Raw genomic sequence first — 72,089 nt, 5'->3', positions numbered from 1 at the left:
AATTAACAAAGCTTTATTAAAGTCCCTTTTCCCAAGTGAATTTAAATAAGAATATAATCCTAATTTTTCATTTGGAAGAAAAACAAATTGTAGCCCAAAGAAATACTTTGGATATTTGAACGACACAAATGAAAAATAAGTTAAAATATAAAGAAATGGAAATTCAGTTGATTCATGTCAATATAGTGTTGTCAATAACGTCAGAGTGGTACATCTTTCACAAGGGAGATCATGTGTATTGTTTTAGCGCCTATTTGCTACAAATTTACAATAGTTCCTTTAAAAATATATATATTTAGCTTATTGTAAATGGAAATGTTGAAGCTTGTACTTTTTTCATTTGTCAAGATAAAATTCGGATTTTCTTTCGATTAGGCACCCCTTAGATTATATAGCACTCTTCATAAAATATTTCAGGATCGCTTGACAATTAATTTTCAAATTTAAAAAATGGTAATTTCATTAGTTTTTTCCCGTCGAACCTCGCTACTAATGGTTATTGGTCAATTTATAAAATATATTACCTGATAAACATGTGCTATTTTCATTTCATACTATGTAACTCGTGATTTCACAAGTTTTTAATAATAATAAAATATTCAAATTCAAGTTGTTATAATAAAAAGGTAATATCCAATCATTCCTCAGATTACAATTAAAATATAATTAACTGATTATCCTTTTTCTTGATAGTGCTCTATATTAGATATGAATAATTTAACTACGTCGCATCTTCTCACATAAGTATTGTACCTATCTGAGAAAATATATTTTTCAACACTACGATTTGATAAGATAGGCACTTTAAATTTAGTACAAGATAATGAAATATATAGAACATGCTATAAGTGTTAAATTATTTAATCGTCAATGAGGTAAAAATTATTGTTTTTATTCATATTTCAAATTTTTACTTTGATTTTATAGAATTTTTTATTATAACTGCATGTGATTTTTTCTAATAAGTGATTGATAAACCTAATATAATACACAACATTACTTCTGTTTGCTTTCGGTCTAGAAATCCTAGACAGATCTTAGATCCTTGAAATGTTTACTAATTCAGTTTTACTTTGGTCTGGATCAGTTTCGAATTAAAATTTGTCCTAAATCCGGTTCTATGTCATTTTTTTATAAAAGAAAATTTTGTTTATGATTTGAAATTTGGTTCAGATCGAGCTAGTAAAATTCAATTAAGACAGACGCAAGAAAAAATCGGTCGGACACAAAGACTCAAAACTAATAATTACATAATATATTCTAATATCAGGGGCATCCGTAGGATTATATTTGGGGGGCATGGGGAGTTTGGATAATAAAAAAATATTCCACAATCCATAACATAAATTTCAAAAATTAAACTTTTGAGAGAAAAAAAAATTTCAAATATTAAATTTGCTGCTCACAAAAGTTTTTTATATAAATATCTTAATTTTATCGTCTCTAATCGATCAAAAAAAAAATGTACAAATAGAACCATTTTTAGAAGGAACATTAAGTAGGTATTACATTGTGTTAATTCAAATATTGGTGCTTATCATTAGCAACAAGTAGTATTTAATTTTGATGTTAAATATTTAAATTTTTAAAGACATTTGAAGAAGTTTTATTATGATTTATTAGCAATTCGTTCATTTTATGTAGTAAAAATATCAACTTTGAAAACTACTTGATGCTGATTTCTGATAACAAACAGAGATATTAGAATATAATCATGGTAAAATTTACAGAAATTCCTTTTGAAATGTCTAAATTTTTACAATTTTATTTATTGAGGGTCTATTTCAAGCCCCTTTAGCCCACCCCAAACCCAGACTTTTTGTCGTAAACATTCCTGAAGTATCGCTTTGTAGAATAAAAAATGAATAAATATAATATAACTGCTTATAAGAGGTTGCGTTATATAAATATAAAAGCATTTTCCGTTTAATTATTTGCTCTCTACGTTTACATTAATGTTAAAGTTTAAATAAAATCCCTATTTAAGATTTTTTAAATGATATTTCAATTTTTCTATAATTAATCTTAAATTGTTTACTTATCTATTAAAGGAAATGCCTTTCCTGTTATCTACTTAGCCAAATTAATTTCCCAAAAAATATTTATATTTAAATTTTGAAATTATAATTATATAATTATTCATAAAAGCGTAAAAATCTTCTATTATAATTCGTTTTTATTGGAACTAAATTATAGTTTTTTAAGACTAATTTTGAATAAAATATGATAATAAAATTAATAAATTTAAAAAAACTATTATTTTTGATTTTGTTATAATCTAAAGACAAACACTTTTATTAAAATTAATAAAAAATTATTTAATAAAAAGTAAGTCGAAAGAATCGAGTTTAAATAATGTAAATTTACTTTATCAGAAAGATGCTTAAATACTAAATTTAAGAGCCTTATAAAAATGATGTTTATATGGTTTTAATATTACAATCTAAAAAAACAAAATTATAAAAAGATAAATGAAATACAAAGTTGTAAAATGCTTAAATTGTTCATCAATGTTCATGATATTAAATATCTAGTAAAATGGTTTAGAAACAAACACAACCCCCTCATAAGCCTGAACATAGCCAGAAATTACTTTGATATCGATCCACAACTCTAATCCGAGTCCAAAAAGGACATACACTTATAACACCCAAGTAAACCATCATTGTTAATATCTATCTTTCGTATTTTAGGGGTGGGCCAAAAAGGTTGTAGCTTCTTCCCCTAAAAGAAGGAATTTTTGTCTTTGGGAAAAAATATTGCTCTGGGGGGGAATTAATGAGATAACAGATGAAGGACTTTTTTAAAACATTTTCTTTTTATAAAATAAGTTATTTGATCAAATAATGCTGCCATGCAAAACATTTAAAAACTCCCTCCCCCTCCCACATACAAAAAAAAAATATATATATTAATAATCCTGGGGACGCCTTGTACAGGCACCAATTATAATTACTGGGAATTTGAACAATTTCCAAATCCTCGTGACTTTACATTTAAAAAAAGTATATTTTTATAATTTGCAATATATTATTGATCTTACTAATTAATTAATTCTACCTATTTTAAAAATTGAAACGTAATACTTTATTTAGTGATATTTTTCAATAAATAATATGTTTTTCAAAGTTTCCAACATATACTTTTCTTTTTGAATTATGCTCATGAGGATATTATCACTTTTTGTGTAGGGCTGATAACTTTTTCTGTAAATTAAAAAATATATATAATTCAAATTCAAAATGTTTCCAAAAATAAATAATGAAATTTGAAAAAAATTGGGTCTGCAGTACATTTAATACAAAAGTAAGGTATGAAATTATTATTAGAATGTATTTACAAAGCATAAACTAATTCAATGTTGCAAAAACAAAACAAAAAAATTGCCTCCACCCGAGCAGAGGCTGGAATCCTGGATTAGAACTGCTTCGCAAATTTAGAACTTCACCCAATCTGCCGAGCTCAATGCAAGGTTAACCTTACCATCAAGTATTTTATTTATATTCTAGGATAGTACACGCTGCTTCATAAATATTTCAGACAAGAGCACAGCAGAAGCTTCCACTCCAATTTCCCTTCCATTATTATGTCAAATAATTATACTAATATTATAAATAAGAGACAACAAAATATGTTTTACGGTATATATACATTATAAATTTTAAATTAATTTTTGGAATTTTTTGTGAATAACTGTAGATATTTGAAATTTTTTCGAATATATTTTCCAAAAAATTTAATTTTCTGTGAATATCTATGAATTTTTGAAATTTAAAAAAAATAAAATGCAAAAAACAAGTTCCCCCTAAAAAAATATTCTTACGGATGCCCCTGAAATATATTCAATGACTACAATATATACTGTGTATGGAAGACATTGATCTATTCTATCATAATATAATAAACTATTAGAATTATTAAAGTGATAAGTATTATGTAATACTTATATAAGACACTGCTATTTATTTTTAATTCATAACAAAATATCTCTAAAACAACCTTGTTGGTGACATTCAGGGATAAAAATTGAGTCCCATTTAATCATCATAAAATTCAATGTACGAGCTCTAATTTAAGACAAAGATTTATTATAGTATCATGGTCGCCAAATGAGTTAATATAAAATCAAGTTCAGAATAATACTATTTTACCAAATATTTATCTTTTTTAGAAAGTGTTCAGTTTGTAAAAGTTGAAACAAAGGTTCAGAAGATACAAAAAAATGGAATTTTTGTGACTTTGAATAAATACTTAAGCTATTAAGTTATATATTTCTAAGTATTAATTATCTACAATATAAAAACACATCTGTTGTCGGTTCGACGTTCGTACGTATTAGAATATATATTTTGTTGCATTTATATATAAATAAAGAATATGATTGGTGGACGTAGTATTTCTTATTCTTCCTTTTTCTGCTAGCTTCGCATAACAAAAAGATGATTGAGTTAAAATACGTCATGTCAGCTGTTAATGGGGCCTTGTGCGAGTACTTAGAGTGCGTTTCCCGCAATTTAAGAGATCATACTTTTTTATAATCATTGATAAATATTAATACATATTTCAATTTGTATTATAATTGAAGCTCTTCTTCTAGGATGGAGGAAATCGTTAAGGATTGGAATTCTCTGTCCACTGAGTTTGGCGAGTTGGACATAATTCACAAGGATTATTTGAATAAGTTTCAAAATACCCTCGCCTTACAGAAACGGAGTAATACTGGGATAACGCATCAGCGCTATCGGCTCCAAGCCATGGAGAAGGAGCTTCAACGCCTGCAACCTGAGTCCTCTGAGGAAAAAGACAATATCTCTGATCTAAGGAAAGACATTCTTCGACGCTACGCACAACTCTCTCAAATGGAGGATAATTTACCTCGACAGTCTGGAATGTACTTGAAAATAATTTTGGGAAACGTGAACGTGTCCATTCTAGACACTCAAGCAAGGTTCAACTACAAGCATCAGTATGAGCAATTTAAACTCATTGTCGTACTCATTGGATGTGTCATTGCTGTGAGTAATCTATACTTTAACAATCGGATTCTGGATCTAATCTTCATGTTTCTGATCGTTTGGTATTACTGCACACTCACTATACGAGAGTCCATTCTCAAAGTCAATGGATCCAGGATCAAAGGTTGGTGGAGACTTCATCACTTCATATCCACTATTGTAGGTGGTGTTTTGCTTGTATGGCCAGATGGAGAGTCCTATCAATATTTTAGACCTCAATTAATGTATTTCAACGTTTATCTCGCACTCATTCAGTACATGCAATTTACATATCAAAGAGGCTGTCTATATCGACTTCGATCTCTAGGGGAACAAAATGCAATGGATATCACGGTAGAGGGATTTCATTCCTGGATGTGGAAGGGAATGGGATTTCTATTACCCTTCTTGTATTTCGGTTATTTTTGGCAACTCTATAATTCTTATGTTCTCAATTATTTAAGATCTATGGAGTCCTCTACATGGCAAGTCCCCATACTATCCCTTTTATTTTTAGTCCTTGGTGCGGGTAATATCATCACCACCTCATTAACAGTTGCCATCAAGTTCAGAGACAGAGATATTTTTCCTCTACAGTTCACACAATTTGATAAGTATTTTTGGAGTCAAAGTCAAAGAAGTCATCCACGAATTACAAGTACATCGGAACAAAATGACAAGGAGGATTAAACTATGTGTAAAACTTTTATTATTAGTTGTTAGAATTTCATTTTATTTACGGCAAATGTTTCTATTTTCTTATTTGTTTTGTTTTTTAGAAAATTAATATTGTGGATCAATATAACTACTATGGTGATCTTTTAAAAAAATGATTATGATTGGAATTGTGTAAGGTGTGATTTCCTTTTTTTTTCAATCAGGTCATTCCAGCATTTAGGTTCCTTTGCATTTATATTTCATCCTCGCATTAAAAAATTAAATTAAGTTGGACTCAATTGGACAATTCTTTGTTTTTTTACTCATTTTTATTTAATGAAATGAGTTATCAAGTTGACAACTTTGAGTTCATAATTACTTCATAGAACCTGCTTAATCCCATAATGACCACAATGTTCATTCGAGGTCAGAATTGCCTTTTCTTTCTGTCCAAATGCTTAAATCTAGGAGTTTATATCTCTTGTATCAAATAAAGTAATATAGCATTTTTGGGTTAAGCAGGATCTCAAGCGACTGACAAAAAAGAATTCTTCTTATCGAATTAGTTATATACAATCTTTACTTACTAGTTAGGAACTTTTATTAATGTCCGTTCTAAGCGAATATCTATTCTACTGCATTTAAAATTATTTGCATATCGTACAAGCCAATATTTTTCGGTATTTAAGGTAAACATGCTTCTAAACGAATTTAATTCTACTTATGAGATGTAAAAAATGAATAGAGGCGGATAAAAAACTATTTATGGTTCAAGGCAAATATTTAATTAATAATTATTTCTTTTTTTATTATTTAGATTCAATCTTAAAGTTTGGCAAAGGATGGCCAATGAACCTAAGGAAACGTCAAATTCTGACCAAGATTCATAATGAACATCACCGTTTTTCGGCTAGATAATAATCAATAATAAAATTCGTAATCAATTACGAGGGGGGAAATTAAGTTTTATCACCTTAACAACAATTGTCACAAAATTAGCAGGGATTTTAAAATGAAATTTGGCTTTGAAGTTTCCTTTTTTTTATATGTTTGTAGGGTCGTTCGTTTAGAAAGGTTAGATTAATTATAAATATATATATATGTCCAATCAAAGTAATCTCTTGAAAAAGGAAAAAATAAGCAAATAATTATGTTCAGAGTGTCACCTTAATGAATGTATAATTATAATGTACATTTTTCTTGTGCATACGTGTTACAACTAGTAACAAATGCATGAAATATGTCCTAAACAGCGTAGCATCTTTTTGACCTTAACAGAATTTATATTTGCTAAAACCTGTGGAAATAATTATTTAATTTTTGAAGAGAGGATCTAATAAGTAGAAGTAATGACTATTCTGTGTGCTCATGAAAGACTTGTGAGTATCAATAAGGGTTTGCTCAGGAGTTATAATGAAAGCTCTTCTTGATCGGTATCGAAGTAATTCCAGTCTATGTATCTTCTATGTAAGGAGTGGATTATTGGTAGCCCTATCGGTCTATTTCGTTCCTCTCACGGCAGCTTGCAATTGATCTAATAAAACGTGACGTCAGGCATGCTTCTCTCCCTTAGAGTGGTATTCCTAAGCAAAAGCAATTACCAATGAGGTTTATAAATATATGAAGTGGCACCATATATTTTCATATATATTCATGACTCTATTTCACTGTATTTAAGGAGTTATACGAAAATCCCTTTTGAGATATTTAACATCGTGTACATAATCCTTCAGGAATATAAGATCACTACATCCACCGTATAAAATAATTACTAGAACCCGTCGTTTTGCAAATTTTTTGTTATTCAATTATGCATAAATATTTATTGAAGTTTGTTTTTAAGGCATAGGTTGAAACCTTACGTAACGTCATACGCCTTTTTTTAAATAATATATGAATTATGATAATTCATTTCGTTGTTATATCCAAAGAGGGCATTCTTATGTGATATGTCTCTGGAGTCCGCTTGTATAATTTTAAAAGCTTCTTTTTGTGGTCTACGTATTCTGTCCTCAGACCGACGCAGGACCGAGACACTTTATTAGACTTTTATTATTGGTTTTTATTTTTTGACCAACCGAGCGAGTGATCGACTCAGACCGATAATGGACGGACCCAACACTAAATTGACAACTGCTTAGGAAAATAAAATTCATTCTTTGTACTACCAATTACAAATTAACGAACCACCTAAAAAACACCGGATTTACATTCATGATAATTGATAATGCTGTATGAATCAAATAAGTTGTAACATGGATATCTCTACTTATCTGGATCAGACTTATAAGAAGAGTTACGTTACGAGATTTCAGCGCCCCTTGTGACAGATACCAAATGGTCCAAAAATAACTTAATACAATAAATGGGTATCAGGGGGAAATGGCAAGATAAAAAAAAGGAAAAGCGTCTAAAGGGGAAAAATGGCGAGATTCTTTTAAACTGATATAATCTATCACCAATATAATATACAATAAGAGAAAAGGTAAATAAACAAACACGACAGTGGTTCCAATGAAAGGAGTGTTAATCACTTAATTCTCCGTTATTAATTACAATATCATTAGACTATTCATATTGGACAGTACTCTTGGATTGACGGACAAGCATTTGCTATATACTAGGGAAGAGCAGCGATTTCCACTTCGTTATGATCCAAGATGTATCAGAAGAAGAGGTGGTTGGGTGTGGAGCGACAAACCACAAAGAGGATTCGGACAGGTAGTCAAAGGTCGAGTCTTTGGAGAGTGCGAGGAAAACCATAAAGCTCAGTAAAGTTGGAACGATCTGAAATTGCAATAGAACGATGGCCTTCGTCTCTTCATAAACCTTCCTTCTTGTCCAAAGAGAACGAAACAAGCTGCATTACGTAGTTATCTAAATGACTCGAATTCTAGAAGTTGTTAATCTAGGACTGTGAATTCATACTTCCAATGTATCAATTTTTAAGTTTATTTTTCTAGTATGACAATGACATTTGTAATAAATAATAGTGGTCTTCAGTGATATTTATCAAAGAATTTGAATTTATAACTCTATATATTCATTCATTTCAATTTAGAATGAGAATCCAGCTCCAACTTCATTAAGTTGTAAAACAAATATTAATGTAAATTTCTTTGTAAATGTTTAATTCCATCAATTAATTTATTTATTGAATAAATGTAAATGCATATTTTATCACGATGAAAAGGCTTTAAAAAAATTTATTCGACACTCATGTAATTATCTAATTTGGTTAATTTAGGTACGCATAGTTAGAAGGAACTCTATGGGAAGGTTTCAGGCTCTCAAAGATTTCAAGTGCCTTATATTTCTCTTAACTATATTGTATTTTAAAAGTTTGCCATTTGTGAAACTGTTGTGTCTATTCAACTCAGGTTTACCTTTCAATTACAGAGAAATACAATCTTTTTTATTTCTTTTAATCATGGTGGGTATTATTCCACTTCTGGTGATCATAAATACACTTATCTTTTTCTAAAGGCCATTGAAAAGATCCTTTTATGAATAAAATATATATCAACAAATTAGTAATTTCAATCGTTATTTTCGGCTTATGGATGTTTAAAAAATGCGTAACTTTCAAGTAATTTAGATCTTATTCCATGGGAAAAAATCAATAAAAGTATCATAAAAATTACATCTATCAATTTGTGATAAAATAAATATGTTTACTAAGGATCATCATAGCGTGAATATGATGTATTAGTTATTATTTTAATGTTGAAACATATTAACCATAATACCCACAAACAATTGGATAAATGAAGCGACACATTGTTAATTTAGAAGTGTTTTTCATATGGTTAGATCGATCTTCATTCATTAAATACAGAAATACTTCCATGTTCTCTAAGAATACTACAAAAGAAGGGGTCCAAGATACGTTATCCGCAACAGAAGATGCTTGAATTTCAATTTCTATAGGAATGATGCAGATTGAAACTTTATCCGAAGAAGAAAACCAAACCAAGGTAAGCCTCAAAAGAGAAGAGTCGACTCCTTTATTGGGTGGAGAATCTTATCAATCCATATATAACAATTGAATCGATTCAATAAATGAAACTATGAAGGGATGTTTAAGAAGAGCTTAGAATTTAAATACTTCAAATATAGGATTTTTTATTACGGGGTCATTATATGATATTGAAATCGTACACAATAAGATAATTTTGTTATATGTTTGCTTGTACAGCCCCATAAAATGTAAGATCACTCAAGAAATAAAAATCAAAACAAAAATCCTTAAAGATACATATTTTTTGAATGGGGCTTTAAAAAAAATGAAATATGGAATAATTTTCTATGATAAGGAATATCATAGAATGATGAATAACTTCAAAAAGTCTTAACAAAAGTGTATCATTATTCATCATTTTTCACCCAAAAAGAAGAAAATATATCGAGTTCAATACAAGATTAATTAAAGCACTTTATTAATAAACAAGTACACTTGAACATAAACTTAATTAATTGTACTTTTATTGCTAAACATTTTAAGAAATTCTTCTCTTGTTTTAGACATCAAATCGGATATTGTAACCAGCACCTGATAGGAACTGGGATATAGTCTTATGCTCAGCCACATAGCTTTTGCATAAGTTTTTAAGCCTTTGTTGTTGCTCAATGTATATCCTTTTGCACTTTTTTTTAGGAAGTTGACCAATCGCTTCTTGAAAAAGGGTGGTGGAAACTGTCGATTCTTCCTTTTGAAATACCTGTATGCATTTCCAAATTGATGGGTGGTGGTGTCCAACGAGATGAAAGAAACGGCAATTCCATCCTTCACACTGTTTGTTAGTCCTCGGGCAGTCAGTGATAGTAGCTCGATGAACGTTCCTGAGTGCAAAAGGAAAGCGCGGAGGAATATGCCGCAATAGACCTCTGAAATCAATCGGAGAGGGGTACCGAGCAAAGCGATTTATCTCCTCCTGAGCTCTGGAACGCCCATCGTACCACTATCACTGACTCCCCAAGAACTAACAACCAATGTGAATGGTGGAACTGCCGTTTGGTTCTCTTTGGACAAGAAGGAAGGTTTATGAAGAGACGAAGACCATCGTTCTATTGCAATTTCAGACAGCTCCAACTGTACTGAGCTTTACGGTTTTCCTCGCACTCTCCAAAGACTTGACCTTTGACTACCTGTCCGAATCCTCTTTGTGGTTTGTCGCTCCACACCCAACCACCTCTTCTTCTGATGCATCTTGGATCATAACGAAGTGGAAATCGCTGCTCTTCCCTAGTATATAGCAAATGCTTGTCCGTCAATCCAAGAGTATTGTCCAATATGAATAGTCTAATGATATTGTAATTAATAACGGAGAATTAAGTGATTAACACTCCTTCCATTGGAACCACTGTCGTGTTTGTTTATTTTTCTTTTCTCTTATTATATATTATATTGGTGCTTGATATTATATCAGTTTAAAAGAATCTTTCCATTTTTTCCATTTAGACGCTTTTCCTTTTTTTTTATCTTGCCATTTTTTCACATCCCATTTTTTCCTAAAATCCAATAAATGAAAACTAAAAAACTAATTATATTGAGCTTAATTATTATGAAAAAATTGAATAATTACTTTAATAATAATTTCTTTGACTTACTTAATTTTGCATACACATTCTTCGTCTTCCGAGAGTAGAAGAAGCTATTCTATTTTCTTTGATAATTGCAGTTTGCATTCGTAAATGTATGTGCATTCTTATACTATCATACTTAGAAACATTAAAAAATAATATGTTATTACATTTATAGACGACTTAATTAATAGCACCGCTACTTCAGTTGTTGAGTGTACAATTTTTTTTAATTGATTTACATAAGATTTGAATAAAGCCTCTATTTTTGCAAATTGATCCAAACAGTTCTTGGCGCAATATATTAATTGGAAAACATACAGTTCCTCAACGAATCTTAACTGAAGTGTATTCTCGATGGTTTTATTAGACCAAATGCGGATTTTTGAATGTAAAGACTTGCAACTTAAATTTTTTATATGGTTTGAATTAAATACGGAAAGGAAGTGTATTTTTAAAGACTTAAACTTTGATTCTGCGTCCCAAATTTTGACATCTTTCTCCTTCAACTTCTTCTTTAATTTCTTTATTTCTGCTTCATAGACTACAGGTTGGATTTGTATGTTGGTATTTATTTCCTTTAGATGTTTTACCTCAAGAGAAATATCTGTAATATACAATTATTATTTTCTAAGGATAAAGCAACTAATGCAAAAAAATAAATATCATTATAAGAAGTTTCATCTTCTATTGTTGATGAAATTAGATTCATGTCCACTAAGTCTATTTCTCTATTTTCAGAAGTAGGAGGTTCATTAATAAGGAGTAAAGTATGTATGATCCCGAAATTGTGGAGATCCTTTTTTTACCTGAAATCGGAAATAAAAAATTGCTTGAGATTTCCTTAATTATTAAATTTTCTCAGCATCAGCATTGTTTTCCCGAATGAAAATGGGTTTGTTGGAGTTTTTGGCGAGCCTTGGAACTTTAGGTTTGACATGTTTAAACAATGTTGGAATGGCTTTAGAGATGGAGTTCCTTATTTCTTCAAAATGTTTAGAGCACAATCGATAATTATATTATGGGTTCCAAAGATTTCATTTCATTTTTAGGACACATTGCCTTCCAAGGAATTTGTCCTTTGGAAATGAAAAATGTGTCATCCTTTCAGCTCAAGAAAAATTCATGTAATCTATGGCACACGACAAGAGGGCATAATTGGGATATTTTAACAAAATATATCGCCTTTGTAGAGTTCTTCACCTAAAATGTAGTATTAAATTTTGAATTTTTGGGCTATGACTTAAACACATGAGGAAGTCAGTTATCGTCAAAGTAGATAGCCTGGTGACGTAACTCTACTTATAGGGCTCTGATTTGGACTACATACAGATGAATAAAAACGTGCACCGGCTCCAAGGCACTGCTTATTTTTAAAATTGATTCGTCATTGTTTTCAGTAGTTAAATATACTATACTTAAAGCTAAAGGATTTTGATCGTAACTTGTGCTCGAGACGTCCATGGTTATAACAATAACATCTTAATGAATAAGAATAGGAAGGCTTTAGCAACCTTCTAGTAAAAAAATATATAAATATTTGTTGTGTCTTGACGAGGTGTGTTAGACACGAACTATAAAATAAGAGGAATCCAGGAAAACCGAGAGAAAGACGAGTCACGTGGAGGAATAAGACAAAGGTAGATTTACAAGGAACACATGTATATTATATTCTGGTACATAATATAGACTACCCTAAATACATAAAAGATACTATCAATATATGAGTTAAATGACACAGTACTTTTAATACATATATTACAATGCATTAGTGAGCGACGCTCTTTTGAGCACTGCTCAAAATTCTTGAGTGGAAGGGATCTTGCCATTTTAGAAGATGGAAAAAATTGCTCAAATTTCCGCTCATTTATATCAATTTGCATTAATTTTCCTGTTTTTGCATCTTATGAGATAAAATCCAACAATTTGAGGGTTAAAGAATAATTATTAGGATTGCAAGAAAAGAAGTGATATCTCAAGATAAGCTATAATATTTTTTCCATGTCTGGCTTGCTAACCAAGACACATGAGTTTATCTTCCTAGCTTGCTTGGAAGGAGTTGCATCTGTGGCTATCAGATGTCTTCAGTTGACGAGTTTGCCTCTCATGTAGCGGGTCACTCTATGAAGACTCAGACATTAGTTCCCTCAGAGGCACCGTCATCTCCTTTGTAAGTGGAAATTACGTTGGAAGATAAATCTTTCTTTCTTGTAAAGCGAATTTTCCGAAGTAAAATATGATTTATAATATTTTTATTTTGTTCGACGGACTAGATGAAAAAAAACACACGAGCACAATGATTAAAAGTAAAGTAAAAAGAGAGAGAAAATCACAGCACGTAAAACACAAAAAATATAAGTATATATATTAAATGAGAGTGATGGATTGTAAATACAATTTTACACCCGCCCCCCTCATCAATCATTAGGTTGGCGTTGGTTGTAGTTTCTACACCACATCTCCATTTTCTCGGATTACTTGGGCACTAATCTTCCAGTGGCAAAGTTCAGCGAGGATGAGGGGTACGTAAAAATTAATTCATCCTAGGAGAGACTTGAAATTGCGAATAGCTCGATTGGCCTGACACTTGGACTGAGGATGGTACGGTGGCGAAAAAGACACATTCTACCTTCATTCAGACAAATTTGACTTGAAAAGTTCGTTTGAGAAATGAGGAGCATTGTCTGAATGCACCATTACGGAGAACCCAAACCTTGTAAACTATGATAGTAATCGTTAGAGGACCACGTTATAATGTGTCGGTAAGGAGGTTGTAAGACACCCTTACATGTATAATCTCATAATCAAACACGGCTAGTCTAATAGCGAAGCGAAAGAGTTGTTCCGTTACCACAGATAGGAGTTCTTTGTCCGGGTTCATGATGTTTTGAAGCGGTTGTTGGCCTGTTCTAAGAGTAAACACTCTTCCCTGGAGATAGAGTTCAAATTTGTTGACTCCAAAAATAATGCTAATAGTTACCTACGTCAGTTATAACGAACTCAAGAAAGCCACGATTGGAGCCATCAACCGCAATCGGCAGCACGACGTATCCAGAGTTTGGAATTTTACTCCTCCATAGACAGTGATGAAACCACACCGTCTATAGTTATGTACAGGGAACTTGGAAGAATATTAACATTAGTTCCCAAATCTAACGGGAATATTATAGTTTACTACCAACATGGATACGAGCAGAAGGACGTGCAGTGTCGTTTGAGAGAGAGAGAGGTTATCAAAGGACGTGGGATGTGCCACAAAACTTACACTTTGCATTCTCCATCAGGGGTTTAAATGATTTTTCACTTGGTTTCTTCATGAACGTGCAGCGTGTATCCTTTGGACCCTTGTACTCGGACATGAAGTATTTTTCTTAGGTCATCTTTTTGGGTTGTTATTCTGCTGATTCAAGAGCCCGTCCCAGCTGGACGACTTCATCTAATTTACGAAGTTTCCTCTCAAACACCAGTTGGCGTAGCTTTGGAGCAACAGTGTTCCTCAGGATTGTTCCCACAATGGCGTCATCTTCGACCAAAGCATTGCATGTGGAGTAGTTGAGTTTTCATTGTGGGATGACACTCACAGACGCAACGCGTAATCGTCAAGTGGTTCGCCTAGGGACTCCTTCAATTCGTTGAGCCGTAATCTTTCGAACAGGATGGACTAGGATGGGCAAAAACTTTTGAAGATATTAAAGGGAAACTTCTAAGAGTTCAAATCAAGACACTGTGGAATAGAAAATTTGATGGTGTTCTGGACATTTCCTGAGCTCTTTAAAAAAAAGAAGTGATGAAATTCATGAGTTATTTGATAATCTTGGATTGATGTATTTCACCAAAGCAGAGATAGACATAATTAATGAATACATTTTTTGTTTTAAGGATTTTGGAGCTGCCCTAGATATCTTGTAAGGTGATAAGAATATGTTTATTGGCTACATTTTGCTTTCACTTTCAGTGGTAAAAAAAAACAACTAAAAATTGTGATTCCAAGTTTTAAATTTTGCAAGGTTCTAGTAAATGCTTTATTCGTTGATATCGAAAAAAGATTTGGGCACCTTTTTAAAGATAAGATCCACATGTTAGCTACAGCTACTCATCCATTATTTAAAGATTTGGAATGTTTTACTGATTCTCCAGAGTTACAAGTATTATTGAAAAAAGTATTTGTGGAAAAAAAAGCCTTCTCGTCCAAACTGAGATTATGTGTGACAATCCTGAGGGTTTATTTACAATTGAGTCAACATCAAGCTTTTTTCCAATGAATAAAATATTCAAAAGAAATCAAACCACCGCAAAAATTGTAGAACATTTTATGAATTTAGAAGACACCTCTTTAGATATTTTAAAGACTTTTGCAAAAATTAAAAAAAAAAAAATCCACAAAACAATACAACACTTTTGTCTTCAGCTGCCGTTGAAAGAGTATTTTCAAAAGGTAGTCAAATATTTAAAGATATATGCCAAAATTTAAAGGACGAAAATTTGGAGAAAAAATTATTTTTGTCAATGAATGATATGTCATAAATGAACCATCATTTTATGGATTTTTTTATATAAATATAATTTTAGAAGTTTTATTTATTATTGTACCTCATTTGTTTTCATTTAGTTGGATAAATTTTTGTAAATTGTTTGGTATCATAAAGTAAGTATGTTACAAAATGCCGATTTATGAAGAGGGAAAATTTTGCAAGTGGCGTGCGCGGAAGTCTAGAAGTGTTTTGGGGATCTCAGAAGAAATGCTGGATGTTTATTCTTAAATTCTGGAAATCAATTTGACGTCAATTATATTTAATGTACATAAATTCTTAATCTTTAACCCAGTTTAATTTTTTTTAATCCGCTGTTTCGTTTAATCGCACCATTCGTTAGAAAATAAGTCATTTCAAGATATTCTTCTTCATCGCAAATATGGGTTAATGGGTCAAATAAAAGTTACAAAGGGCTTTATCTCATTTAGTTTTCTTGTATCATGCAAAATTTCAAAAAACCAGGTTATGCTTCGTACATCAATTTCAACCCGAATTAGCATCTTCAATCTTCATTACTCTGCAATATGAAAGTAATTATCTTAATTTTTAACTTCTCCTTTTTTTCTATAACTATCATTAATTTTCTGGAGAGCGTGGGAAGATATTCATATACTCAAACTCCATATTATACAATTTAATTGCAGGTATTTAAAAATACTATTTTTTGCAAAATACTATATTAATTAATTCATGAAAATTTCCTTAAATTCTCTTGATGTTTAAGAAAGTTGTGTTGTTTGATGGGAATATCATATTTTATTAGATCAAACTACGATTTAACACTACAAAAAAAGGGCGGGAAATTGCGATGATAAATTTTAATAACTTCCTTAATATTGAAGCTAGAGACATGATTTTGGTATGAAAATGTCTGTTACCTTATTATCTATTAGATAAAATAGATTTAAAAGGGGAAAAAATAATTTGAATTTTTTTGTAATTGTAACCGCGCCGCTCATTTTTTATTGAGCTGGAGTGCAAAAAGCGAGTTGGAGCGGGAGTGTGTGCTCACAAAATTAGTAACTGAGCAGGAGTGCTCTCAAGATTTCTTGATCCGACTAACGTTCTGCATATACGTGTCTTGACGAGGTTGAAAGACACAAACTATTCAATACCGGGAATCCAAGACGACCCAGAGAAACAAGAAGAATGCGTAGTGGAACGGAACTAAAAGGAGTTATATACTTATATATAAACAAGTATATTATAGAAATTATTGTTACTCGACACTACTCTGATAAATAAATGAGAGTTACAGCTATTTATAATATTAAGATAAAAGCTAAAACAGTACTTTACATATACACATATTAAATAATAAGAAGAATAGGAGCAGGGGAAGAAGGAAGGAAAGAAGAAGAACCGTTTTAGTTTCTAAACACACTACAATATGTATGCTGCAGTTAAAGTAAGAAATCTGTTAATATGAAAAATAAATACAAAATGATGCTTGGCTCATGGGATATGCAGTATGCCCACAGGGATTGATAAAGAGTAAGCACCCTTCATCAATTCATGTATAGTCTCTGATGATATTACATGAGCTGGCAGTGGGTTCCGACCCGTTCGTTAGTTGTGCTGCCACGCAAGACAACCCATGGGTTGTTATAACAACCAAAGTTACATTGGATGGCGTTTATTATGATATTACATAAATTGGCAGTGGGTTAGGACCCGTTGGGTAGTCGCGTAGCACGTAATACAACCTGTGGGCCGGAATGTCAACCAGAGTTACTAGGCTGTTCAAGGGATATCACCTCATTGTGCTTCACTCGGTCGATCTCATCTTCTTGAATGGAAGGATCGTTCATTGCGCAGGTGCCTTTCATATCAAAGTATGTGATAGGTACTTTTGACTTTGTGAACCATTGTCTCTATGCTCAAGAATACATAAATTCTTACGTATCTTCTACTAAATCATCGTATACTTCTACATAGAAGAACTATAGGGCTCCATTAAACGACAAATAATCGACTGAAAGAACCAGGGAGGAATCCTCCATTAACTGTCACTTTATTGAGCTTTTGGTCTCATTTTCTCTTTAAGTTAAGTCTGATTCGTCTCCTAGTCAAAGAAAACTATTTCATTTATAAGGTTCTTGATGTAATAAATAATCTCAATCCCATTGATATCAATTCAATTTATAATGTGGAGTTTGTGATATATGGTCTTTATGGATAATTATATAACCTAAATACTGTAAGCCTCACCCCTGATTATTGATTTCTTTATTACTTGTGTGTCTCTTTAGTGATAAGAAAACAAGTAGAAGATGATTCTAGACTCTTAAAGATTAATTGCCTCTCTTTTTCCGATAGTTTAGTCTGTAAAACATATTATATTCTGCTATTGCACATAAATAGTTATTCTATCGTGTATTAATCATACTATATTTATATTATTACTCTAAAGAGTTACACAAAGAAAAATATAATGGAAAATACAGTGAGGAACAACAAACAACCACAGCTCTTTCATTGAAACTCTTGTGGTCAATCCTCTTAAATTCAATTCCGCTTCAACTTCTACTTTAAGTAAACTTTTTTTGCTTGATAAGGGTCTTTAAGTTTCCCTAATGCCTCAAACGCACGAATCGCTACTGAACAATCTCTATCCCAAATATCAATTCCATTTATAAAGTTTGAATTCGTGATGTACTGAAAATATGGACATCTTGAACACTTCAACCCTTACTCCCAATTTTCTTAGTACTCGGACATGACTATTTTGCATTTGGAAAACAAATGAAAGATTATTTTAAACTCTCGAAGAATATTCTTAAAATTGTGAGTGCTATCAAATATCATGAAGTAAGGTTTCTAAGGATATGTGGGATAAATAAGTTTTGTTTCTTTGTGTTTGCAATACAACTACCTATTCGCAGTTGGGTTATCAGATGATAGTACAGTTATTTAGAATCCATTTTTATGAAGGTCACTTTTCATCTCCACGTAAAGTTTAAAAAGAATATCAGAATTTCAAAAAACAATTTGGAACATAAATAATGTATCCTTGCATTTCGAAAAACAAGATTTTATAACTAGCCTAGTTTTGCAGTCTTTCCGTCTTAGTGATCCACCAAAAAATCTATCTCTTTCAGCAGTGTAAACTTCATCGATAATAAGTATAATTTTTTTCTTCGATGAAGAAAGCTTATTGAAATGTGATCTAAGATATATCTTGTTACTGACAAAAAATCATTAATCCATATTAAATCCCTTACCAAGTTTTGTAAAATGTCCGAATTTGACTAACTTATAGTTGCTTATATCAATGATGTAAATTCGGTGTGTTTTTATCTGGCCTGCTAATTTATAATTGGTAGAATAAAGAAGTAATTTTCTTTTTCTTAGCAGTAGTCTTTATTATTTAATTCTTGATTTGTGAACATCCTTTACAAAACAGATTCAATTATATTCAAAACCTGTTTGAATGTTCGTGTGTACTAACATAAGACGGAGCGTAACCCTCGGGATTTGTTGCCTAGTTATTATTATAAGTTCTTTTTTGACTCAGAGTAGAATTGGGGATCGACATCGGAGTAATTCTAGTAAATGTCCTTGTTCATATCATTTTCTCCTTTCTCCCTTGTCGGTGCTGATTGTAACGATCTAATGAAACGTCATGAACATTATTCCTTCTCTCCTCCAAAACATTCTTCAAATTTTCAGGGTTAGCATACTAAATTTTTGGTTTCTTTTTTAGTATGCCCATTCTACACGCAACAAGGGTCACATTATGTCGTTTCTGGGGACATTGTAAACATGTGGTCTGAGATAAAGGCGACTTTATTAATTGAATGTCAAATTTATGTGGATTTTTCTGAAAGCTTCAATTTTCATAATTGCTTATCTGATAGGAGCTGACAATATTCCAAATCAATTAAGTCGCTTGTAGTCCAGGAAAATAGCGTTTCTGACTTACCTTAATTTCAAGGAGCTCTTTTGTTCGATAAAGAAGGTTATTTTTTTCTTGTAGTAGAGGGCTTCGTATCATGACGATTTAAAATATTTTCAGACTTTTCAGCCTCATGCTTACAATTTCAATATTACTTAGTTTTCTTATGAAGAATTTTAAGTTGTTTTAAATAAAATATTATGCATGTAACAAGAACAAATAAATATTACAATTTTATTTCATTTTTTAACAAGAAATTTCATTATGTATAATTAAAAGATAAAAATATTACTTTTTATTCCTTTTTTGCAGATAATGCAGGAAAAAAAATTAGATTTACGAGAAGGCTTCCAGATTTTTGGAATACCCCCTTTTGGTGGTTTTGGGATCCAAGCCTTTAGAAAAATTCGAATTTCAACAAGATAAGAAAAACCGTTTTAACGACCAAAATAATTTGTAATTTTATTCAAAGAATATAATTGAATCAAGTCCTGATGCTTCTAATTTTATATCAGATATGAACAATTTGCATGTCTACTGTAATGTCTCTCTCCATATTGAGAGTCATCCAAATCTTGTAAAATTCATGAAATATCATGCTAACAAAGCCATTTCTTATGGCTAGCCATTACAAAATCAATTGAGTTCCAATGTAAAGTAGTAAACTGTCAAAAATTAAGAAATATATGTAGGAAATGATAATTTTCCTCTGTTAGACGAAACTACGATCCTGACTGTAGTGTTAATCGGTCCTCTGTATTTTCATTGTTAGGTTACTCTTATTGAATAAATTTGGAAGATTTTAAGAAGGCTAACAACAGAATTATTACAAGTATTGAAGCCAAAAATCTCAACAACTTTTTGGCTCCAATTTTAGGGGCGAGAGACTAAATTCGGTTTATTCATTGTCGACATAGAGCCAAAAAGGGAAATATAGAATTTTGGCCTTCCTCCAGCACAGCAACAAGACAAGAAAAACTGAACCGTACACTGGTCGAGAAAATCCAGAAACAACTGCTATCTTGTCTATGCGGTGGATGAGTTTCTGCCAGTCAACCAGACTAAATTATCAGACTCCATGATGGTGCTGGGAACCGTGGCATCATACGGGAGAGGATACCCCTCTATTGGTGCTGGAAATACCTGAATATTGGGGCTAATGAGTACCAGGACGTCCTCAAGGAAATAGTCTTTCCCTGGGTGAAGTTCGACTACCTAGAGGGAAACTATGTGTTCCAGCAGGACTATATTACTGCCTTGGCAAGACATAAAAGTATGATATATTATTTTTAGGGGTAGATCTGCTTACATTTACGGGCAAATTATGAGACTCAGCTCCATGATCCAGACTAATTGAACTGGTCAAATTAAACATAGATAGAGTACTAATAACTTTCATGTTCGTTAAGAGCATTAAAAAGTACCCACTCAGCCCTGCCCATTGTGCCACTGCCACAAAAATCATATTTAAAAACTAAAAAAATATATAAACTTGAATTTTTTAATTTTTTGTAAGTACTATCGGAACAGAACGCTAAAATCTGATTTTTAGTTTTCAACGTTCCAACAAAAACCAAAACAAAAAAAACCTTTCCTTTCTTTGAATGCAGGTTCCATGGACCTCCTTCAATTAAGTGTTCCTTTCACAAGCCCGACTAAATGGTTTCATTATCGATGGTGCTGCTTATTGTATGAAAGCAGTCAAACCCCTGAAGCAACATTTTTCAATGATGTTGCATGTCACTTGTCTCGCTCATGGTTCTAATTATTTCGGAAATACCAATTTTCTCATAAGTTATTTCTTTTCATTACTTCTGATGGTTTAAACTAGTGTGTACTTACTATCCCGACCACTTCAATTAAGTCTTAATTGTATAATTGTCCTGTTAACGATTCTTGAGATATAAGAAAATTTGTACTCACAACTTAAATTTGTACTGATGAATAGAGATGAACAATGTTTTGAGAAAGACGGAGTGAGACATATGGCATACCTGAATTCAGATCCTTGTTAATATCATATGACTCAGGAAATAAATTTCTGATAAAAAGAGGAGACCTTCTACATTTAAAATTGCATTACTACAAGGAAAATATTTTCATTATATTTCAATTGGTATATATTTATTTTATGATGCATCTTTCAATCAATTTACAACGAAGATAGGGGATAATTCTTCTCTAAGAGGGATATGTTAACACACCCACGACTTGTTAAATAATTAAGAAGAAAAAGTACATACCTATATCTAACGTTTTTCATTCTCTAATCGGTATTCTTAGTTTTTTCTTTACACAAATCCCCCTTCCTTACTCATGAATACATTTTCGTTGAGGTTATCATCAATAACACCTATTTTAAAACCTTGGGACATCCCGACGGTCTACATATTAACAAAAAGAAAAATGAGCAATGACATCAATTATTTTTCTTTCCTAATCTCAAAACTATTATTTTTCTATACGTTTTGCCTACTTCTACTCATCGACAACTTTGCGTACTCTGTTCTAAACTTTTGGCTCAATATATTTTACTCCCCTTTCCCAGGTCGTCAAATTTTTGCTTCATAGATCTTAAAATATATGTTAAGCTATGATTTATTCATGTGTGTTTATGTGGAAATGATGTAATTTATGACTTTTAAAATAAATTAAACTTTTAAATGTATAAGACTCAAATAACTTTCACATCTTAGAGTAAATATTTTATGTTTTTTGCATAAAAAAAGTTCATAAATCATAAATTTTTTCATATTTTTTGTTTATATGTATCTTTAAAGTTAATTAATTATTAAAAGTAAGCCTAAAAAGATAAAATTTGAATGAATTTCAAACAAACTTTTAAATTTGATTCGCCCATTCATGTTATATACTTGTATTATTATCTCTTATTAAAAAAGATATATTTTAAGATCTGATTTAAAAAAAATGGAAATGCAATTTTAAAGATAAACGAACAGGCAATGACCCCCTGATATGTACTTCCTAGAGGTGTGTTGAATTCACTATTAAATAAATTATAAAAAAAAATCTACAAGCATAGGATCGGTTTATTATTAAAGTCGATCCCCAAGGATTAGAAGGAATACTGTTATTGTAAAACCTCAAACCTAAACTATCTCTCCCAAAAATCAATTGAACAACATTTTTTATGTAAATTAATTATCATTCTTCGGATAAATGATATCATTTATTTTTTGTTTGCGTGTGTGTGTGGGGGTATCCCACACGGAGTTAAAAAAATTAACATAGTTGTAAAAAATATGACGTGAAACGAGAGAAATACTTTTATTTATGTAGTTGTAGTCTGAACAGTGTTTTAGTTTCAGAAGCTGTTATCATTATATATCACAATGAAAACAATTTCATAATTTAGGAAAGCAAAGTGCAGTAAGGAAAGTGATGATGATGATTCCAGTAGTTCTTGAAAAAATGGGGAAAAAAGTCAAAAAATCTAGGTCATACAACTCTTCTAAATATTAAAAAAAAATAATTTTCCATTTATATAATTGGATAATTTATATAATTTCTTCACTCCGCTAATTTTTTATAGATCAAACTTTTAAGGAAAGTCCAGGTTCCTAACGTTACTTCGTGTCACTAACACTTAATCCCAAGAACTTCTAAGGTTTCTTGTATCATGCAACCTCGAATTTCGGCTCTTCCATATATCCGTGAATTAGACCTTGGTCACTAACGAGACAGATTCCGATGGTTGAACTTCTTTGACAATAATGAGTATGAGAGCCAGTCAAAACTCATCCAGGAACTCTTACGGAAGAAATAGGAAAATTGAATAGGTGGATTCATCACGGCAAATGAATATTTCTCATAAATACATAAGATATATTCCAAAAAAAAGTTGTTTGGATGAATAATTATTAATTAAATCACAACTCATAATCTGATAAAATCTAAGAGTGTCAAATAATACAAATGATTGTTGATGTCAAACTCTGTATTTCCTGAAAAATCTTACTCTCTCCAAAATCTTAATTTATAGGGAGTGATGAAATTTGTTAGTATTTTTGGCATGTCAGTAAAAAGGAAACAGAAAATCAACACGGTAAGCTTGACAATTTGAATAATATTTTGGGGGAGAGCAGCTTAGCAGTTATGACGTTACATGAGATCACATAGAAACAGCTGTGACGAGGGCATAAGGAAATAAAGAAAGATATAAATAAGAGTCACTACAATGTCGATCGTCAATTCTACTCTGGATTCCAAAAGTACATCCAATTATAATTCCACAATAAATCCTCAGGGTTATTCCTTGTCTTTTATTTTCAATGCGTATGTTGTATGTAGCAGAAAAGGAAGTTCATTCCTCAGGAATTAAATACTAATGATAACAGCTTGGGTGAAAAAATTCACTCTTCATTTTGCCAACTCCAAATAATGAGTGAGACAAAGATGCTACCGTTAAACATATAGATTTTATGGGGCACAGTATATAAAAAATGGATCGACTTATTATTTCCAATGATGTAATTACAAATAAAAGATACAACAATCTAAAAGAAAATTCGCTATTAAAAGCTCTCCCCAAAAAATTACTCTTGCTGAAATGTATGGCAGCCCTCTAGAACAAACATGTTACCAACTGGTGTTATTATTATTTTAAATGCAGAGGGATTTATTTTTTATTTAGTTCTTTAGTTATGAATGTTATCCTCCATTCTTTTATGAATTAAGATATTATTCTTGAAGCAAAGGTCCTAAATTTATTAAGACATCTAATTAGTAGCCTTTGCAGATTATTCATTAGTTGCCCACGAATCGTTAAGTCCTTAGCATAAACTCTGAATGAATTATACATATCCAGGAGAATAATTTCAAGAGTCCATTTTATTTTAAATAAATTTGATTACATTTTATATTATGACATAAATATAAAGATATTTATTTTTGATTTGACATTGATTACGTACGATTATTATAATTTACAATTATTTAATTAAAAATATATTCGAAAAACAACCAAAATAGAAAGTAAATAATATAACTTAAAAAATACATCATTAAACATGCAAGGAGTTACAACCATCGACATATATCATTGTTAATAAACTGATACATAAAAGTACTATGAATTCATCTTTAATTTTGTGTCTAGTTCTTGTTTTTGTGTGCTCTAATAAAAACCAGTAAGCCGTCGACAAAGTGATGTATATACTGTATTACATTCAACTCTAAACTTTGAGCTCAGAGCGCAGTAAATGATAATATTTGTGGAGGAATTGACAACAAGGAGGAAATGTGACACTGAAATAGAAACCATTGACATTAGAGAGAAACTGAAATGTCCCCTCTTTTGACATTCCATTGTTTCAGTGATGGTAAGGAGCTCATGAATGTTCAAAAGCAATCGAGGCAAATGACAAATCAGGAATACCAGAATAAAAGCCATGAAAATAACAGCCAAATTGTCTTCCTTTTTACTCCTGGTCTCATTGACATGTTGTTCTCGAACAGAGTTGACAATCTTCTTAGAAGATGCTGAATGCTCCTTTGGCTCTCCCATAGTAGTTGTCATTTGAGTCACATCGGGTTTGTGGCGCCGCTTTCTTCGCGCTTGAATGGCTTTATATATGCTCACATTAAAAAAGACGAGGAGCATGAAAGGAATGATGCCAAGGACAATGAGTCGGCTCCAGTTAAAATATAGAACATACATGGAGTTTGTTCTGAGAACTGTTGGTTTTAAATAAGGAGTCAAGGGGTTCTCAGGATCGTATCTTACCTCAGCTTCGAAAAAGCGAGTGAATGAGAATAAAAGAGATAGGAACAAAACACAGGAAATGTACTTTGCAATTCTCTTTGGAAGTGCATTAGATTCGTGCATTGCTTGATTATATGTTAAGGGATAATGCACAGCAATGTAGCGCTCTAAAGCGATGGCCACTGTCATGAAAATAGAGCCTGCAATGGATATTTGAGTAATGGGGTATAGCATGTGCGGAAAGAGGATAATATGTGTGTTGGTCGCTAAATTGAAGGATTTCCGAAAGCTTTCGAGTATGCTTCCAAAAAGATAAGTAGAGTCAAATATAGCAAGAGTAACCAAAAGGAGATTAAATACATTCTTCATGGATTTGCGAGAAAGAATGAGCCCTGCTAGAAAGTTGCCAATTATCCCTAATATCGCGCAGAATGTTTGCAATACTCCCTCCGTCCAATAGGAAAATATGTCTAGAAAGGATTCGTCCCACTGTGAATACTGGGAACACTCCAAGATGGATGAGTCGTTGCCTTGAGTAATATTGCTCTCCATCGTCTGAAATACTAAAAAGAAAATCTATTATTATTCATTTGCTTATATATCCGAAAAATACATAAAGGGCCAGTTTTAGCCTGAGTAGGGGGTTTCCTTTTAAAATGTTTTTACTTATTTAAAAGATAATATGACACATTTTGGTTAAAAAAAAAAAAAAAAACCCGTACTGAAACATCCTCTCTTTTGACGTTCAATTGTTTTAGTAATGGTAAGGAGGTCATTAATGTTCAAAAGCAATCTACGCAAATGAAAAATCCGGAATACCAGAATAAAGGCCATGAAATGAAAATAACTTTTTTTTTAGAAAAGCGTTATTTGGCATTTTTGAATAATTTAAAACGTTTAAAAAAATATATTTCTTTCTATTTTTAACCTTTATTTAAAAAAGAGGGTTAATCCTTTTTTAATTTTTGTGTTAAAAAAATATCATTCTTAAATATGGTTAAAAATATATTTAGGACAAGAATCCTAGTCAAGAGCAGGGATAGGAGGAAGTGCCTCTCTAAAACTTGCTCAAAATACAACTTAGAAAATATAAGTTCGTGACACAAACAGTTTTATTAAATATTAAAATGAATAAACTATTATGGCTAAAAATGAAATACATATGATATATTATTTAACGTTTTTTTTTTTGTGTTTTCTAGATTTTTCCAATCTGGAAAAAATATATGTACCATATTAGTGAAGTATATTTAATACTAATGGGAGTACTCGGTACTCGGTGTTATTAGGCATCAATAAATAGGAAAAAATACAATCAAATTTTGCTTTGATAATATATAAGACAGGGCAGCAAAACGATAACTATTAATTAATATTTATTTTCTCATTACTATGAATAGGTTTAGTGATTATTTATATATATTCTATTTTCGCTGTCCTTTCTACATAAACAAACAATACTAATCATTTCATCATCATGAACGAGCAAACTAGTGCATCTCAGATCTTCTAGGTGCTGGAATTGATATGATGAAGATTACGGACATTGGTTAGTGTTCTAGGAACCTGGTTATTAAGTTGGCCAATATGAAAAAAAAAAAAAAAATGGGGAAGACCCTCCAGTATGTCAGAAAGTAAAGGGTATAATGTAAAGAGGGATACAAAGTTCTTATTAGGTTTAGAGAAGAATATAAAGGAAGACCTCACTGAGTCGAAGAATCGCCTCGCCAACGACCTCTCTGTGGCTCCTAGGACCATCAGGAGGGCTAGAAAGCACAACTTTGGATTACTTTCTTTCACACAGACACCACAATACCTTCTGACTGAGGGCATGAAAGCTAGGAGGCTCGAGAGGTGCAAGAAAATTAGGAAACTCAAAAGGTGCAATGAAATTCTCACATGAAATGGCAATCGTACTTTGCTTCTTGACTTGCCAGGTAAAAATAAAATCCCAAAATTGAACGTGGATGTCTGCAAGGAAGTCCATTGAGTCGAACACGATTTCTTATTATAGCTAATGCTCTTATAAAAAAATATCAACTTCTGAAATAATAAAAGGAATTAGTTCTGATCAGGAAAAAATTAAGGTCAAGATACATAAAGACAACTTAACCATCTTTCTCACAGGTACTCCAACCGAAGGATTCAATTGACTCCCCTACTAGAAATAATGGAAAACTTCAAAATAACGCTGGTCTCGAAATAAATATAAAAAAACAAAGTTGTTTCGTCGTTGAGTGCGTATATTAAAGAAAATTTCCGAGTTTTAAAGTAGTAAAAGAAGCAAAAAACTTGGGGATCTCAATCAATGATTACATTACTTCCTCTTTAAAACAGAATGAGAAAATCCTCATCACAATATTGGTAAACTCATCCAACTTCTTCGCGAGTTTTATTCACAATTAACTGGAAAAACTAAAAAGTGTGGAATGTTTGTATAATTCCAGGGTTACCCATTTATTGAGATACAAATCCTCGCAAATCTGAAATGAGAAAAAACTATTCTGTGGATAACTGGGGTAGGGGGACCCCTGTGGAGGTGATGTGAAAGTCGTTGAATTTGTTGTGGCTAATGCAATTGCGATCGAGTCAAGATTTCTGGACCACCTGAATTAAAAGCTGGTTTAATTCACGAACTAATCACTCATTCTATGATCTAATATTCATGGGTTTATGTGAAATTTTTATCAGTTTCGGCCATTGAGCTGCAATGAGTAGATTCTGAAACTCACTTTTGCATCAAATTTTACAACTCCTCGGGTCTGATGAACCTATTAATTTCAATTATTGATATAAAAGCTTAGATGAAGCTTTTGAATTAACTGATTTAAATTTTCGATAGGAGAAATAGAATGGCGAGACGTAGAACCAGATCAGGCTAGTTTTCTTAGACTAAATTAAATTTTAATATAGATGAACTCATCTTCAGAGATAAGATTCCGACCTTTTACTCCCACAATGATCGAACTGGAGGCAGTCCCAAATAAAGAGTTTTAAAACGTCTTTGAGGACTCGGAATAGAATTGGTTGATTAATAGTTGAGGAATGACTAATAATGTACAGTGGGTATAGGGAGAAGAACGTCAATGACCATAATCCACGGACTGTAATGCAGAATCCGTTTTCAAACATAAAACCAAAGTGGTTTAGCTATAGGATTGCTACTTCGAAATCGAATACAGTAAAGGATAGGCAGAGTTGTTCTCTTTGTAAAGAAGAAAAAGAAACGAATCCTCACCTCTTCTACGACTGCTCAAGGATTCTCGTTGTCCCTACCCTCTCAGAGGAAAAAAATTAGCAATGATGATTCGTCAGGGATTTGTAAGTGTAAATCCTTATTAAACTCAGAGTGATATTCAAGATTGACAAAAGAGTAATTCCAATCTAAATATGTCCTTTCTAGATACAAAGTAGAATTTATATTTATTTTCTTCTTTTCATGACTTCTTGAAGCTAATCTAGCGAAATCTAATGGCAACTAAGCCAATGTCTTGCCAAAAATTCTTGAAATCGTAGGTTTTTTTTTCATACCTACATTTACAGCTCTAAATATAACTTGTTTATGTTTAATATTGAGTATGTATTTAAGGATTGACGAAATTTAAATTAGTAAAAAGTTTTTATTTAAACAAAAAAAAGAATAAGAAAAACAGCCTATTTTTATAAGGGGAATTAATCCTTTACATAAGTGCATTTAAGTTATACAAGTTTTTGTTTATATCTCTTTAGGATGTTGAGGACTTTAATTAGTTTGTAGTATGTGTTTACTACTTCTCTTGCAGATGTTTGGCAGGGACTCATTCTATGAAATTATTCGAAACTTTATTTCTCTTTATCTATAAATTAAAATTTACTATTTACAATACAAAGTTTTCAAGGGAAGAAATTTTTAGACTATAAGCAAAAATAAAAAAAAGTAGGAGCAAAAATAATTTATTTTGCTGTAGTTTACTACAGATAATTTCTCTTTCTATCTCAGTATTTTTTCATTTTTATAAATCTTTGTCTTTAATGTGTATTCAATATACGTTCTCTCTCTTTCTATTGTATACTAATAAGTTTTTTGGATTTTTCATTTTTTTTGCTGCTTATAAAAAAAAAAACATACCTTAAAAAACACTATGATAAAAATTAATTTATTATAAAAAAAAATACTTGTTCTCCAGAGACAAGGAAATACAGTCCTCGGTAAGTAATTTATAATTCTAAACAACTTTTATTTTATGTACTATGTCTTTATCTATCTCCGTTTTATATCTAAAACAAATGCCAAATTTTTATTATAAAATGGAGGAAGTCCTCACATAGAGAATCTAATAGGACTCATAAGTTCATAGTACAACAATACTCTGTTTAGTCAAGATTCGAACCGTTTGAGTCCCCGTTAAGGTACTATATTTGATATCCTCTCATTTTTATCCTTCTGTTACATTCCCTCTTAAATAATAACGTGAGTAATTTCCCGAGGATTGTCTAGATCCCACAAAAAGTATCATTATAATCATCTTTAAAAAGATTTTTACCTACAAGCCATGTATGTCTGTTGATAAATAGCTCCAACATTGTTCAACTTTGTATCTAATCTATTTTTCGATAAATACTAAGCAAAAATGACTGTTGCTTAAATTTAATATTTGTTTACTTTCCGATAAAATGAATACATAACATTTCAGCTGGAGGCTTTTTTAAAAAGTGATGAACATATGAATAATCTTTGAATTAAAAAGTCAACTATGGTTCCTTTTTGTGATTATTTGAAAAGGAGAAACGTCAACAAAGGAACATATAACAGTATCAAATTGATCTGTTGGGAGATGGTTCAAATTTCGCTTACTCTCGGGAACATTGGAGGTTGGAGCCAAATTCTTTACAGACCAAAGGAGTATTTTCTCGTTTTGTAATGACGTGAGCGAGACTACATACCATTTAGTCTAGACCTGTAGGTTTTTAGGTGAAACTTATCAGCGGATCTCAAATCTAAAGACAATTTTGCAAATAACTTTATTTAATTTTCAATTGTTCTTCCATTGTTTTTATCTTTATTTTTAGTTTTGATTTTAACCATTGTTTTTAACATGAAATATTATATAATTCAATGATTCTTCTTTTTATTATTTCAAAATGGTAATATTTGTTGCAAATAAAGAAATGTAAGCTGAAAAAAAAATCTATTTGTTTCCCAAATAATTTATTAAATGATTTCTACTGTGTTTAAATTATTGTTCGTTGCTCTTTTTCTTCTTTTAAAAAAATATCATCCAAAGATCAGATCAAAAAGAGCCTAATTTACTGCAAAAAATCAGGAACAAAACTAGATATAGTACAGTGAAGATAAATCAGGAATTTTGGTTGAAGAAGAGGAAGGAAAAAGGGCGAGTGAATAAGAAAATATACATCTTTTAAAAGAGCTGGGATTTCTAAGGAGCCATAAGAAAGTAAAAAAGGTTTAATATAAGAAAAGCTATATATATGTAATCCTCTTTTCTTTTTAAAATGAAGTACTGAGCTTAAGCTTCACACACTCATTGCTTCAAGTGAGTCCTCCCTAGACAAAAAACAAACTGGGCAACTTTGTTGACTCCATGGTACTCAACTCAACTTTTTGGCCAGAATCCGATAATTTTGGGGCCTGTTCAGTGATGAAAAGATTTTCATCACTGAACAGAATATTGGGAGCCCTGCCAGTCCTCAACTTCTGAAGAATGACATTGGTTCTTTCAAGTATTTTAGCCTTGACCTTTCTTGATAGGTGCTGTTGCCTCTTTAATTTCTTGGGACGAATGTTAAGGTCATCTCAGACAAGGTCTCTCATGGTTGGAAATCCCTGGCCTCCTAGGTGAGGTTCCTCCTGGGATGTATTGCAATCCTTGCCTTACGACTCTGGGCGTCCTTTTTGACCTTGGTCTGTCTTTTCTGGGTATGTCTGTGATAGATTGAGTTTCCTCGTATCTCTCAATGGTTATCTTGATGAGCATGGGGTTGACCTCCAGGTTCTTCAAGATGGCTGGTCAAGATATGCGCTTTAGGTACTCCTTGATTATAACATCTCTCTTAGCTTCCCAAAATTGTTATATATATATATATACATTTCACACCCATATCACTGGTAAATGATTATGGGAGAATAATACAACATATACATTCAATAATGTATACACATACATAGAATAATTAAAAATAAACAATGTGAGTATATAAACACAGTCATTACTTTTCCTGGCAAATGACTTTTTTAAAATTAAATTCCCCCTCCGCAACCTGGGCCACTTTTCTTAAGATATGGTATCCCACCTTTTTTGCCACCATTGTCTGAAACTTTGCAACTGTTATTTTATTCAAAACTATTTGTTTTGATCTGGTTTTAACACAAATAGAGTTTAAACATGATATCTCACAACCTTAAATGAAGTTTATTATACTATATAAGGTTAATTGAAAAGGACTTTGTCCATGAGCTACGGCGATTCCATTATGACCTTTCTCTATTTATATTAGTTTGTAAATAAAGCATCAAAAGTGACACCATCTTGAGGGAATATAATACAACTCCTAGAATGACAATATTACTTAATATAAAATTAACGGTATGCTATTCATATGGAGGGCGCTGGGAAAAAATTATGTTGCCCTCCTAAGTTAGAGACTCTCATACCACCTTGGGGATAATATATTTATTTTTAGTTTCCTCTTGCCCTATTTTGGAAAAATTTCGGAATATTGCAATATAATGCCCAGTAAACAAAATTCTATAGTACCCAATTAGCCCTAGGCTTTTGTAGTTCAAAATTAAAGGAACTGACCCTGTTTTTTTTGCTATAAACCCTGTAATGCAAATGATAACACATTTAATTCATGCAAATTAGAAAATACCTACACACGCTCATAAAACACAGAAGGACCGTTTCGTCTTCTTTCATCCATTTTTGGGTAACCCGTCTTGCAGGGGGTTTAAAATATTAGTACCTAAATAAATAACTTCGGGGCAATTGTTTTTTGTAGCGTGACTTCGGTAATAACGGATTTGTAAATAGATTCTTTGCTCTTTTTTTTTCACAAATGTCAGTAAAACAATGACATACATAGTTTCCTTGTCCATGGCATTCTAGGAACATAAAATAATAACGTAAAATAGTTATTCCCACATGTGTGATCGGTTGAAAAAAGGAAAATAAATAAATTATTAGTCAACCTCATTTCTTACTCAATTCCTTCAAGAGAGGAAGTAAAGAAAAACAAGCTAATCTGTGATTAATCCATGTTTCTAGAATTCCATGCATCATCTGATAGAAGATAACAAAAAAAAAAAAAAAGATTATGGGAAATGATTATGTACATTTCAGAGATGTGATTATCGAAATTAATCTTAATCACAGATATAAAAACAAACAAACATAATTGACTCTACACATTTGTTAAAGCTGTAAAAAAGGCAATGCACCTTTGACTTGCTAAATATAAAGAAACCCGTTATGTTTTATACGTTATTTATCTGTAATTGAAGTCTCTAAATTAGTCCCTACTCCAACATTTTATCCACTTCCTTTTTTTTTTTTGAACAACTAAAGGCTATTTTTTCTTTTAGTACATATTTATTTGCTATAAAAAAAGTATTGAATAAAACAATCTTGTGATGATTGTTTTAAGTCTCCCTTAGTGAACTGAGATATTAAACACTCCAATATTTAGATATATGCTTCTTATTCCGTTGAATCTACATTTTGTTGCTATTCATTTTAAACATTCAGTCAGATTACATGCAATTCTTTATAAGTAATACATGCAACCTCATCAAAACCTATTGTAGTAATTTGATTTATAACAAATATAAATATAAAATGTTTTTACTGTGAGAATATCAAATTTAAATGACGTAATTGTTATAATCGTTTCACTTTTTATGATGTAATTAAATACAATTTAACTTGGAGTTTCTTTTTTTACCTAGTTAACTAACTGCATTATAAGTACAATGTTCACTAATAGAGGGTTAAGGAATTAAAATTACTTTTTTTCATAAATTAATAATAAGAGTGGGATCAGTTTAAAAAAATTAAAATGACTGCTGTTCTATCAAACCGGTCTTAATAAAAATTTTCAGTGCCAGGAACAGTTCTTATCAATCTTTTATGCTAACTAAATCAACTACGTCATTTCAGCTGTTTAGCATAACCTTTTTCAAAGAGACAAGATATCCAAAATTTAAAGAAGGAGGTATGTTGCAAGAAATTATTTATATACGGCGAATTTCCATTCACAGCACTCCATCCGTCTACGCTGTCAGTAAGTCCAAAACGTTGAAGAAGAAGAAGGACTCTGTCAATAGGGACATACTGGACAATTAGACTAAAGATATGCATAGAACGATTTTTATTTTATATTGATTTTTTTTTTCATTTCAAAACTATTCTACTCTAACAAATATAACAAAAAAAAAAAAGAGTGCACTTTCCATATAAAGAGTATTTATTCCTTGTATGGTCAAACGTGTCTCAAAAGAAACATGTACATCTATAAATACATATGTCGATAAAACAGTTTCTAATTTTGCAGGAAGTAAACCTTTAAATAATGGCAAATTTAAGTATTTCATAAATAATATTTTTTCTCAATTCTGTCTTTCTTCATTTTTTTCAATAATTTTGGGAGGATTATTTTTTAGAGCCCATGGGTCCAGTTGTTTAAAATGGTGTAACTTGAACCGACTTGTTACAAAAAGCATAAATAGCAATTAATGAACAAGCTAATTTTGCTGGAAGTGGAAGCTGTATAATTGGAAAATATACAAACTATACCGCAAACTAATAGTAGAATCCATGTAACTCTTTTTTTAAACATATTTGATGCCTGAAAGGCTACAATTCATACTGCTTCAAAAATTTATATTATGTTCAAAATACAGAACTTTTGTTTTGTGAAGATATGGAATATTTTAGTGGATAATATATAAAATAATTTAATACAGTATGTGTAAGTCCCCAAGAAAATGGGATCCTGGGATCCCGAGAGAGAATCCTTAGTAGTCCCTATCCCATGTCATATGATAGATACGAAACAAACTTTTATGTCATATGATAGAGACGAAACAAACTTTTATGTCATATTAAAAAATCTTTACACTTTCAATCTAGAACTTTATCAAAATGTCAGCCTGGCAATGACAGCCTTTAAATATAATTTTTCTAAAATGGGATTTTTTTAACTATAAAAATAAAAACGGAAACCGCAAAATTTTAAGCATTATTCATACTGAATGTTGCTTTGCATACTTTTTGGAAGGATATTATAAGGTTTATAGGAGGAAAAGAAAGAAGAGATAATAAAACAAAGGATTTTTGACCATAACATGACAGATGAGTGAACGACAGTCGACACAATATTTTTCCTTCTCTAAACCTTATAATCTTAAAAAAATTATGCAACGATACTTAAAAAAAGGAAGAATAATTCTTAAATTTTACAGTTTATATTTCCTATATATGAAGAAGAAGAGTTTTGAGCAAAATTTGAATTTGTAATGTCCCTGGCAACACCAGGAACCAACCCCCCTCTTTCCCACTTGAGTCTTAAATACTTTATGTATTTACAGTTCTTAGTGCATAATTTGTCTTTAAATACATTTTTTGTTGGTAATTCTTTTGGAACTAAACATATTCATCAATATCCGTACTAAGAAACAAGTTGGTTTTTTTTTCAAATATTAAAAATCAAAATTGTTGTAAAATATAAATTTAAGATTAAATTTTGTTATAAGCACATAAGCATATTTGACGAGTACCAATGTTTACTCAAATTTGTAAATTGACATTTTAGAAATGTTAAACACAACATATTTAGCAATTATTTTACTTTTATAAATATTATTGTAAACATAATTGTACTTGTAGAAATATTTTATGCTAAAAAGCTCATGAATAAGTTATCGGTTAAATAATATCCAATACTAAATAGGGATATATAGATCCTTAATATCGGAATTAAAATTGGTTCCGTTTATTGTCCATCCTTGTTGTGGGTCCTTAAAAAACGCACTAAATTTTAGAATGCCCTTTAAAAGTTATCCGTTTCACTAATATCACAGTAAAATACTTTAGTTCATCCATTGAATTAGGTCAGTACAACTTTAAGTACATTTTATGCTCAAAAATATTTTTTGCTCTTTTAAACAATGAGATGAGATTATAGTTATGATATTGATAATATTGTTTCTATGGAACGTATTTATTATTCTTATGAACGTTGGTCAAGATTGATTTATGATACGTCGCTAGTGGATGTGTAAGATGACATCGTTTAGCAAAGATTGTTCTTGTGAACGTTTTTGCATCCAATAGGGTCATGTTTCAAATTTTTTGGACTGGAATAACCAGAATATCAAAAGTTTACGACTGACTATAACTTATTAGGGCCAAAACTCTAAAATTGTTTACAAATTTCATCATTTCCTCTACTGAAATGATAAATTTTTTAATAATCAACTGAAAAATTGCAAATATAGAGTCATTCTACGAAAAAAGGGCTACGGAAATTAGCTATGCACATTAGTTAATAACTTTTTTTTACATGTTCATACAGGGGCGTGCACAGGATTATATTTTTTTGGGGTCGCTGGCCTTAGTTATCGGAATTTTTTTGAGAAAAAAAAATAAAAATCCAATGCTATTTAAAAAAAATTAAATTTCAAAAACCAGAAAAAATTTCAAAAATTGAATTTCGGGGAAAAGTTATACAAATTGATAGCTATTCACAGACAATTTAATGTTTTGAAAATTAAAATAATATTTTTTTTTTCAAAATCCAGACAAAAGTTTCTTAATTTTTTTTTTTTTTTGGGGGGGGAATACCGCCATACTAGCCTTCCCCTAAATATATCCCTTTCATATTCCACAGGCATTTGGGATGAGTTTTATTCATGTAGAGAGGAAATAAAATCGGATTTTTTAAGAGATTTGTGTAACTAACATCATAATAGTTCACATTTATGTTGGAAATTTATATACAATGTGGGGATTTTAAACAAAACAAATTAAGGATAGTGCATATAAAAATTTATAATTATGACGAAATTATTTTATATTTATTTTATTACGCATTATTAAACCAATTTCGCCAAAAATCGGCGATAATTCTTACTTCAGATAAAAAAGTTCACTCCATGTCGATCTACGTGTTCACCGCTCTCTTTTGAACGACGGAAAGTTCACTTTTCAAGATAAGTTCATCCCGAGGAAAATTCATCCCCAACAATATATATATTTGCAATATATATTTGAGAAAATAATCACTATCATATAGAATTTTATTCATCTTTTTAGTACAAAAATTTAATCATTCAATATGATAGCCCTTATCCTAATAGATATGATCCTAATTTAAATAAGAACTTATGCTTCACAAAACACTTTATTTAACACTTCATCACCGATTGCAGCAAATTTGCTACAAAGCTAAAATATATTTTTATTTCCCTAAATTGAATAGAGATCTATATTACTCATTTAAATATCACTCTTTTTTGGCGATTATCTCAAATTATGTAGATTTTTATTTAATATCTTTAAAATATATTTTGTAATCGTTCAAGCATATTATACAGCACACTCATTTTACCTTATATAATGATTATATTATATAAAAATATGATTTTTCCTAGGGATGAACTTTAATTACAATGACCTTGCTTCAGGATTTACTTTCCTTACGATGAATTTGCCAAGGGATGCACTTGTGCTAAGATGAGCTCGCTTTGTGATCTGATTGGCAAATGAACTTTTATGTAACTGATGATCTATTAAATGATGGCTAAAAAAAGAACAATGGGGTCACGCAACGACCACTTTTCCTATTCTAATTTTTAAATTTAGTGTTTCATTACAAAAATGACATCCTTTATTATAATCAGTATTCCCTTTATTATTATCAAGATGAAAGCGTACAAGAACAACACGTTCAATAAAAAAAAAATTACATCCTGATGAAACGTATCAAACTACTTCCTACATGAAGTAGTTATAAACAATCTGATCACAACTGTAATTTAAGAAAAAAGTATAAAGCTCAAAATAAATATATGTAGACTTAATTCTGCTGATATCGATCTTTTTAGTGAAAAAATAGTTCAGTATGATGATCTAATTAAAACTCTACTTATTTTGATATTATAATTAGATAAAAAAACTTTCTTTTTTTGATTAAATAATACAAGTAAATAGATTTATATACGAAAATTATAAATCTTCCCTTTAAATAGAATTTAATTAAGATTAATTATTATTCTAAGAAAATTAATATTGTGTGTCATTTTAATCATTATACAAAAGTCAAACTTGCTAAATAGATATAGCACCATACATAGTTAATTTTTATTAAGTTTATTGCAACATTTCTTCCCTAAATGAAAAGTCCTTAATTTTTTATCATTTAATCATCTAAGTATTTTATACCAGCTAATATTTTATTTAAAACATAGTTAGATTTAATCCAAGTTCACTCAAATCAACATTCTATCAACTAATTAGAGTATAATAAATAAATAATAAAACCTGATAGACTATAACTAGTAAATTTTCATTTTGTTATTATACTTTTATAGAAGCTTACTATATATGTATTTTTATATCAGCCGTTGAACATTAAATTCTTGTTTCATATAGTATAGCCCGTGTATAATGATACCTGGATATAGTAAAAATTGTAGTAATCTGCAAAATATTTGTATGAATCAAGTGTTTGAAGAGTCTCGGAATGTTATAAAAATGAAAATTTAAGAGGTTTTGTAGGCATTTTGTTTTTAAATATCCGGTTCAAACTTTTTTGTAAGTTAATTTTTGAAGTAAAGGGAGTTATTTAGGTTCGATTAAATACTGTTAAGTGGTAAATGGAAGACAAAAAAAAAAAAAAAAGGAAAAAAAAGGAGGATGCTGGTCTAGTTCGTGTCGGTCACAAAAACACAAACATCATTAAATAGTACAGCATTTGGTTATATCGACGTTAACTACAAAGTGATTGAAAATATCTTGTCAGAAAGAAGAGATACGCCAATTGTATTTATAATTTTCTTGTTAGTCATTAGTTTTTATTACCGCTATTAAAATTAATCTGGTTTCTTAGATGTTGGATTTACTTGAGATACAATGTAATATTATTTATATGACTTGTCTTTGAGTTTAATTTTGTATTGTCTTACAAAGAGAGGAATGCAAAAATCATCAACAACAGTGACACTAATTTGATATATTCAAAAGTCAGGATTAGCCTTATGTAAAAATATGTATGATTTCTGATTTCCCTTCAGTATCAAATGTTACCCGGTCATTGATGGTTTTGCTTTCTCTACATATCTATCATGTATCATCATCGTATAATGATCTACTTCAAAAAACAATATAAAATGGTCATTAATTTTTTTAGCAAAATGCCAAGGACATTATCAATTCAGGAACAGATGCACTTTGTTTGTTGTTGCAAAAATAAAACAAACATTAATTTGTTCGTGATAATAATATATAATATATTTAAGATTTACAAGGGGGAAGGGGGTCATTTGTTTTTTTAATTATCCATTCTTAATTTAATAAAAAAATTTGCTCCTCTTGTAAACAGAAATGAAAAGGTAAAAAAATAAACATCTTTTTCTAAAATGAAGGTTTAAAAAAAAAAAAAAGCTGGCAAAAATTATTTGACCAGGTTGATAATTGAACGCAGCCAAATATTACTTTTCTAAATGTCAAACTATTTCGTTCTCTACTTTACAAGCTACACCTCCCGACGACAAACAAATACATTGTGTCACTTACCTGCTTACATGGCTTTTATTATTCATAGACATTCGTGTATTTTATTTACCTATGTAAAAATGAATACCTATTTCTTAGCTCAAATCTCACGAGCTTTTAATATCGTACATTATTCCATTTTTTGATATAAATTTAATTTCTTTGTAAAGATAGTAATAGCTTCCTAGAGTTTTCTTGAAATCCCAGAAAGAAAAACGTATAAAATGAAATGGTGGTTAATGGTTATCCATGACATCATCTTTCATTCAATTTTTTAAATCCTTTTCTGCCATTTAAAGTATATGTTAGTTTCATACTCATTTTTTTAATCCCAAAAGTTGTCAATCACTTTATAATGGCAACTGCATAAATAATATTTTAATGGGGATATTAATAAATTGGATAATTTTTATAACATACTTTAAATTGAACACATTTTTAACGAAGAATTTAAACAAAGAAACACTCTAAGCATCGTTTTTTCTAATGTTGATTAGAATCTAGGATGAGATCCTGTTATACATGAAACAATGTTTTTATACAATACGAAGTCATATTTGATCATCTTGTTGAGTTTGGTATTAGAACTTTACTATCTTTCAGATAACATCACAGTATCATTTTCCGTCATGATGTATTCAATGTTTTCTTCTTATTGCAGAATTCTCTTTGTTAAAACAATTTAAATTGTGAATTCAAGGAGGAAATGTAGTTAGTTATGGACTAATATTCAACCCATCTAGTGGACAAATCAAAGTGTCGCATAGACAAGTGGTTCCAATTAATTTTAATAAAAAAGATAGATAATGTGCTACCCCTACACCTTTCATTGAGAGATTAATATAAAATTTGGATTGAATTTTATGCAAATAGATGTCTTAAAGGCCATATCAACCCTATAAAGTTCAACCACAAGACGAATAATATAAGTTATTTGACTATATTGATCATAAATAAATAATTTAAATCGACGTATATGTTGAAAATAAGAAATTCAACATCGAAATAATCTGATATATTGTATATTTATAGTAGTTGAAATCATTTCTATATTATCAATTCTCTTTTTTTCGTGTAAATCATGTCAAGATTGAGGCCCACAAACCAATATAATTACAGACTGTGGATGTGTAAATATGTTTATTAACGAATCAAGTCTTAATTATGTGCACTATGTTTAATTTTGGACGCAACAGATCGAAGATCTTCCTCCTCCACGTTAAAGAAATTTCTGTTTTTATTTTGCTACCCTTCCGTTGTGTTTGTGAACCTTGTGAGAGTCGCGACTCCCACTTTAAGAACTACTAACACTACATAGACCACTACTTTGTGTACTGATACTGCCTACGTGCTCTCGGTTAAAATAACTTTGAAATGTAGCAACGTTTATTTAGGTATTTCTAAAAGAATAATTTTAATTGTTGTCAGTGAAACCCTTTTCTTTTTCAATAAAAGAATAATAATTTCTATAGAGTATATCTTTTAAGACATCGTTAAAAAGTTTTTTTCTTAATATTCTACATAATCTCGGCTTAAATTAAGCTCAGAAGTATGAAGGAGTCATTTAGTAGTAAATGATATCTTTTATACTTTAGGCATGCACGTAGATAGGTATATTTGACAAGTATTAAATTATTCTTTTGTTTAAGATTGAGGAGAATATTTTCTTCAAAAAACAAGACACCTGCCATCACTTTCAGAGATTTTTCAAATTAATTTAAATTTTATATACACAACAAAACCAGAATGAGAAAAATTGTCATTTGCAAAACTTTATAATGAATTGATTAATGTACATAACTTTTAAGCAGAGCAAATAATTCAACTTTTTACTTTTATATGGAATAATTATTCCACAATTTTGGAGGAAGTGATCATAAATAACCAAGAGTTAATACAAATTCAACTAATCACTGTTCAAAACACTTATTAGAGGGGGCAGAAACATTGGCAGTTGTTAACTAAATACCATATGCAATTTATCGTTAATTAATTTTAAATTTTTCAAAATAAAAGCAGAAAGAAATGAAATAATATTTTTCTAAAACATTTTCGTATCTTTAAACAAGACATACTCTTTAATCCCCGCCCTTCTTTGACCAACTAAAATCTATTTAAAAAAAATATAATGGTTGGTTTATGATAAGAAAAAGGGACTGGATTTTAATATAATTTAATTATGAATGTCTTAAAGGAATTAAACGGTAATTAATATTGATTGATCGATTTCCTTTATAATATTAGAATATGAATAATTAATAAAATAAGTCTTTATAATTGTTTCAGACATTCATTGCACGTCTGTTTTAAATCAACTTTCTCGTTCATTTCACAAAAAATAGGCATGACGGAGAGAATATAATTAAACTAAACATGTAATGAATGTCTTAAGGGATTATAATTTTTATAGATGATCTATTTATTTATTCTGTTAAACTAATTACAATTTTTTTTTGGTAATTCCAGAAGACACTCATTACAGAAATGGTTTAATTCAATTTCTTTTTTCAATAAATAACTATATTAATAATAAAAGTATAGCAAGATAGCCAAGGTTATTGATCAAAAAAAAAAAAAAAAGTTAAAGATTGCATATTTCATGTAGAGAATATTCTTAGTTTTATAATTATATAAAGTAGCACTTGTCAAACTAGAATGACTACTCGGTAAAGCTCAAGCCTTCGGTCCAGCTATGCTCATTTTTTCTAAATTAAATATCACTTCTTCTCTATTCGGAAGTAAAAAATGTGCATTGTTGAGCTTGTTGAATTTAATGAAATTTTTATATATATTGCATTCATATTTAAATATTCAATATATATGTGTTGTGTACCACAAAGAGGTATTTTCTGCTTTGTGTCTCAATTTGTTTAAATGTGATGGTTACATTCTTGACTTTTTTTGTAACACTGACCTTTTTTTTTTGCTATATGAAGCATCTTTATTAAACCTACTTAATGCCAATTTGAGCTGTGTACCTAAATATGTTCTAAATGTATTGTGGATTATCAAAATATATCCATAACTTTTGGCGTAATCCTCGTGACCAACAAACTAATATAGGTAAAAACATAGGTAGTAATTGTTAAATATCTATTTTAAGTTATTTAAAATGAAGTATGAATTAACATTGTAGGCCTTAGGGTTTACAAAAAACGGCCAATTTTTATTAAACTTTAAATTTTCCACGCCTTTTCAACGTATATAGTTTTCAAATTGTGATGTCAAAATAACCATACATTCATACGAAGTTCCTGTACCAATATATTGGTCCTTCCTATGAAACATGTCATTTTTTTTTAGAAAAAACACCTAACGTAAGATACCGAAAGTCTTTTTACAGAAAAGGGAAGTATGAATATCAGTATGTTGGTACTTTTCGATAAAAAAATAGAATGCAAAAAGGATGTTGATGCAATTACCGGAGCCGGAATGCATTTGCAAGTGGGGTGGAGGGGTAAATTATGAGGAAGAATTGTGTTAAAAAATAACCCTTGATAATTGTTTTTTTTCCGTAACTATTGCAAAAATTATGTAATAAAATATTGGAAAAAAAGAAATTTTTCAATTTTTTATTAATTATGTTATGTATGTCTGGTATATGTATACCTTTGTGAGTTCTAAAAATCTTTGAAAAAAATGGCATATTTTTATATAAAATCCATCAAATTTGGACACAAATGTTTAATTTTGATCCCTATTTTTTTTATTTATCAAGGGTAGTTTCTTGAGGTTGAGGTAAGAGGGGGTTGGATAATTTGAGGGGATACGTCATCATGGGGCCAATTTTTTAGTGATATATTAGAGCTCCAAATACCAGTTAAAATATCAGTGTTGTATAATATTGTTTTAAACGCATCTTTCGCTTGCTCCATTATAGTAACGGTATACCCAGCAACAACAGTATGAACACAGCTATTATTCCCTTCACGTCATTTATTCTCCTTTTAATGCCAAACAATTAATATGAACAATGCAGACGTATAGAAAATACATCAATAAATTGTCGGACTGGTCTTCATCAACATATGATATGATAAATAATTGAAATATTTATGTATATCATTTATTTACAATCCCGAAGAGTTTAATCTTCCAGAATTGCAAAAAACTATCTAGTCCATATAAATATACGTTATACAGAATAATATTATTTGTTTTGAGTATAATGATATTGTATAAGCTTCATTCCTACTTACTTATTCAATTACTTTTTTCCCTTTATATAACCAATGTGCATTGTGTATGTCAGATCTGAAATCTTAATGTGCTCAGATAACCGTATCCGACCATTTCTCAATAAAAGTAAGAACTTCCTAGTCAAACAAAAAATATTTTTTCAGCAACTACCTACGTAGATATTAGTGTTGAGACTAGTTGATATTTTATCGGGTTGTTTTTGAGCGATATTTTCTATTCAAGTTGGGTTTATATTTCGGTTGGAACAATGACCTCAAAGTGTGGATCAAAATTATTCATTTTCAAATCATAGATCAATGTTTTCGGTCGCACTTTTCTCCCCATCCAACACATATTAAGTATTTTAAACCTCAGATTATGTCGTAGTGCGGATGCTCATAATTTGGAAACAATCACAACGTCAAACAATTCATCTATAAAATTTAACTAGGCCGAATTTTAAATATGACCTATCAAGATCGATTTTTTGAGAGGACCGATCTAGAGCGAATTATTCTTAGAGATTTAATCATACTTAACTTATTAAAAGAACCAAAAAGTGCCGTGCAACAAAATGATTTCGTTCTAAGATGGTTAAATGAATAATTCCGACACTAATAAGTATAATTTTGGAAAAGGTTCTGGGTCTAAGAAAATGTGTTTTTCAAGAGACATATGAAAATGTTTGAATTTAGACTGTTAGAGACTATAAGAGCTATAATCTTCATTAATAGAAAGTAAAATTGAACATATGTTCATTTTAAGTATATTCCTGTAGGTTCTTTGACAAAAATAAGAAATGTCACATATCTATAGAACCAATTCGACTTAAACTAAAAAAAATAACTTATGACATCACTACATTTAAGCTATCTGAAAATTAAGCTCACTTCGAATTTAAGTCGATTTGGTGCAATTTGTCTTAATGTATATATACCTATATAGATAATCAAATACATATTTTAAGTAGATGAGTTCCCCTTTGCGCCCATCCAATCACAAACAATGTCTATATTTTATATATATAATTTTATTAGTTATACCAGGACATCATTAAATTGTCATTGAAATCGTAACAATATTAAGATTATGTTGTTTATTAGCCAGTAGGTACACTCCCATAAAAAATGGAAAAAACTTATAAAAATACTAAATGGAACAAAAATAATTGCAGATGCATATTTTTTAAAGATACATTTCTTTCAAATTAAACATTGCATATTTTTCTATAAAATAAGCTATGATATTCCTGATCACTATGAATGGTGAGTAATTTATAAGAATCTAAAGAAAAGTGTAGTTTTTATAATGTTTCAGCGTCAAAACCTTAAATATATCAAGTTCAGAAATACAAAATCAATCAAAACACTTTTATATGTCTTTTATTAATCGTAATTTTGATTTGGTGATTGTCTATAATCCAAAATATCTAATATTTTAAAATTCAGAACACTGCGAGAAAAATGGAGATTAGTCTTTGATTTTGCACTCAAAGAGAAACTCCACCTTTTGAACAAATTTTGACCCTATAATTGTTCCATTGTGTAATTAAACGTAATAATGTTTAATATATCACTAGAAATTTACTTTTTAGAATAATTGTTCAAGAGATGTTATTATGAGATCTATTTTATATCTCTAAATTAAATAAATACAAACGTCGCGAAAGTAAGCGTAAATAGCTGTAATTTATTTCCCAGCGAAGGGGGCAAATTATATAAATGTTATTGGCGACGTCAAAGTCACGCAATCTTACAATAATCTTATTATATAAAAAAATGTGAAGGCAATGTCTCCTATCCTTCAAACGTCACAAGTAAATAGACAATTACGCCATATCTCTCTCAACTGTTGGATTTTTTAAAATTAGATTTAAGCTCCGCAGCTAAACAAGGGCTATTTCAAATTTAACAAATGGATGTTCAAAATAATAACAGCTATATCGATATTCTACCGAAAACTAGTAAATTTTCAAATTGGTAGGACATTCCAATGATGAATGTAGAAAAAATATTTTATTTATCTTATAAAAATAATCAATTCGTCTAAAAATAATTTTTTTTCGTTCAAGTTTATTTTGACCATCAAAATAAAAAGTATAATTTTGAAAACAGAATTAAATATAAATATATAAAATAAATTCTTTCAAAAAATGGGCGTCAATATGTGTGATATTAAATTTGGTGTGGAATGACACCATTGTTTTGTATGTATTATTTAGAAATACATGAAAGATTTAACCTTAAAATTGGTAAAAGTCAGATAAAAATATATCTATTCTTTTCAAATTGTTTTGTGTACTTATAGAAACATTAATTCATTAGGACTGTCTTATAGTTAATGACCATAAACAAATAACTATTTTATTTTTACACCGTCTTGGATTTTGAAAATTGATCGAAATAAATCATTAGTTTGTTTAAAAATATTTGAAAGGTTGGTTAGAAAATATATAATTCAATTATTCGTTATGTTCTTACAACCAGGGGCGTTGTTAGTCTTCATCAAGTGGTGAGCTTAGCTCCAAAAATCATCAACACCGTTACATAATTACTTCAATAAATAGGTTTATTTTATATAGATGTTGTAGGGCTGAATATAGAGAATAGAAACAGAGAATGAAGGTAGAAGAAAAAGAGAGAGAGAGATGTAGAGGGAGAAGAGAAGAGTAGATAGACAGAAAGGAGGAGGAAATAAAAGAAAGAGAAGGGAAAGGAGGTTTTATTTCGGTCAAAAACAGGCACTTAATGACCATAGAGTTTTGGTTATTTTATATGTTTTCTTGCTATAGCTCAGACTGATCTGTTAAAACATATTGGATTCAATATGTGAGAACACTTATAAATGTTTTATATTAGACAAGTAATTTTTTTTCCCCAAAATTATATGATTTTTCACTTTTAGATGAATTATTATTTAATTTTGAGTATATTTATTATTTCTATGACTATGCACTTATATTTACGTCATTAAGTTTGTCTTTATAAAGTTATCCACTTCTCAAACTCAATTTGTATATCAAATATGGCACTTCTACAAAATAACTTCAAGGTAATGTTTGAATACCCTCGTTTCCTAGATAAAAGTTAGTTTGTTTCCATTTAATGTCAGATAAAGTTATTCTTTTTTGGGTAAAAACAACAATAGTTGAAAATTATTTACATTAAGTTACAGTAAATACGAGCTTAAAAAACTATTTTAACTAAGTAGGAAAGCAAAAAGTTTTAAATGATAATTTAATATCTTTTGAGTGTTTCCAACAATATTTTTTGTAACGAGTAATTTATGATAATCATAGGATTAAAAAACTACAGAATTCGATGAAAAATAAATACTTTATAAACAGTTTTTGAAATAAACTGAGTTAGTGGGTTTTTATAATAAAAAACGCACTTCTGATCTTTTGTACATCTCTGAAAATTGATTCTATTTCAAATATCGATCTAGTTACTTTTGTTACGTTGCCATCGTATAAGAAAATAAATGTTTTGCTAAGTACCAAATAATGAGGAAAAAAATTATATTCTACCTAATCAGTGGTAATTAGTGATTCTATATTTCTGCCTCATTAGAGATTACATTATGTAACATTTTTGTTTTACTAACTAAAGTTTCTTTATTTTGATAAATAAACTTATAAAGATATCATCAAATAATATTTGAGTGATAATATTCTAAGAAATTAGAATGTCTCGTATTTTTAAAATATTTTTTATGCCTTTTCGTATAATTGGACAAACTTTTTTTTATCAAATATAGAGGGTACCCAATGTATATATTGCAGTTTCAAGCACTGCGAATTTTGCAGCTACGTGGTGTTTGAAATTAATCTGACTCCCCGTATATTGCAGTATATTCCCCTCATATTGTTTTTTCTTTATATTATTGATGATAAATTATAAAAAAACAACTATATATTGAAGTAAATAATTTTTTTTAGTTGTGGCTGAGTTCGTTCATACTATGTCTATATATTCGAATAAGTAATATAATTGTATAATCTTGCATAGGAGGAAAGGGGGGGTATTCTGTAAGTACAGGGTCGAGCAAAATGGATGTACCTGTACTAATTTTTGAGATATAGTGATTGTGATTTGTAAATTTCCAATGTTTCACGCAACAACTGACTTAGTAAGCTTTCGAATGAGCTATTGTAATCGCTTCTGTCATTTCAGTTTACAAAAATGGAAGCAAAAATAAAATCAGATTACTGCTTTGATTAGCACCTGCCACAGCACACCTGAAATGGTCGAGATTGTTGGGATCGAGAGGCACACCGTCTAGAATGTCAGAAAGCTCATAAAAGAGAGGAAAAGATTTAAAATCGAGCTCAGTAATAGAAGGCCGGCCAAATTTACCCAAGAAGTGGCCAAGAAACGTTTTGAGGCCAAGACCACTATCTCCATGGTAAAATTTGCCAAGAAGAAGTCAGTTGCGCCCTCCACAGTGTGCAGGACGATCAAGACCACTTGTGAAAGCCCGAAGGTACGTGGAAAGACCATTAATGACTCGTCAGTAACAAAATGTCCGTTCGGAGTGGGCCTAACACATCATCAAAGTGAAAATATGTCAAATAATGTAGTGAATTAATGGTGAGGTGTATCACAGCAATGATAAAACTTTGCAAACATTGAATTCTGGATGCCGCGAAATAATCTTTACACTTTCCATCTATAACTTTATCAATATGTATTTCATCGTGATAGGGTATGTCAATAAAATAAAAATAACTAATATGATGTCTTGGCTACTCTAATCATTGATATAGCCCCCTTGGCTTAGACCCATTGCGGATGTAGTCCTCAGACATGGCATCCCAGTGCTGGCTAACTGTGTTCTTGAGTTTGTTGATATTAGGGCGACAGACGGTGCAGGCCTTGGACTCAATATGCACCAAAAAAGTGAAGTCCAATGGGTTAGCATTTGGAGAGTAGGGCCACATTTTCTTTTTTCCAACCACTTATGTACCTTTTTGGCGCACCATCCTTCTGGAACACCACGTTCATGTCTGGGTAGTTGTTCTGGACCCATGGTAACAACTTCTCCTCCGTTTGACCCTTGCCAGCGTCCAAAAGTGTTCAGACCCAAATTTGTTGATCACGTTAAGATGGCATTTTTTTGTCTTTTAAGACACTTGGGAAGATTTAGTTATTTTTTACTTATTTCATTTTTATTTTTAATATTTGACCCGAAAAATTTGACTACAGTCACAAAAACAAAGTGTAAATATTTTTTCGTTACGCCCGGTAGCTAAATTCAAAATGTAAAATTTATAACATGTTCAACAAAAAGGACACTTCCATTACTATTATATTATTTAAAACAAATAATTTTAAGTATTTTTGTAACGCCGTTACTTTTATTGTATCTCACAACCTTTCTTATGACAAGAAACTAAAAAATCCAAAATACAGCTAATAAAATATAGTTAAAATTCAACCAATCTTCGTTTAGAACAGTGATAAGAGGAAAAGAAGAGAAACAACGACAGCTAACAACAACATACAGTATAAATTTTGGTGTTAGCGAGGTAGCTACATATTTTTTCGTCCATGTTTAATTAGACATAATTCTATAGGTAAAAAATACCTAACTATATTAGATTCCAAATGCATAACATAGAGTAGAAAAAAAAAAAAGATTCCAACTGCGTTTTATTTATTTATTGTAAATATTATATATTTATTATTCTCATAAATCCTTCTGGAGGATGTGGGTTGCATAGATTATTATATTTATCAGGAAACTTTCATTAAGACTTAAAAATAAATTATTGCAATGGAACTAAAGTATGAGTGTTGATCAAAATGTAATGTTAATATCAAGAGTAGCTGTATACTGGGATCGAAACCGATTTTTTACGAGTGCAGGTGTAGTGCATAACACATAAAAGACTAATAAAGTTAATACTACTGAAATAGCATCCAAAATTTGTGAATAATCAAATATGGAACAGAGTTATACACCCTTAAATATGTACTTCCTTACATTGATACTTTTTATTACTATTTAATATGGTGACTCTGCATTATCAATGACAAAAAAAAAAAAAAAAAAAAATGAATAACACAATATATAATTTATTTTAAGAAGTAAAAAGGGGTTATAAAAAATATTCGAAAAATGTTTTTTTCCAGAAGAATTGCACTATAATTTTTTTGCTTTTCTTTGACAATAAGATTTTGAATCTTTTTACCACTACAGATTGAAACGAATTTCCTCATTGATTTGGATTAAAAAGCTCCTCGTATTGATATTGAACATTTTGTATGACATCTTCATCAATAAATCTTATTATTTGTGACCATATTTACATTTTTATTCTGAAGTGAGAATGCATTTTCATCGCCATTCATTCTTTGAAATGCCACATATTTGAAAATATTACTAATTTAATTTATAGTTTTGTTCGTTTTTATCGTTTATTACAGCTTTTTTATCGAAAAGGGGGAAGTGTAGTAACCATATTTAGACATGATAGGTGGCATCCTTGATCGAAAGACGGGGCAGAGTGGGTGAGGTAGTTAATAAAGGAAGATCTATAATAACTAAGTGTGTTTACTTTCATACCAATTACTAAGTCCCCTATAGGCCCGAGTATCAGAGGAGCATTCATATCCTTGCTCTTACCAACATCATGAAGTTTTAGAAACCCAAAATAACCATGCATTCTTTTATTTTTCACATGAGGGGGATATCAAAGAAGTGATAAGTTGAAAAAAAGAATCAATCTCATTTTTTACTCTGTTCCTTGAAGAAGAAGAAAAAAATATATGGTAAGGTGTATGATGGATTATTCCATGTGTCTAAAATTACATGCCAACCTATACCTTTTTTTAAATTTACACTTGGCCTAATATTCACATCCCCCTAAACATAATAATTTATAATTTGACTAGATGATGAAATATAGAGTCTTTCGAAGGTAATATTATTCAATCTTATTACATACACTAATAAATGTACATAAATAATGTGAAAAATGAAATTGATGAGTATAATATATTATACAACATATTTATATATTCTAAAATGACATAATTTAATCAAATAAATTAGCTGCAAATTATTAAAACAAATTCTCCCTCTTCATTTTATATTAAGAAAGGTAATGCATTCTTTTATGCATAAATCATGTGATGTAATAAATATGAAGCAACAATCATTTGAAAAAACAAAACAAAAAAACACGAACTAACTAGTTGATTCATGTTAAGCCTTCATTGAAGGAATTTCAAAAATAACTTTGATTGATTCTACGGATTGTCAATCAACTTATTTCCCTCTAAGGGATAGTTGATAATAAAATTTCATTAACAATGAACAAATAGGATCATAATAAACCAAATAAAGAATATGTACGTAAAAGAAAGCCAATTTCACATTCTATACTTTGTTTTATCATTGATTAAATGGTTATTTGTTAATCTTACTCGAAGATTTTATCATTTTAAGAATACTTATATAATAAAATTTGCGGCTTCTTTTTGTATTTAGTATCACACATCTCATATAATCTAAATATTCTTGTGGCTAAAGAAATAATCTATAATACTTGATTTACTTTAGCAGTATAGATATTTGTAACGCTCAGTGCAAATAGAACAATTTTTTCAATTTTGTTTGCCATGTTAATTCTATTTATTATTTCACATAATTACACTTCACATGTTTTCTAGCCAGATCAGGAACCTGGAAAGATTTTTGAGAGTGAATTTGTCCAATCTTTAATACGAATTTATATCTATGTATCATATAAATATTTTTATATCTTAAACTACCTTTTACCTTTTACTATTATAACAGTGTTGAAGGCTAGGCAATAGCCAAAAAATTTATTTTAAGTTAATTTTTTTTGGGGAAAAACAGCCAAGATAATATTTATTGAGAAATGAATTACTATACTTTAAATCTGTTTGTATCCTATTTCTTAAAGTGGATTAAAATTACTTATTTATTCACCAATAATCTTCATTACCGATTGTTACGTTGAAATGTATATGTATATATATAAATCGTTTCTGAAATGTTTTGTGAAACTCTAATTAAATTGTCATTCACTAAATATTAAGTAGTAATAAATATTTACATGTTTGGAAAAATATCCTGTCGATAACTGCACCAATGGTTACAAGAGAGACGAAACATAACCAGATCTCGTTACTACTGGGCGCTGATTTGTGGGTCTTTACAATACAAAAATAGCTGAAGGTTACCAGTAATACCCTTTACCGGATCAAATTAAGATAGGGAAATCGAAAACATGGATCGCGTGGAAAGCCAAAAATCGACATTGCTAGGCTGAAATATGAAATTAAGGCAAATCTATTCGTTAGTAAATTTGATCGTGGCACCCTCCACAATCACAAGATTGGTGCAGAAGGAGAATGGTAACAGCTAAATTCTTTGTGAGTCCGGAGAGGCAATTTTTGTTTCCAACCATTAAAAGGACCCATCTCCGACGTTGCCAAAGACTACTTAATAACCTAAAGTCATTATCAGGTAGAGAAGTGATCTTTTTGATGGTTAAAAGTAGATCCAGTGCGCAACAAAAGAAAAATTGGTACCTGATTATAGACAGTAAAATTGTGAAATTGACTCGTACTCTAATTACTAACCCCTAAACATCCTGCAAGTCTCATGTCACTGGAATTTATTGTCTCAAATGGCTATAACACGCTGTTGATCAGATTTCGCAAAGGTTTCGTTAATTTTCTGAATATTTAGAAAAAATGATATCAAAGTTCCTTCTTTGGGTGAGTAAGATTTTACGAGACAGAAATTACGTACTGCAACAAGACGGGCTCTTTCTCACATGTATAAGACCACCCCGAAGAAAATGTACTTTTTTGGTCTGCACAAGTGTATACTTTTCAATGGCACACCTGGTAAATTTTTAGACTACATACTTTTTGATTCTCAAGACGAAGGGCACTTTGGAAAAACCAAAAATTGTCCGTCCTTTTAGCACTAATCTCCTTGAGTAATCATTTTTTTTAGGAAAGTGGTAGGTAATAGCATTTAGATTAAGCTATATCAGGCTGTCATTTTTAAGTGGAATGAAGTATATTTCACTTTGTGTATTTTGTAAAGATAAACAAATATTCTACTCCCAAAGTAATATCACTACCAGCTCTAAATAACATTAAACAAATCGATTACCATAATGTATACAATATCTTGTATCTATATACTCGCATATGTATTAGGCGACTACATTATTCATTTATAATTCCAGAGGGTTAAAAACAATACATTCAGATTAGAGAATCTTTATAACATACGATACTGAAACATGATATATCGATATTTGTCTTCTATTGTTTGAATCTATCTAAAAGTTACTTTGCAAAAACAAATATTTAGTGACAGTTCAATTCTCAAATTTGTCCAGTATAAAAAAAAAAAAACTCTCTTAGATAACAACTGCACGCCCAAAATGGTTTAAATTTTGTAAGGTACTATCAAAAGATGCAAGATAGATGTGACTAGCTTTTATTTACATGTACTGCTATCTTCATGTTGAGGTCAAAAACTTTTCAGACCACCCTTGTGCTCATACAAAGAGTGAAAAACTCGACGAATCCCGTAAATAGTGATATACATAAGATCTATACCCGGGTAAAAACGGGTGCTGCCCACAAATAAAGATCTAAATACTTTTTACCACTAGGATATTATTTTTTGTGAGTAACATGAGAGTAATACTTACATTGAATTTTAGGATATGAATCTAACCTGTCCCATCCCTAATTCGATATTAATGGATACTTACTTAATGACTCATATCTATGATGGTGGCGTCATTAAAATCATTACATTGTCTGATTTTGCTTCTAGACACTTGCTTAGGTGTAGAGCCGGAATAGACAAGGCGCCAAATTTTGGGACCAATGGATTGATAGTTGACCGAAATGATACTAAAGAAATGCAGCAGTTTTTTTTTTTTTTTAAATAAAATCAAACCAAAAGTGGTAGTGACAATTACTTTGAAATGATGTCTGAATGTCTGAGAGAATAATTGTATAAAATTTAGATTATTAATGAATCTATAAGTTATTTTGAAACTAATTTTCAAAAGATTGTGTTTTCATTTTTTTATTTTGTTATTGCCGTAAGAAATACGTAAACGCTTGTGATATTTTTTTTTACGCTGTTATTATGATCCTTTAATTATAATATCCAATAGCAAAATTGGTACTAAAACAGTATATCCTCAATTTAATAGAATTTGATCCTCTGACTCCAAATATGACCATATTTTTTGTCTTTGAGCCTCGTGGCCTTCAGAAAAAGGTCATACATTTAAAAAAAATATTTTTGCCTATTTTTAAGGTTCAAAGCTGTTTAAGCCCTCGGTCTTGAGAATAGGGATAAATTATGTTAATGTAGTTTAAAGCCAAATGTTAAGAAATTCCAAAACCATTTTTAAAATGTTTGTATCATACTTATAACTTGAGGTATCTTTGTTTAAAGGGGAAAATAGGTCCTTTTTATTCAGAGGCTCATATATATTGGTATGCCCCAAGAAGAGATAGAAACAAAGAGAGAAAGAGAAGAAGAAAAGAGATAGAAACGAAGTGAGAGAAAAAGAAAAAGGATTTGCTCCGAGAACTCCCTTGAATGTCCGTCTTTTGGAATCCCTCCCTCACTACAGGTGTGCAACTAGTCATCTTGCTTCCATGGAGCTTTAAATGATGTATTTATTCAGATTGAAACATGAGGCTTAATGTTATAACAAATGTTATAGTATACCTTGTATTTTTCTCCCTTTGAACCTTAAAAATAGCCAAAAATAATAAAAAATGTATGGCCTGCTTCTGAAGGCCACGAGGCTCTGAGAGAAAAAAAAAGACCCTATTAGGAATCAGAGGATCAAATTCTACTAATTTGAGTAAATGCTATTGTAATGCATAAAAAAGTGTGGTCTTGTTGGATAGTATAATTAAAGAGAGAACACATCATTATAAAGTAACCACGAGTGTGCGTGCTCAGGAAAGAAGGAACATGGGTATTTTGTTGGAACGTTATCAGTGTAAGTTCTTATTGTACTCAGCGCATAATTGATGATTGACAATTTCTAATTTTGTAATTTCTACTTATTTTCATAGCTGAATAGAGTGGGGTTTGTATTTATTTCCTTCCTCTTATAACAGCTTGTTCCGAATCATATAAAATGTCAAGGCAAGTAAGCCGTATTCCTCCCCAAAAAACTTCAAATTGTCAGGATTACTATGCTGATTGCCAATTTTTTTTAGACGCCGGTTTTTAATATGATTTACAACTCTTAACTAAATGTTTTTTCTACTTCTTCATATTGCAATGGTATTTGATTTATTTCCAAAAAATGACGAAAGTCTTAATATTTATAGTATTTTCGATATTGTATATTGATTACCAATAATTTCCAGTACTCATGAACCAAATGATTAAAAGGAAATTAAATACGAATATAATTATTTGTAAAATAATCTTCTTTTGAAAAGTTAATTATATTTGTTATTGAAGTATATGTATTAAATACAATTGTTGCTTAGTATACTGATGTTATAGCGATACCAGAGTACTAATGCATTTTAAACAGTAGTATTACTAAGTTGGTCTCGGAACTTCTACTTTTAGCGCCATTAAGTATTAAAAATACACGAGACTTCAAAATCTCTTTATTGTAGCCAATAATAATAAAAAAACAACTTTCGGGACTCAAACTTAGACGGGTACCTCTTAAATTTTAAGTGCATTTTACGCACTGTTTGGACCTAAATAAAATAAGATTCGGATTAAAGTTATATTTTTACTGATTACTGACTCCTAAACAATGAATAATCCAATGTTATTACAATTAGAAGATAATTATTAGTTATTGTTATTATAACATTGGACACATCGTTTTATTTATTGTAAATCACAACCTCTCCTCTGAAAAGAAATAAAAAAACAACCCAAACTCGTTTCATAGCTTTCAAATTTTTCAACCTATCGAATTATTATTCAATAATTGTTTACAGCTTAATAAGAATTAATTCGTATCCAATCAATCAATATTAATAACACTGATTAAAGGAAACAAACGAGGCACATTGACTGTCAACAACCTACCATACAGTGTACATTTTTGTGTTTGTAAGCTAGCTAACGCTGTTTATAACAGGTACAGGAAGCAAGTGCAAGATCCAGAATATTCCTTTAATCTTTTTTATGATCCATAAATGTTTGAGTATCTTAGCCGGTATGGAACTTTTTGAATAATACAAGTGTACTTATACCATACCCAGGTCCTTTTGATCCAGCTCCCAGACACCAGCTATCTTTACTCAGGACTAATTAATCTTCTTGGAATTGAAGTTATATTTTAAAATCATACAATTCGACTTGATCTCACAATCAAAGATTCGCAACTCAACTTTGACACGAGAGATTTATTGTATTTTTTAAAGTACCTTTTATTTTCCGAGAATTCAAGTTGGTCTTGAGTAATAAATTGAAGAACTCAAATCAGAGTGAAGTATAAGAAGACACCCCTAGAAGTGATTTTTGATATGTAACGGAACCAGTTCGAAAATATTGGTTCCATAAAAATACAAATAGTTATATATGTATTGTAGTTTGTAATTAATTTTCAAGGTAAAAATTAATATTCAAATAACAATACATCAGTGTGCTCATAGAAAATATGTCTTTACTCTCAATGAAAAATGGATCTAATATATGTAGTTATACTGGTAAGTATATGCATAGATATACATTTACTAAATGCAAAATTAATAGTTGCCATGAATAGAAAATGCAATAATTCTATTTTGAGATGAGTTTATTTTTTTTTCTTGGAAAAAAAGGTCGTGCAACGTATTTAATTCCTCAGATGAAATAGTTAATTAAAATTAACAGTAATTTGGTTTCAAACTTAATACAGTCGAATCTGGAGTTCAGAAATTTTTCAGTCGGGGTAAAGAAGTACCTTAAATTGGAAGAATAAAAAATAGTATCCAAAAGATAAAAATAAATCTAGTATTTTTCACTTTAATGCCTAAAAGTCACAATGCTGATTAACCAAATATTTTTTTTTTATCTCGCTCAACTTAGCATCTAAAGTTGCAAATACTACTGTGAAATCATCTCCCAATAAACTAAATCTTAACAAAAGAATCAATCTATAATAAAAAACAATTCAGCCTTATCAGTTACCCAAGTTGTAGAATGTACTAATGAAGACGGGGCAGCTCCAAATATGCTAAAGTGTTGTTTTTGATTTTAAACAACAATAAACGCTAGGTTAGTCCATAATCTTATATTTTAAATCATAGAGATATTTATAATAAATAAAATAAAATCCCCTTAAATCGAAAATGTATATGAAGTAGAAATTCGTTACGTCTCATAAAATCCCTTAAATTGAGATTCTTGCCAAAGAGTGCCAAAGAGATGAGCTGTGGATCCACAGAAGATATTTCAAGGATGTCCTATTGTAAGGTATACAAAAATTACAGAGTGGCAGAAAATATTCAGTTAAGAGGCGGTAATATTTGTATCTCTATATGAGGCTAAGAATATAAACAGGTCTTCGCCACTTGGTCCATTGGAAAATCCTTGAATTCCTTCTTGATCTGACTGATAAGTGTGTCTTTGGTGTTGCAGGGAACTTGATTGGTTTGTTGAACGATCGCACTCCACACAAAATAAAATCGTCAGATTTAGATCCGACAAGTTTTGAGGCCAAAAGTCCGATTAGATAACGTCGTCAAAATTGTCTTGGAGCCATGATACTTTTTTTTTCGAGGTGTTGCAGTCCTGCTGCCACATGTAAAGCCTCCAATTGGCAACAATGCCAATTCAAGACTTATCCTAGGTCTCTAGGACGTCTAAGTAGCCGTCAATTTTGAATTTGAGGGAACACATTAGGAGGCATGACGTGGCATTCGTAGCAACCCTCCTCCCGACCACCATGACATGGGCTGGAACCCAAAATCCCATTTAGAAGCTCAGTGCCTTTTCAAAATATTTGGGAATTCGTCAATTGATTCTTTTTTTACATCTGTTGCAAGTTTGAGCAAGCTATCTAACAAAAAAAAATCAGATGTTTAAGCACCCATGTTTGACTAAGAGAGCGTGCCAGAGTGGCGGCATAGATAGTTTGTGCACCCTTTAATTAGTAACGATTGGTTTTTTTCGATACTGGACTCAAAAACTGGTTTAGTTGACTTACTAACGGGATCTCGTTACTTACTGTGAGCCAAAAATTAAAAAAAAAATCTTGTGATCCTGCTCAAAAATAACTAATGACTAGTGACTAATGAGAGGCCCTAGTAAGTATAGTAAAATAAAATTGTATTATATTTTCTCAATAATGTAAGTAAACCAAAAAAAATAAGACATTTTATTATGGGCAATTTATAAAAATGGCTTCACTTATCATCTTTATCCAGAAAAATAAGGAAATAATAATGTATTATTATATTTATTATAAAATAACAATAACTCCAAGTATATTTAAAAAAAAAGAACAAAGATGTTGTAACAATAGTTGTTTATCTGCAAAAAAAGAAGTAAGATTCTTCATAGGGATATTATAAGGAGAAACTTTTTATAAGAGTCAATATTAATTAGATATTTTCAATTAAATATCTATAAAAAAGTTTTTGCTTGTTGGTATATGACTTTAGGGTGTAGCTAAATATCTTAGAACTGCGTGACTACTTGATCTAAATAATAAAAATGTAACAACTAGTGCAACCGTCATATTAAAAAAATTCAAAAGAGGTAATATTATTATTTTAATTATATTAATATATATTTATAAAAAAATCTGTGAGTAATACTTAAAGATTTTTGAAATTTTTTTTCCAAAAAATTAATTTTTAGTGAATAGCTGTTGTTATCTTTATCGTATCTCACAAACATTCCTCAGAAAAGAAATAGAAAAAAAGAAGTTAGACAATTCTTCCCAAGTAGGGACACCATTCAAGTGGCGTCCCTAGGATTATATATATTTATTTATGATTGCTGGAATTTAAAAAAAAAATCAATTTATTTTTGAAAAATTCTAATTTTTTGATTTTTTTTAAATGCCAGCAATCATAAATAACTATACATAATAAATGTGAACCAAACTGATTTATAATCGAAGGCTTATATTGAGTACTGGTATAGTTATTTTCTATTAGTATTAATTTATACAACTTATTCAGTTAACCAATTTATAAGTTTAATTCACAAATTTCTAACGTGCTTTAAAGTCAATACAATCACAATGCCAAAACACTTCTAAAATCTAAATTTTTATGTTGGGTAGAGCATAGCCACTAGCCGTGTTAGACTTGTGAATAGTCAATGTCATCAGCCAAAAGTGTAACATTACAGTCAGGTGTTGTGTTTATTGTCGTTCCTTGGTTACAAGTACATAAATTATTTTTCCGAAACTTATGAATGTATTGGCAATATCGGGCCGTGCAGAATTATTTACCGATTTTTGTTCAGAACATATCGCGGACCATAATGGCATTTTGAATGAATTGAGAAACAATTTATTCATACATTTTTAGAATAATAAAATAGTTTGTGATCAAATTTAATCAATGTAGCCACCATTTGACTCAATGAAACTGGTCAGGTGACGTCTGAAACTGCCACAGACTTGCTGGATGTAATCGGCGTCCATGGAGGCTCAGTCCTTGTTGACAGCAGCCTTTAAGGCATTTATGTTCTTGTGTCGTTTTTTGTAGGTCATGGTCTCCACGTGCGCCTAGATAGAGAAGTCTAGTGGGTTCAGATCTGGGCTCTGAGGGGGCCAGTAGTCCTTGCTTCATCTTGTTGAAAAACCCAAGGAGAGTTGCCGACTATGGATTTGATCCACAGAAGGACCTTGGACGCCAGAATCTTCACATAATCCTCCGCTGTTAATATGTAGCCAGTGGGGAACCATACCGGCTTCATGGTCTTCCCGTTGGAGGACACGAGACCCAACATCATCACCGGAGCAGGGTGCTTTGTTGTTGCCACATAGTGGTGCTTATATTGCAAATCCTCAAAGCTCACAACACCGTCATTTTGCCTGTTGAAAACAGGATCGACCGTAAAAGTTTTCTCATCTGAAAAAATTATGATGCGTCCAGATGAGCTCTTGATATCATTCAAGATTTTCTTGGCACGCTCAAGTCTGACTTCTCGCTGACGTTCAGTTAGCAGAGGGCGTTCAGTACGCCTCAGGGACTTTCCTCCAGCCCTTGTCAATGCCCTTGAAAGAGTTGATCTCGACGTTCCCATCTTTCTGACCATGTCGTCAATGGACCTGTTGGGAGTCCTTTTGAACACTGCCTTTACTTTCCTTGTAGAGACAGTGGGCTTTATGCCAGCCCCAGGAGAATGCTTGAGATCACCCCCAGCCTCCAAGCGCTTGGAAACGTTGTAAATTGTCTTCAACGAGGCACCAATCTGTTCCTTAATGTTGTTATGAGGCACTCCCGCTCGGAGGAGGGCTGCAATTTCGATCCTTTTTGTTTCCTGATTGGACATGGTCTCACGTGTGGAAGTTGTTACGCTCTCACAGGAAGGATTTTTGTTTATTTTAACAGTAAAAATACGAAACAATCAGATTGGTTGCCACAAAACCTCTTAAAAAGTATATTTACATCATCGGTAAATAATTTTGCACGGCCCGGTAGATAGATTCATTTCATTTCTTGATCATGTAGTTAAATATCTTATATTCCAAATATGCTCGGTATACATAGTACAATTATTTACTATCTATAGTTAATAATTGTGCAATGTATAAACTACTTTTAGCTATAAATTAAATCTATATTTAAAGTATATAGACTCAAACGTACTTATATTTGCTATAAAACATTTTAGTAAATAAAAAATAATGTGTGGTGGAGTACTTCGCGTACTTCATATGGCGTCATTGTGATAATGGTCACAATTTGCAAACACAAATGATGTCAACAAGGATTCATCTGTATATAAAGTATGTAGGTCTAAACGGAGTTTTTTAATGGATTAATCCCAACATAAATTTTTCAAAGAAGCAACTCAGTTATGTTCAACATGAAGGAAAAAGATATCAGATAGGTCCAGTATTTCCAGATCCAACCCCAACACTAACATAATATAAATAAATCAAATAAGATTGATCAACTCCCAATAAAATAATATATTAGGATTAATTTTCCCCTCCCTTTTAATATATAAAGGTGATATATCATTATTTTTGATGGGATTATTTGGAGTAGTCTTCACTTTGCAGAATCTTCACTTATTTTGAAAAGAGTAGAGGGAAAATATTTTAACGCTAAATATATACATTATTACAATAATTTCATTACGTAATTCTATTACTAATCAATCAAATGAATTCAAACAAAAATTATAAAAGTAAATTTTTGGGATTATTTTTCACGAAATGATAAATCCAGAAGTGTAAGCAGGCTTTAAACCAATGCAGCTATGTATTGAATGCATTAGAAGCCAAAATTGAATTGTTTTTAATTTCAAATGATGTTAATAAAAATACTTTTACTTCTTAACCCTCAGTGACTTGTCTTTAAATCCTATGGTTTACCTATGGATATCTACGCAATATTAAACTTTTTTTGCCCTAAGTATATTATATATAATATTAGCATCAATGAACCTTTTGAATACTTTCTCACCATTATACTTTATACCTGTGAGTTCATTATCTACATTAATAGTTGAAGAAAATAATATTAAATTTTATTAACTTTAGATTTAATTACAAAACTTTAAAAAATATTATTAAACATTGTTTACTAGACTAGTGTTGTGTTAGTTCTTATTAATTAGGTCCAGTCTAGTCTTAGAACAGACCCTATCAGTCTTTGGGAACGTTCTTTAAGACTGTTAGTCCTTCAGACTGTCGATATTAGAAGAGATTAAAAAAAATAAAAAAATGAGTGACGTCATCCAGAAACAAACTGTATAACTTTTTTGGGCGGGGGGTATGGGGGACTAATATACAGGGCTAAGCTGGACCTAGACTGAACTGTACGGAACAGCAGTCTTCAGTTCTAAATAAAGAATTACACAATACTAACAAGACATTTTTTATAAATAAAGTTGTTAAATGAGTGTGATGCTTTTTTTAGTCGTCACAAAATAGTGTTTCTTCTATTTTTCAAAACTGTTATCATTATTTTTTAATTCTTGAAGAGGTGGATTCAAGTTTATCGTGCATGTGCTCATGAATTTTTCATGATTTTTGTGGGAGTTCTAAGTGTAATTATTTCAGGACATATGACTGCTAAGCTGCTCTTCTCAAAAGCATTAATCAAATTGTCAGGCTAACAAGGTTAATTTGCGGTTTTTTTATACTTTTTACGTACTGACAGGTTATTTTTTTTTTTTACAACACAACAGTGTGCAAAAGTAAAATCGTGGAATGGACTTTAAATCAATCTAGAGTACTTTAGTATAAAAATATTTTAAAATACTAGGTTGTATTATTAAAAGTAGGTACATTTTGTTGAATAAAAAAAAAAAAAAAAATGAACAGTTGTTAGCTAGGAGGCGAAAATGAAAAGGGTGTCTGATTGTGAGTGTCTATGAAATCATGAAGCTCATAGAGTGCTCTCGGAGGCTTTTTTACAAGATTAAAAGTATTGTGGCTTCAGGTCAGAGCCTTAAGAGGTCCTCCGGTAGCGGTAGAGACAGACAATCGGGATCATGATGGACTTTGACACCGCGATCACTAGAAGTCTGCCCTAGTCGACGAGGCTGCATACCAAATCTCTGAATGTCAGTGATTGGACTATGTGGAGGTATGTATAGGATTTTGGGGAACCCCTCATGTACAAAGACATCGGCAACTGCTTTAAACGGGAACTAAGGCCTACAAGGGTAAAGGTATGCCAGAAATAGTTTACTTGGTTAAAGCACAATGTGTTGTGATACCATTTTGCAATTCCTGCGGCCCCCCTCGACCATGCAATTCAAGTTGTAGTCAACAAAAACTCCTGATTTACTCCTCATCAAAATTTGGATGACTTCAAGGCCTCTGTCTACTAGCAGTGGGAAGCCATGTCTGACGCGACCTATAGGTACAGGTTGGAGCACATAGTAGTGGCTAAAAGATATCATTTTGAAAAATAGAAAGATATATCGAAAAAGAAGTTGGTGATAAAGACTCACTGTTTTACTCATTTTCATTCTAGCAAAAGTTTACCGTATTTGCTTTGTTATCAAAAAGTCCACGATTTTCCCTTGCACACTGTATTAATATATAAAGAATAAAACATCTCGAACTCCTATTCGACTCCCTTTTTTATATTTATCTTTGGATTAGTTAAACAATAGGAACGTACAAAAACATGATTTGAAACCTCGACAACACCAAGCAACAGTATTTGCACCCAACAACAATGTAATTTTGCGTAAAAATGTTCCCAAATTAAATATAATTAACCCTATTCTTTGACTTATTATAATAAGCAATAAAAATACTATAGAGGCAGTAAAGTTGACCCCAATTTTTTATCCAATAAATTTAATTAGTATTTATTGCAAATAAAGTCAATTAATCTACTTATTTATAAATAATTTCAGGATTTTTCACGTAATCTTTAATATTGTTCATTTGTTGATTATTCCATAAGAAAGTTAAAAGTGAAACTGTATAAATCAATAAAAATCAACTTTTTTATAAGGCAAATCTTTTAAAGTTCTAATATATTATTCATTCTCTAGTTCTTGCATATTAAAGCATATCTACATATTATATTTTCTAATTGGTATGCTCATATTCTTGAGATAATATGTCTACCTTAATTGTAAATAAATCTTAAAATGTACCTGTTTACAGTCATGGATGTTTATAAAATTGGATCAATGAAGTCTGTAATTTAATACTAGAAAGACTTGAAATTAAATTTTTTTTTTTAAAAGATGGTCATTCATGCCATGTCGTTATTTTTTCACATACCTTTAACTCGCCCCTCCCCATCCCCCATGTTGACTCACTCACGTGGTTCTTTTCTTTACTCACGTGTTTTTTTGTTACCCCCCTAAAAAAGAAAGAAAAGAAAATACAGGGCTCTCTTTTACGATTTTTTTTAAAGATATAGTTTTATTAAAAAAATAATTATGAAATGACGTTTTCCCATTTGATATTTCTTTTGATTTATAAAATTGTCATGTATTTTTTTGTTACCATGATGAGGTGGATGGGATGATTATCCCAGTTTTAGATTTTTCTTGTTTTATTAATGTATTTAGTTTTTCCCCCTTTTTATTCGTAAGTAATTTTATTATCTTTTAGTAGATAATTGTTCGTATCTCGAGAATAAACCCTATTTCTACATACTCCTTCACAACTGCCTATTCATTACAAAATTGGCAACAAGCTTTTTTACGTTCTACCTTAATACATAACAAAAATGACCCCTGTTTTTTAAAGTCACTCTTCTTTAAAAAAAAAAAGAAAAAAAAAGATCGATCCATAAACCTTAGAGTTACACTCCGTCATTCATGAGCACAGGCATTTTAATGCTTAGATGTTCCCTTTTACAAGAATATAGTAATGAATAGAACAAAATTTGAATATACATAAAAAAAAAAAAACTCTTTACATTGCAACTATAAAATTGTAGCACTTGTTTTATTAAATAATCTCTAAAACTGTAGATATTAGTGTTTTTACATACTATTTATCCCTACACTCCTCTAAGTGCATATAGAAATCGTCCCTGTGTTGTGTACTTATGATAACTCGTTTCCGTCACTTCTCAATAAAGAGAAAATAAGAATTAGGATTTTTGGATTTACTGATAACTTTGAACTACATATATTCACTTTAATTCCAAATTTTGGGTCACTAATGTGAAGCATACATTCGTTGCAATATATGTTTGCTAAATATAACTGAGTCATTACAAGTCAATTAAACGGTATTTGTTCCAAATTGAAGTATCACTAATCGACAATTGGTTATCATTTTTTTATTATAGTGAATTTAAACGTAATTTTGTCGCATATTATAGATATCATATATTGCATACTAATTCAATCATTAAAAGAATCGTCAAAATCGAGTTATCACAAGTCTGCAAAACAGCGACAAAATGATATCAGGAGAAGAGTTATTCTCACGAAAAACTTCCTTTAATCATTTATATATATACACCATTAGATGTGTACACTAAATATAGATGTAATAATCCGCCTTAGTGAGTATGGAGCACTATAATTTGTATAGTGATCTCTGTCAGTAGATAGGAGTAAAGAGACTATAATGGAAAGAGGAATCATGTATATCAATCAAGAATGTTTTTCTTATCTCTAATCCTAATTTGTCTAAAAATTTGTATACGAGCTTTGAACTTCTTTTGTACAGTTCATTGTTATCTCGTCTTTTGACTAATATTTATCAAATATAGTTTAATAGAAGTAAACGTTTCCGATAAGGTAATGTATTTTTCTTTAGATTTAACTATATACGTAAACTATTAGCTAAAACAATAATTCATAGTATTTGAATCATAATTATCCTCTTAAAAATTATTTTAAAACAAATATATATAAAACTAACCATCTACCAAGGGTATTCATATTCTATATTTTTTGAACGAAGTTTCATGCATCCTATGCACAATTTATAGTCATAGTTTTTGTTTACTTTTTATTTCAACCGCTAAAGTATATATGATTTTAGGCCTTACCCTTCCTCGCGTGGTTTGTGATTGACCCTCCATACTTTTGATACACATAACTTTCATGATGAGAAATATTATTTATAAAATATTTCTCCTAATTCTTTTATGTTATATAAACTATAAAAAAAAAAAAATCACAAAACCTTAAAAAAAAGTGAAGAATACTTTTTACTTTATTTCCCAAGTAAAAGTCCATCAAGGACAAAATAATTCCAATATTGATTAATATTATATAAGTAAAATATGGAAGATAACTCATTGAAGAAAAACTCATTAGATAATAGTGTAATCTTTTAACATGAGTTTTATTTTTTGAATGACTGCTTACATCATTCAGATTATGTTGCAATTAATTTAATAGTATGTATGTACAATATCAATATCCCCAAACCTCTCCAGTATATATAGGTTTCTTAGGCATTTATATATACCTTCCACCTTTTGATGTAAATATATACAGAGTAAGGATTTTATTTCTTCCTTGATAATATCTTGACAATCATTTTATGGTTTGAAATTAGATTTCAGGAAAATGCAATGTTTTTGGCTTATTTTATGTTGCATTACGCTAGTAACAAATTGAAATCTTAAAATATGAGTTGATTTCTTACATATACCTACAGGGTTGACCTAGTGCTACACATTTCATTATCTTCAATCTGGAATGACATTCGTGCATAATAACGGAGGAGGACAAAAATACATCTTATATCTGAACAGAGCAAGTTGAGATGGTTTCCAACTAAACTTTTGGCAAAGTTTTTTATGGAGTCTGCCCTTGGATTTTTGAAGAAATGAAGGAGCGCCTTAATGCAGATGCATACATCGAACTTCTGGATAAGAAAGTGCTATCTTGGGTCATAAAAAAAGTTAGAGGACAACTTTATTTTCACTCAAAGCTGAGCTGAGTGTCATCTTGCCGCTAAGACCCAGACCTTCCTGAGAGAAAACTTTCTGATTTTTCGGGACCTCAACATTTGTCCACCCTCCTCTCTAGACACGAACTCCTTGGACTACTCTATTTAAGCGCGTCTGGAGTGGAGTAGAGGGAGTGTGCTACTCCTCATAGGAGTATCCGGTCTCTAGAGGCTTTCATCAATAGGATTGAACTAAGTTCGAGTCTAACTACAAACTCAAGGTTCGCAAGGGATTAAGGCCCCATAGTGAAGTAATTATTGAAACTGAGGACTCAGTTATTAAATAAAAGTTGAGGCCATCACTATTTTTAGATGACTTTGTTAAATAAATGTCTCAAAAAACATTTCTTATTTTTTACTATGTAAAATTGAAAGAAATAATATTTATACCTATAAATAAGATTAACCCTGTGTTGATGTATTTTAGAGTGAGGCTTTGAATATTTTTATAATTAGATGGATCATGCTTAACCTTTTATCAGTACTGCTTATGGACCTAATGCTCTAAATCTCTTAAACTGAATTGATATAAGCATGGTTCGAAAGCCAGGATAACTCGTAGATAGTACAAAACATCTTGGGGGTAGTGCGGGGTGTAGTGTATCTGGCCTGCTTGGTTACATAATGCTGTAACTTAAATGGTGTATATACACAGGCAATTTCGGGGTTTGTTGTAGATTTTATTTAGTATAGATCGTGTTTCACAGGCAATAAACGATTTTATTTTTGTACTTCCAAAAATTAACATATTTTAAAAGAAAAATACCTCTATACTAATCCTGTACTCGTCTAAGAAGTATCCAATACATATGGTTTTCTAGGCCAGTAAAAAAAAGGAATAGTCCTGTTGGCTATTGGCTAACTTTAATGGTTGTCCAGCCTTGGATATATGAAAACAATTTCAATTGAGCAAGGAAATGATGAAATTCTGAAAAAGAGACAAAAACTATAAAATAACCTTTTTGGGCTTTTGAATTTACACAGATTTTTTTTTGTCAAAATATATATTTCAAATTAAGATACAATTTCTAAAAATATTGCTGTATTAAATTAAAATACAAGAATATATATTGTTAAAACAAATAGAGCTTAAATTTACAGCATGTTTGAAAATAATCATTAGATACAGCTTATGAAGTACTTTTTTAAATTTTTTGAAACTTCCTTTTATTTATTGGTTATTATTGGATGTTTCTTGAAAAAACAAAACAAAAAAACAAACTTTTTAACCATTGTAACTTAGTTTAAAATATACACTTATACTGAAGACAATTAAATTGACTAGGATATGTTTATTAGGTCAATGCAGAGTACAAAGTTGGGAAATAAGCTTCGCCCTAATGTATGTATTTATCTACCTAGTATGTTACTATGTTGATACAAATATTTAAAGTGGATATTTTATAAAGGAGGATTACGTTTCATCATGAATCCCAATGGAAAAAGGCCATCAATGGAAAAAATATATTAAGACATTTATAATATTATTTTGAGTCTTTGAATGAGTATATCTTTTAGGCAAATATTGAATATTTATAAATAAAAATGTTAAATGAATCTTTGTCTATATTTTTATGTGTTATGTAAAGGAGTTTCACTAACATTACATCAATAAACCATCAAAAACACCATCTTAGTGTGATAATTTTTAAACAAATATTCTATAGAATCTTGATTAAACTCCATTCACTGGTTTTTAGAATAAAAAAAGTCTAAGCACTTGTATTGAATATAATTTGATACACAAGAAAAATATTGATATTTAAACGAAATCTAGTTCTAGTTACTAACAATCAGTGGCTCCGGACTGTTTTTGTTTAGCAGGGTAAATTTTAGAGCAGTGACGACGTGAGTACGCAATATACTACTTTTGCAAAAATTCCAAAGTTTTTTATTTGGAAGAGACATAAACATTATTTTTCAAATTCAAGTGTTCAATTTTTTTGAAAAAGCCTAAATTTGAACTAATAACCTTATATTAGAAAAGACAATTGTTTTCTTTTTTTTAAATATTTTAAAATTTAAATTCTTTTTAGACAAGACGATAACGATATTTTCCTTAGGTGGAAATGGCAATGACAACTATATTTCCCGTGACAATGCAAAAAAGAAAACAAAACGATATATTCCTCACAAATGCAAAAAGTACATTTGTTGTCTTTACCTGTTATTTGGATCTTTTTTTGCCACTCTCCGTTAGATAATCACATCAAAAATTGAGATGTCCTTTATTCTAAGGGATATCATTATAAATTCAGAGTTTAACATTTTTTATGAAAACTTATTATTTTAATTTTTAATTGCAAACTGCATGAGAAATGCAGTTAGACCTCACGTTGGGAAATACTGGTCTATAGTATGTAAGTAAGAATATTTAATGATGTAACAACATATTTTTAGTACATATGTATAAGGGTTTGATTTACATTAAAGCAAAACGTTAAATTTTTGGCATGTAAATATCCAGTAGTGTTTCACCATGATTTTGCTTAAGCTAAACGTTTTTTATATAAAATTCAATTGTGTATGCTACCCAGATGGTCGATATCAACAATGCTGACGGCATGTGATAACCCTCTTCAAAGAGGTCTCAATTAGTCCACTATTTCATGTCGATTTATAAAATTCGTTTCATTATTTACTTATAATTTTGACTAAAAATATCTTATTCATAATATTACTTGTATGAAATGTGTTTTGACATTTCAAATACTTTCACAAGCGACCAATTAGCAAAAATCCTTAATAAAGGATATTTTGTGTGATCAGAAACAAATATATTTATATTAATGTAAATTTAAACAGATATTCATTGTCTATAGGGGAAGTAAAGTAAATAACTCTGTGGTCGCATACCTTTTGAAAGACTGGCTTGATTAATTAATTATTCTATATAAAAATAAAAATTATTTTCTTTTTTTTTTGTATAAAGGTATAAAATATTCAATAAAAAAAAGATAGATGTTTGATAAAAAGCTTAAATATTTTAAGCTTCTATATCTGATAATGTCATTATATAAAATAAAAATTTGGTATTGAGGTCCGTCAACATAATATCAAGGAAAAAGGATTTTTATCAAAAATGATTGTACTTCTCATATTTATGACTAAATTATCTGATTAATTTTCTTGCAGATACTGCAAATTGGACTAAAATGTAGCAAAAAATCCTTCTTACTTTTAAAGAATAGTATAAAAGGTTATATTAAAAAAAAAAAAAAAACACACACACACAAACATATCGCAGCAGAATATTATATTATAAAATAAATAAAGATTCTATAGATGACATTCTTGGTTATGTGGATTTATTCCAGAAATTTGCATATAAACTAGTACTGTTTTAATTCTAGATTAAGGGAAATAAATTAGAAAGTACTCATTTTCTTGATTTTTGTTTATGTTGTGTACAAAATTTGAAATGTTTCTTCTTAAATGTACAATAATAAACTCTTTACATTACTCTAAACGGTCAAAAAAAAAAATTAAGTTATACTTACCCTTTTTAGGTTTCAACAAAATATATCTGTAATTCTAAATTCCGGGCTTTACTTGTTCGTACATCTAGTCACTTTGGTTATTTTCCTTTCTTAGGTTTTAACGTCCTTTTTCCATGACTATGTGAGGTTGAATATGTCGTCTTCTACTGAGAAAAGTCAATGATTACCTGAAATGTTTTACTCCATTTTTAGATTGAAGAAGAGAGACGATGGGAGGAAAGAATAAGTATCAAAGCGGAGCAGTAGAAAGCGGAGAAAATATATTTATTCCATTTTAATATAGAGGAAAATAATTCGCTTATTATTATGTCTAAATACACTTCTAGTTCCTATATCAATATAATGTCCCTATTAAAGCAGTGTTCACTTTGTAATAAAATCTTATTTCAATGTTTTTGTGTCCTGTGACGAATATGACTGTAGATTTGTCATGGATTACTTAATTTTTGGATCACTTTATCCTTTTAAAATGTATACAGTTCGGAAATAGAAAATGTTTCTTGTTTGAAAATGTCAAACTATTAATTTCCGGCTTTGCAAATTAAATTTATCAATGCATTTTCCCTCCGACAAAAAAAAGAAGACACATTATCAATCACAGGACCTTATTAGTTTGAAAGGAGAAATGGTTAAGTTTCGAGGATTATAATATGCAAAGTTTTGTGAAATAAATTGTCTATTGATTGGATGATGAATCTGGGATCATCAGTCTTCAGAGGAGCCTTACAAATCTTTTATACGGTCCGGATGAAGACCCCGTTCACATTTGATAACCTCTGATTTACAATCTCCATATAATTATGAACTAAAACATCTTCACTACACACTATCGTTCCTCTTCTGTAAATACAATTGTCTTTATATCTAGAGAAGTTGTTGCCATGATGCCAATACTTTACAAAACATTGTTGATACAACGACATTTTTGCCACCAAAAAGATATATATATATATCACGAGACAGCTGCATCATAACAAAATAGCAGGAGCATGCAGGCGATTATTTTACTTTAACCCCTTGTATAATTTCATTAAACAACGTTTTCACTCATACAATCAGCAAACAACTTAAATCACATAATCTCTTCACTTTTAAAAAGAATGCCTTTTGAAAATTATAATACAATAAGTTATTAGGAATTAATTCTCTTTTGATCCATTATGAGATAATATACATTGTCTACGTGTGTGTACACGTATGATAGATGTGGAAACAATCCTTAAAACCACTGTTTTACCTACTCATGATTGGAAATCTCTTTAATACTAAAACATGAGTTTTGATGATCCATCATTTGCTCGAAAGATCCAATGGTTGAAAGATCAGTAATTTATCATTGTTTTATAATTATTAAAAGCAAAATATAAATACAATTGCAATTTATAGGGAAAAGGAATATCCGAGTGGTACAAATACTTTTTTGGTATTAAAATCCCTGAAATTGGAGAAATTATTTTTCAAAGAACAATTTTTACTATTTCTCCTTTTTTTTGTATAGTAAGGACAATAAAAATATTATTATTTATTCGTCATATCAAATCAAATGCATACAAAACACACTCCCCCCCTCCTTTTTTTTATGTAAAATTATTGACTTCTATTGATTAAATATAGTATAAATGAACTCATCAACAAACAAACAAATTCTAGTTTTTCTATTTTTTTTAATGCTGTTATTATAAAAAAACAAAAAAAACACGTGATATTAAGGAAATATTCCGTAATATAAGGGGAGTCAAAATAATTTCAAACACTGCATTATACAAAATCGCAATGTTAGAAACCAGGTTTTGTAGGGAACTCTCTGAATATAATACTAAAAAAATCTATAATTATATTTGGGCAAAGGATGGAACAACATATATTATATTGTTTTTTGAAAAAAACAACTTATATAAATGTACTATCTATCTATTTTAGTTATTTCAAAATCAGTCAGGGAGTAAATTGCAAAATAGGTACTCTCATAAATTCTAGCAGAATTCCCAAAATTTCATATCTCGATACTAATACTACAGTGAGTTAACAAAAAAAGTATAGAAAAAAAAATCGAGAAAAGAAGAAATATTCAATTAATATTTATATAACATAGATACATACATACCAAAATTTCATCATAGACATTATAAATATTTTACACAATTATAGACTTTGTATGCAACTTCCTGAGATAGTTTGAGATACTCCGTAATATTAACTATATTTTAAAGCAGGGTTCACTAACCCTATACCCTCAGACACTTGGTTGCCGTTGGATTCTTCTTAATTGCCCGCTGGACTTGTTCGAAAAATATTGAATGCTTTTGATTTCTTGATAAATTTATACACATTTTTTGAGCTAGTAGCCCTCAAACCCTTTGGGAATCTTAAAGTAGCCCTCCCTTTGAAAAGAGTGTTTGACACCCTGGTTTAGAGTCTTTATTTGATTTATAACATTTAATTTGGGCCCAATATAGCATTTCAAATAGAACCACTTTCTAATTATTTAATTAAAACGATGAATTTTGATACTATTTGTGCAATTTGTGGCACTGTCTAAGGGTTGATAAGTATCATTTGTAGATAGAAATTGACAACACTTAATCAAAAAACACATTTACACAAGATTCCATTTTGATTTTCTGTTGACGGAACGTACATGTGACAGTAAATTGGTTTAAACAA

General features: G+C 30.3%; 2 protein-coding genes and 2 long non-coding RNA genes across 6 annotated transcripts; 2 read left to right on the top strand and 2 right to left on the bottom strand.

Moving 5' to 3' along the window:
* The first annotated feature begins 742 nt into the window (after window positions 1-742).
* LOC121116991 (transmembrane protein 120 homolog) lies at window positions 743-8,832 on the top strand. 2 transcript variants are annotated; one of them, XM_040711313.2, is made up of 2 exons: window positions 743-875; window positions 4,598-8,832. In XM_040711313.2, the coding sequence occupies exons 1-2, from the start codon at window positions 871-873 to the stop codon at window positions 5,682-5,684; spliced, it is 1,092 nt and encodes a 363-aa protein (XP_040567247.1). In that variant the 5' UTR covers window positions 743-870; the 3' UTR covers window positions 5,685-8,832. The 2 variants fall into 2 exon arrangements, with proteins under 2 accessions (XP_040567247.1, XP_040567245.1); XM_040711311.2 differs by lacking the exon at window positions 743-875 and adding an exon at window positions 4,429-4,498.
* A 1,229-nt stretch (window positions 8,833-10,061) lies between these two features.
* On the bottom strand, window positions 10,062-11,948 carry LOC139905055 (uncharacterized). Its single transcript, XR_011779524.1, has 2 exons — window positions 11,262-11,948; window positions 10,062-11,183 (listed from the first exon to the last, which is right to left on the bottom strand). It is a non-coding gene; the product is annotated as an uncharacterized lncRNA (long non-coding RNA).
* A 12,549-nt stretch (window positions 11,949-24,497) lies between these two features.
* Window positions 24,498-69,623, bottom strand: LOC121116990 (G-protein coupled receptor daf-37). 2 transcript variants are annotated; one of them, XM_040711308.2, is made up of 3 exons: window positions 69,426-69,623; window positions 66,692-66,853; window positions 24,498-25,952 (listed from the first exon to the last, which is right to left on the bottom strand). In XM_040711308.2, the coding sequence occupies exon 3, from the start codon at window positions 25,939-25,941 to the stop codon at window positions 24,802-24,804; it is 1,140 nt and encodes a 379-aa protein (XP_040567242.1). In that variant the 5' UTR covers window positions 25,942-25,952; window positions 66,692-66,853; window positions 69,426-69,623; the 3' UTR covers window positions 24,498-24,801. The 2 variants fall into 2 exon arrangements, with proteins under 2 accessions (XP_040567242.1, XP_040567243.1); XM_040711309.2 differs by lacking the exon at window positions 66,692-66,853 and having other exon boundaries at window positions 69,426-69,622.
* LOC139905165 (uncharacterized) lies at window positions 65,586-67,556 on the top strand. Its single transcript, XR_011779700.1, has 2 exons — window positions 65,586-66,146; window positions 67,225-67,556. It is a non-coding gene; the product is annotated as an uncharacterized lncRNA (long non-coding RNA).
* Window positions 69,624-72,089: the final 2,466 nt, after the last annotated feature.

The sequence above is a fragment of the Lepeophtheirus salmonis genome, chromosome 4 (assembly GCF_016086655.4).
Source record: "Lepeophtheirus salmonis chromosome 4, UVic_Lsal_1.4, whole genome shotgun sequence".
Taxonomy (NCBI): Eukaryota; Metazoa; Arthropoda; class Copepoda; order Siphonostomatoida; family Caligidae; genus Lepeophtheirus; species Lepeophtheirus salmonis.
This window is presented reverse-complemented; position numbering and strand designations above follow the sequence as displayed.

Bases quoted from the DNA above. Each gene is read 5' to 3' on its own strand.
- LOC121116991 (XM_040711311.2), top strand. From the start codon at position 4,440: ATGATTGAGTTAAAATACGTCATGTCAGCTGTTAATGGGGCCTTGTGC. The intron at 4,499-4,597 runs GTGCGTTTCCCG...CTCTTCTTCTAG, and splicing joins GCCTTGTGCGAGTACTTAGA to GATGGAGGAAATCGTTAAGG.
- LOC121116990 (XM_040711308.2), bottom strand. From the start codon at position 25,941: ATGGAGAGCAATATTACTCAAGGCAACGACTCATCCATCTTGGAGTGT.